Below are 72089 nucleotides of genomic sequence, written 5' to 3'. Positions count from 1 at the left end.
TGTTCTGTCTCTCCCCTCCCTTCTAATCTCTGTAAATACAGCAAAGATAGCACTGTGCTATCTAGAACAGTAGTTCTCAAACCTTTTCATGCCAAGGACCCCACTTTGAGAACCACCACAAGCTCATTCAATTTGCATCATGTGTTGTTCGCTCCTGTGGAAGAGAATGATACAGTATATAAATGGCCAAAAGAAAACGTGTTCAAATAAATTAATAAATGAGAGGTCCTCTCTGCCCTCTGTTGTCCTGTCCAGTGTCTGCTATGACCGAGCACCACATTACCGTACAGCGCTGACCTTTGTCCTGTCTGCACTGTGGCACGGTGTTTACCCAGGGTACTATTTCACCTTCATCACTGCCATTCCCATCACCACCGCGTCACGAGCTGTGAGTATTCCTCTTCCTCTCAAACTATAATTCATCACTCTTTACCTAAAAGTAGAACTATATTCAGTATATACTATATATACAATATAACTATACAATATAACTATATATAACTATGTATAAATATAACTATATATATAACTATATATATATATAACTATATATATATATATATATATATATATATATATATACCATAGTCCAGCAATTACGGTATACAAGTTCAAGTGTTTCGTTATTTAAACAACACTCTAATAGTTCACAGAAGAGATGTAAATCCAGAGAAGTAAAAAAAACACACAAGGACACGATCACACCAAACACTCGCTGCATGCATCCTCTCAGCTGCGTGCGTCCTCTCCTTTGATATCAACTTGCGTGAGTCATCAATCGGTCAGTGAAGTAATGCAGTGGTTCTCAACCTTTTCAGGCCGTGACTCCCCAAAATAATCATATTTTAACTGGGAAACAATGTTGCACATTAAGTTAATCATCTGGAGACCCCCCAAATTAACCCCCCAAAATAATTTGGGGACCCCCCTGGGGGTCCCGAGACCCACTGGTTGAGAACCACTGAAGTAATGCATGTCTTTTCTCTTTTCATGCCACCTGCCCGGCCCGTCCCGCCAGGTGAGAAAATCTTTCCGCCACCACTTCCAGCACGCCAGCGGTGTGAAGCTTCTCTATGACATCATAACATGGGCAGCCACTCAGCTGGCTATCTGCTACACCGTCATGCCCTTCCTACTGCTGGCAGTAGAACCTACTATGGTCTATTACAGGTATGATACTATGGTCTATTACAGGTATGACCGGACCGTCCTTATTCAGCTTCTGCCTACAGTTACAGTTGCATATTATTATAAAAGCAACCGCAATGTCCTGTTGTTTATATTAAAGGCCATATAGTTTAAGATTTATCACAGGTATGTAGAAAGATGTACGCTAGATACGGACCACCATTATTAGGTTTGAAATATGGAAGGACTCACCCTCCTTCTCTTTTTCCAAAATGGCAATAAAAGGTTACCAATGTCTTCTATAAAAGTATGAAATACAGGGATTGGATTATCTTGTTGATTCTCTATGGCAGAACATTAATTAGTATTGCTTGGTTTTTGTCCTCTGTCCAGTTGCATTTAAGGTTACAAAACATCTACAATGCTGTCCATCTTTTCAGGTCCATGTATTTCTACATTCACATCGTCAGCATTCTGGCCACGATTGCCCTGCATCGGACCCAACACCAACTCAGGGACCCTTCTGCCACTACCAAGACTCTCCCCTCCTCCTTCCCTCTGTGTCCCTCCCAGTGCCAGGCTGCTCACTCCAACAACAATGTGAAGGGAGACTGAAAATCTCTCTTCATTTGGATCCTGCATGTCAGGTTATTAAAAAAAGAAAGAAAACAACAACAGATTGATAACTCAAAAGGCATTCAGTAAACTCACACTGGAATATTGTACTGCAAGATTTGAGACCATGTTATGGGACGTACACAGAACGTGCTTTCTGGATAACATTTCTTTTATACGACAGACCTGATGGACTCCCGATAACTACTGCCTGCACTGCAACAGATGCCTAACGTCCCGAGAGAAACTGACATACGTTAACGTTTCTGCTAGTGATATGTCGCCGGCCTAGATCCCTCCTCTTCTTCCATCTTGTAGAGAACCCATCAATGTGCCGGCCCACCCTCTCCAAGAACTATGCAACCGAGAGGAGTGAGAATGCTAGCTCTCTATATTCCCTTCTGCTCTGATCTCCCTTCCACTGCTTTTCTCCAGTTTTCTCCTCTTTCTTTATTCCCACTGTTTCATTCTGCTTGGATCTGGGATCCAAGCCAGAACAGTGGGAACACTGGCACACAAACACAGGGAGACACACAGGGTACAAATACAAGGGCATAAGCATGCACGCGCGCACACACACACAGACACACACACACACACACACACACACACACACACACACACACACACACACACACACACACACACACACACACACACACACACACACACACACCAGAAGTACACACAAATGATCATGGAGCAGGCTTAAAGGTACACTAGCAATCAGTGCACAGACTTGTTTCTCCGCCCCCCCACCACACGCATGCATGCGCGCATGCACACACACACACACACACACACACACACACACACACACACACACACACACACACACACACACACACACACACACACACACACGAAGAGGTGGCACACAAAGGCAGCCTTGTATAACCACAACAAAAGGCCATGCCTAGAGGAGGGTCTGTGTGCCTGCTGCACACACACTGTGTCCACGTTCTGGTGGTTGTGTGAATGAGTGAGCCATGCTCTCCCTCCCGGAGCCATGATCTCGCACACAAACTCTGTCAGCGACCCAGTGGTGGAAAAAGTACTCACTCATTTTACTTAAGTAAAGGTATGAATACTTAAAATTAAATATCGAAATACTCTGTTACAAGTGAAAGTCCGGAATTCAAAATGTACTTGTGTAAAAGTACAAAAGTATTGGCATCAAAATATACTTAAAGGGGAAGACCACCTATTTTCAATATTGAACTATGTCATTAAAGGGGAAGACCACCCATTTTCAATATTGAACTATGTCATTAATATACCTTAGAGGAGTTGTGTGAAAATAAAAATAAAAAGTTCCCCCTCTTCTGTGTTGCCTAGAACTGGAGGATTGATTTTGGGGTTTGTATTGCAAATCACAACGTGATGACATCACACCCTTGTACTTTACAATACAAACCCCAAAATCAATCCTCCAGTTCTAGGCAACACAGAAGAGGGGGAATTCTTTTCCCCACACAACTCCTCTAAGGTACCGTATATTAATAATAGTTCAATATTGAAATTGGGTGGTCTTCCCCTTTAAAGTACCAAAAATAAAAGTACAAAATGTTTGAAAATAGCAGATCTACAAGCTCACACCGCATCGCGATGCGTAACGTTGTGTCAAACGTGGTCAGTGTATGTTTTATAATATTATAATGTTTATCTGCAAAGTAACTAGTAACTAATGTTTTCAAATAAATGTAGTGGAGTAAAAGTACAATATTTGGATCCGAGATGTAGTGGAGTAGAAGTAATTGTACTGGAAATTGTAAATGCTCAAGTAAAGTACAAATACCTCAAAACTGTACTTAAGTGTAGTTCTTAAGTAAATGTACTTAGTTACTTTACACCACTGCAGCGACCAAATCAACATTAAAAATGTACTGTGCCAGAGTTTTTACAAAGCCATTGTTGTATCCAGAGCACAGTACAGTTAGAAAAGTCCACCTCAGACCAGTTCACATGAAAATTCAAATTGACTGTCACTGTCATTTCTATAGGAGCTTTATAATGGTAATACACTTTAATATAATGGTAGTATAATAATGTAATAAGAGAAAAGGAGGAATAGTAAGTAAATAAATAGTCAGATGTTTAAATAATTAGTCTTCCAGGGACGAGTATGTGGAAGGATGCAGAATTGCCAACCAAGAGGTTGTTTTATATTGTTGAAAACAAAGACTTGTCTTCCTTTTTTTTTATGAAGCAGACACATCTTGAATAATATTTGTGTTCTGATATTGACACTAGAAAGACTGATAGAAACATTGTTCATTCAATTATTTACAAGTCATGAGAATGGTGCTGGATACCAGATGTCATGATATGAGCATTAGAAAGCAAGTTTGCAGAAGATACATACGTTTGAAATAATTGTGGTTCGTTCTTTTGGGGTGAGGTTCATGCACTAAATGTGTGTGGCCTTTGGCCCCCAAAACAGAATGTAGAAAATGTATTTATGAGAACAAATAGTGTTTGTTCTCACTATGAGGACATAGTGTGAATATAATGCACAGTTTTACTAACGCTAATGTATAGCTATTATATAATATTGTTGATGTATAATGTGTTTTCCTTGGGAGAGGCTGGACCCCAGGACGTTTTAAGCTAGCTACAGTAGCTAGGGGGCATCATCAGCCACAGAGCATAAGAGAGACCCCTGCTGGTTGTTTGTATGCTTTCTACTACTCAATGAAGCCATGAACCCAGGCCATGTGCAGAGATATAAAGCTACCCTATGTACTGTGTAATGTGAAATTGATCAAGCTAATTTTCCATAATTGTTTTTACGTCCTCCCCCCAAGGCTAATCAAAGCCATTCATTGTATATTGTAGTTACAGTGAGGAAAGAGCTGGCTTCATCCTCTAATGAGATGTCTAGATTCAGAAGATGTTTAATTTTCAGTTTGGAAAATCCAGCCTTTAATGATTCACACGACTATACTGGTAGTACGATTCAGCCTGGATGTCCAAATATACATCTAAACACGCAAGATGGAATGTGATGTGATTGTTAGAACTGCCATTCACAGGTGGAGGAGAATTGGAAACTTATTGAACTTTCTTAAACTACCTCCATTGGTGGTTTATAAAAATCACATTCTATCCCTCCTCATGTTTTTATGTGTTCTAGGTCTCTAGATGTAATGTAAACGTGTTTTTTTTCTTTTGCATTGTTTCTTTTCTTTTACCACTTAACCGTATATGTACTTCATTGACCAGAATCCCACAGGACTCTATACTAGGTACAATACCCTTTTCCCTCTACTCCAAAACTCTTTTCCATAAATAGATAATCTACAAGCTCACACTGTGTTGCAACGTTGTGCACTTTTACATGTGCTATTTCTTCCCTAAAATAGGGATGCTAGTGTTTGTTATTAATTTGCATTGGGATTTATATCCACAGTGTACAATTGTATTAGTGAACATGGCTGATTCCTGACAGGATTTACATTCAGCAATCTAGTTTGTAATTGTTGCTAGCAGAGCTCTGATGTTTTGCCTAATTTTTATACCAATGCATCTTCTATGCTGCAAAAATGAATAGCGAATCTACAATTTCACAACATGTAGCTACGTGTTATGAGCTTGTAGATCGACTATTTTTTGCTTGAACATAAAAATAAAGTATCTTTGGGAAGAAAAAAAAGAAAGAAAAATAACATATAGACTATAATGACATGCTCAAAATAGCTGTGGATGTGTACCAGCAACCGATTGAAAGAACATTGGCAGTAATTTATTTTAATGTTTTATTTTTAGGCTTGCACGTTGCTAACACTGATTATTATTATTTATTATATTCAGATATTTCGTTTTTAGGACAAAAACAAGTTCTTACTGTACTGTACCTGTCGGTCCACTTAAGATAATTTGAACTAAATGTATTCTAATTTGACCTGAACGTGATGTCTAACTGTTGTGGAGTATTAACTAGTTGTGCTACCCATAAGAAAATGTTTGGCTCCTGAACGCCTTGATAGTGTTATAAAATAATAATAATAATAATAAAATAATGACAATGCTCCATCAAAGTGCAAGATCACTTTTACCGTCAGATACTTTTGTGAAATGTAGCCAATATTAGTAGTCATACAAATAATGTTGGGATTAATGTTGTAATTAATTACGAGAACCTGTTCATGGTACTGTGTGTTTGTGTGCGGTGTGTGTTTTTACTGCAGGGAATAAGCAATGAGTGGCATACTGACTATTAACCTCATGAATTTCTCTTGGCAGACTGAGCAGCTATTTGAATGAATAACCATTACAAAGCTATCTTTTATATTGTGTGTATGTCTTTATTATACTATACTCATTTTGATCTAATATGTCATATGGGTGTGTGAACTTATTTTATTTTTGCCCCAATTGCTATCATTTTAGCATTGTGTGTGTTCCATACGGAAGCAAGAACACATTGTTGGAATGAAAAAGTTTGAATCCAGAAATAAATGCTTACAGAAATGTACTTATGCCATTGTGGCGCTTTAAATGAATCAACTTCATTTCAGTTCTATTCTACCTCCAATAACAGCATGGACCAGCTCGACACAACACTCATCCCCAGCCATCAAATCTCTCTGGATGATCTGAAATTGGCTACTCACCCATCCCTCGTGTCCCCTCTGTTACTCCGGTGATTGTCTGTTGTGTTTTGCTCAAGCAGGAGCTCACAGGCAACTGATGAAAACAAGACTCATTCAAATATTGTCACCTTAATAAGTGGCCCAAGTCATTTTTCGAGGAAAATGTTATTTTTTTCTATAAGTCAGCTCCTCATGATACCTGGCCACCTCTGGACAAATTGCCTATGTCCTAAGTCCTAATGAGGCATACTGTAGCAGTGGACTGTGGTTTACTGGTGCCACTAAAAATGAATCCATTATTTTTTCCTATATACTTTTACAAAAATATGTATACATAATTTATGATATTGTTTTTTTATTATAAAAAAAAACTCAATTGCCAAACCAAATGTAGATGTGAGGGGGTGGACGACAGCGTTATTTCTTTTTTTCGTTAAAATGTATTTTCTTTGGAAACTCTTGTATTTTATTATTCTTTCTTTATTCTAATGCTTGTTTTATATGTTTCTCCTAATACATTTTTATTTGTTATGTTGTAGTAATGCTATTTCTCCCTGAATGAAACTCCACTTCTAGTATGTGTGTGTGCGAGCGGGGCTGATAGGCCCGGACTAGACCAATGTGAAGGGACTGACGTCCGTCCTGGCCAATGAGAGACTGGCGCAGGAAAGGGGGCGGCCTTTATAAGTGGGACTCAGTCACTCTGTCGGAGAACGAGGAAGGAGACGGACGTGTGTGTGAAGGCAGGGGCAGGTGAACGGGAGGAGGAACCGGCGATATGAGAGACTGATGACTGACTGCTACCAGGGAAGCATGAGCAGTAAACCTTAACTAAGAAACCTTGATGACGGCAATGAGTGAGCTCCACAGTGCGACGCAGTGATCCAGCAACACGGTGGCCCAGCAGAACCAGCAGTGTTCCCGCGGACCATCTACCCGGATCCAGACGAGCCGAGACGAGCCGCTCTATCTGAGCTGACGAGAGGGGTCGGAGTGGTGACAGTGGTGTCGTGCGCATTACCCGCACTGGCAGCCACTTGGCTGCCTGGTTGTGAGTATCCCATCTGAGCACCATTGTCTATTCGAGCCACTGACCTGAAGTTGTGCCAATGAATTGAAGTATACGAGGATACTGGCCTATTTTCCTTGTTCGCCGGTGCGTGGGCCTATGAAGTAGACGTTACCGAAGAGTTGCTGTGTCCCTCCACACCTTGCACTCACTTTGATTTTTATTATCATTGTTATTACTATTATTATTACTAGAAGCTGGGCCGCCCTTCGGGCGGCCCAGCGTCTAGTCGGCGACCTGGCCAACTCGGGAACGATGTAAATAGGGAATGAATGCCCCGCCCTTTAATGCAAACCCCATTATACCTGTTGTCATAGGACCCGTTTTGACCATCTGTTTGCCTGTGTCCATTTATGCCCATATATGGAGATATCTGTATCTGTCTGTCTGTCGGCGTCCATTTTATGTCCATATATGGAGATCACTGCAGATATAGTTCTGGGTCCATTTTATGCCCATATGCCCATATATGGAGATATCTGTCTATTTGCGTCCATTTTATGCCCATATATGGAGATCTCTGTATCTGTCTGTCTGTGTCCCTTTATGCCCGTATATGGAGATATCTGTTTATCTGCGTCCATTTTATGCCCATATATGAGATCTCTGTCGCTTTTTGTTTGTTTCTTCTTTAAGCAGAATACACAGCCTGCTTAAATCTGCATCATTCAAGTCATCCTCCCAGTCCCACGCTTTGTCGCTTGTCTTATGTTTGTCTTTGTCTCTTTTATTTTCTTTTTTGGAGCGGACCCCATGAATGCCCCACCCTTTAATGCAAACCCCAATATACCTGTTGTCATAGGACCCGTTTTGACCATCTGTTAGCCTTTGTCCCCACCCTTTAATGCAAACCCCAATATACCTGTTGTCATAGGACCGTTTTGACCATCTGTTTGCCTTCTGTTAGCCTTTGTCCCCACCCTTTAATGCAAACCCCAATATACCTGTTGTCATAGGACCCGTTTTGACCATCTGTTTGCCATTGTCCCCTTATGCCCATATATGGAGATCTCTGCACACACAGTACCGGTTGCGGAAAACTCTGATGTCAGACATCAGCTCCGCATTCGGGGATTCATTTTATGCCCATATCTGGAGAACGCGCGTGCCGGTGGGAAGAACGGTTCTCGAGATTCACATACATACATACACATTCACAGAGATTTTTTGTTGACTCCTGGCGTATGTGATGTCAGAGCCTTTTATGAAGTGATGTCACAATGAGTCAGCGATTGTGCCGATTTCCTCAGGAACAGCCTGATGTCAACAATCAGCTCCGCGTAAGGAGATTCCGAACGTTTCGCGCCGGTTTCGGAAAACCGCGAGTCGGGTCGGGTCGAGGCCCGGCACTGCACTCCTCGCGGCGGCGGGGAACGCGCGTGCCGAATCTGAAGCCGGTGGGACGAACGGTTCTCGAGATACGCGGATTACAAACAAACAGACAGAGATTTGTCGCATTTATAGATAGATACCTGCCTTCACCTATTTCTGTGTATAACGTAGATATCTACCACACGTCCCTACTGAATCGCATTAAGTGCAATATTATTATTACTATATAACCAGCCTTAACTGCTAAACGGCAAATATTGCACCCGCACTTGAATTGTGCGGTGGATCTGATAAGGGGGGAAGTTTACCCGGGTTTGTTTGGTTTTATTGTTGGTAGTGTCTTTTTTTAGGTTTTAGTGTAGTGGCGCCGTAGGAGCATAGGGTTCTTTTATTTTATCTTGCATTGTATTTTATGGCGTGATAGAAGCCCCTGTAATTTAGAAATAAAGCTTTGTTATACTTTTCTAAATTGGTGTCCTGGTCACTCTCTCCTGAAATATTATATTGCTCTGGTATCCCGTATGACGAACCTGTGTGTCCTTAAAGGTTACGTATTTAACGAACCTTCTTTCCTCTTTAATAGAGGAATATGGGTACGCTAATGGTAATACTTAAACAATACACTTCAACCAAGGGGTGTAATCATAATTATTTATTAGCAAATCTCAGTAATAAGGTGTTGACAAAGGTACCAGTTTTAACACTGGCTGTTAATGTGAGTTGGGCCACTATTACATTTGACGTGAGTCGGCAGGATCGGGTACAGAGCAATATAACGGAGAGACTGAACAATTGTGTGTGACTTGAACTTATAATTGATGATGATGATGATGCCGGTGTACCCAGGCGCCCCGTGGCTGCCTACGTTCAGAGGTAGGCCTACAGAAGGCGAAACTGAATACAGAGAGTGGAAAGAACAGATTAAGGGGCTATTGAGCACACAAAATGTTAACGAGGCTAAGAAAGTTGCTATTTTGCGACAAACTCTAACGGACGAGGCTAGGCGACAGGTTAATGTGTTGGATGACGGAGAGCGAGACACTGTAGAAAAACTCTTTACATATTTAGACGGTGTGTATAAGGAAACAATTCCTGTCTCGAAGGTACGCTTGCAGTTTTATAGTTGTACACAGCGCCCGGGGGAAAGTGTTGATGCCTTTATTTTAAGACTTAGAGAACTGTTCTGTGGGTTGCGACGATACGATGCCACTACAGCCCCCTCCGAGGCCGTTCTCCGAGATCAGTTTCTCATGGGGTTAGCTGAGGGCCCACTTGGCCAAGCCCTGCGCATATATGCTCGACGTCACCCCGATGAAGACTTCGCCGCATTACGACAGGAGGCCTTGACCCTGGTCATGGAACATGGAGGTACGCCAGCTACTAAAATTGCTTGTCATGCTATTAACCCAGTAACTGTCCCTGTGCCACCACAGACCTCTGCTTGGAGAGACGAACTGAAGCGAGAAATAATGGAGGACGTCAAAACACAGATTAAAGCGTTTACGAAGGAATTGATGAACGAAATCCGACCGCTCATGCAAGCCGCCGCTCCAGCTGTACGTCCCACACCGCCGCCACCGCAGCCATCCTACGTGCCACCGGCACGCCGTTATGGGCCACCGCAGAGAAACGAATGGGATGGAGAGGGGAGGCCGATATGTCGACAATGTAAGCGGTCAGGCCATATAGCGAGGTTATGTAGAGACAAGCAGCAGTTCCTCAAGATGGTGACGGAGCAGAGCACGGAGATGGAGGAGCTACGTGACCAGCTCAGGCAGGCCAAGACGGAGCTGAGGACTGCCACAGCCAAAGTGGAGGAGATGACCGAGCGGCTACAGACTGTACAGGATCAGATGCAGGGATGGGAGGAAGACGCAGCGGAGGCTCAGGATCTGAAGGAGGCCTCGGACTGGAGACTACAACAGCTTCAGTCAGCCTTGAGTCAGTTAGAAGCCAGGTTAGTAGCAGCGGCTCAGAAGACAGAGGCAGTGTGGGTGGGAAATGTGTGTGAGCTCCAGGGGAGGTGCGCCGCCCTGGAGGAGGAGCGCTACGAGGCCCTGGCTAAGGTCCACGACAGCGCTCAGCTCACCGAAGAGGCTACGTTACAGAAGGAGCAGGCCCTTCTGAGGGAGAAGCAAAGGTGTGATGAGTTGGAGAAGGCCAAGGATACCATTAAGCAGCTGATCCAGGATGCTGCTGTCCACACCAGGAAAGAGGTGGAGAGTGTGCGTGAGCAGTGCAATGTCCAAATCCGCCACATGGCTGAGGAGCTGTCTGCCCTGCAGCGGGAGGGGGCAGGCAAGGAGTCTCAGATTGAGAGGTCCCGGAGAGAGAGGAGAGCCCAAGTGGAGGAGCCCCAGCGGGCTCTGCAGGAGCCAGGCCGCCAGACGGAGGATTCATCCCCATTGAAGAGAAGGCCAGAGGAGGGTTTGGAGGAGCTCCATGAGGCCCACTCTGACATGCAGAAGAAGAGGGAGGTTATTGACGACCTGGAACCCAAAGTGGACGGCAATATGGCAAAGAAGATTGATGAGCTCCAGGAGGTCTTGAGGAAGGAAGACGAGGACATGAAGCACATGGTGGAGTGTTGCATGCGCTACATGGAGAAGGCCAAGGTGATCAAGACTTTAGACCCCAGACAGCGCAAGCGTATGTACGAGCGGAGAGCAGGTAGGAAGTTGACTTCTTGGCGGGATCGATTAGTACACGGTAATGTTTAAAAGTATGTGTAGCGCCTCGTGAGGTGGTTGTGAGCGCCAAGCCGGCGTCTCCGGCCCCAGTGCCTGGACCGATGTGGAGGCAGTGTTATGGGTTCTTTCCCACGGCTCCGCGCCGTTCGGGGCGGGTTAATTTGGGGCAGCCACCACAGCGGTATAGCCCTGGTTGAACTAGTTGCAGGGACTGCTAACGATCAAGTAGGGGGGAGTGTGAGGGGGTGGACGACAGCGTTATTTCTTTTTTTCGTTAAAATGTATTTTCTTTGGAAACTCTTGTATTTTATTATTCTTTCTTTATTCTAATGCTTGTTTTATATGTTTCCCCTAATACATTTTTATTTGTTATGTTGTAGTAATGCTATTTCTCCCTGAATGAAACTCCACTTCTAGTATGTGTGTGTGCGAGCGGGGCTGATAGGCTAACTAGTGGCCCGGACTAGACCAATGTGAAGGGACTGACGTCCGTCCTGGCCAATGAGAGACTGGCGCAGGAAAGGGGGCGGCCTTTATAAGTGGGACTCAGTCACTCTGTCGGAGAACGAGGAAGGAGACGGACGTGTGTGTGAAGGCAGGGGCAGGTGAACGGGAGGAGGAACCGGCGATATGAGAGACTGATGACTGACTGCTACCAGGGAAGCATGAGCAGTAAACCTTAACTAAGAAACCTTGATGACGGCAATGAGTGAGCTCCACAGTGCGACGCAGTGATCCAGCAACACGGTGGCCCAGCAGAACCAGCAGTGTTCCCGCGGACCATCTACCCGGATCCAGACGAGCCGAGACGAGCCGCTCTATCTGAGCTGACGAGAGGGGTCGGAGTGGTGACAGTGGTGTCGTGCGCATTACCCGCACTGGCAGCCACTTGGCTGCCTGGTTGTGAGTATCCCATCTGAGCACCATTGTCTATTCGAGCCACTGACCTGAAGTTGTGCCAATGAATTGAAGTATACGAGGATACTGGCCTATTTTCCTTGTTCGCAGATGCGTGGGCCTATGAAGTAGACGTTACCGAAGAGTTGCTGTGTCCCTCCACACCTTGCACTCACTTTGATTTTTATTATCATTGTTATTACTATTATTATTATACCTGCCTTCACCTATTTCTGTGTATAACGTAGATATCTACCACACGTCCCTACTGAATCGCATTAAGTGCAATATTATTATTACTATATAACCAGCCTTAACTGCTAAACGGCAAATATTGCACCCGCACTTGAATTGTGCGGTGGATCTGATAAGGGGGGAAGTTTACCCGGGTTTGTTTGGTTTTATTGTTGGTAGTGTCTTTTTTTAGGTTTTAGTGTAGTGGCGCCGTAGGAGCATAGGGTTCTTTTATTTTATCTTGCATTGTATTTTATGGCGTGATAGAAGCCCCTGCAATTTAGAAATAAAGCTTTGTTATACTTTTCTAAATTGGTGTCCTGGTCACTCTCTCCTGAAATATTATATTGCTCTGGTATCCCGTATGACGAACCTGTGTGTCCTTAAAGGTTACGTATTTAACGAACCTTCTTTCCTCTTTAATAGAGGTGGCGTTGTCGGAAGTCTTATATATTATATGGGTACGCTAATGGTAATACTTAAACAATACACTTCAACCAAGGGGTGTAATCATAATTATTTATTAGCAAATCTCAGTAATAAGGTGTTGACAAAGGTACCAGTTTTAACACTGGCTGTTAATGTGAGTTGGGCCACTATTACATAGACATGACCTAAAAGCATAGATGTTCTCGATATCTTCATAGCGTAACAATTTGCAACAACTTGCAACAGAATCTCCCAAACCCGCAACAGGTCTGACTACTGCAATTGTTTTCAAGTTGCAGTCATATATGTACATACATGTAAAGGCAATATACCGGTATGCAACACTGCTACTGAACAGTCACTCCCAATCCAGCCGGTGATGTCAGTTACTTCTGTGTGTGTGCGTGTGTGCGCGCACACACACACACACACACACACACACACAAACACACACACACACACACACACACACACACACACACACACACACACACACACACACACACACACACACACACTACTTCACATTGACAGCCTGTGGTAAAATGGTTTCCAATGACATGGGTGTGGTTATGTATAACTTAAGAAAAGACAGAAAGCATTTTGTATTTGACTTTGATACTGATGACTGGTATGGTATGTCTCGAATGGTGCTGTCCCAGAGCTATAAGCAGGGGATACAGCTATTCATTAAATAATTGCCATCCAAATAAATAAACACCACACAGTGAAACACACTCTTATTGTTGTGGCTAATTTCATTTACAATATTTTATTTATTTTACAGTAAGCAATGTGTTAATATTTTCTGTTATCTTTTATACAACTTTTCATAAATGTACAGAGCGTGTTGGAACAAGCTGACACTGTAGATTGAATGGTAGGCTACAGGGATGACTACGAAGAAAGTGAGAAGGGGATAACATGTACTGGATCATTCAACATACAGAATTTTACACATGAAGTGAATATGTAACTCAGACGACTGGAAAGTCGAAAATGTAAGGCTGGGTTGAAAAATAATGGGACTCTTTGTGTTATCGATGTTTGGTTTCTGACGAGAGGGACATGCATTAACTGATTATTCTTGTATTACTGTTAGGACAGTGTTGATTTTCTTTTTCTCTCTCTCTTGTTTTCCTGTTGACTATTTCAACCATTGATGCCTTGAGCTTGTTGACAGGCTATTTTTGGCGTGTGACAGCGCTGTACAACATGATAATAAATCAGGCTATACAAGGACGGCAAGGAAAAACTCCACTCTACTGTAAGACCCCAGACTAATGCAGAAGTGACTTCTAAATGTGTGTTGTACTGTAGGTAGTTTGTCAGGAGAAAAGGTGTGCTATATATCAGAAGACACCCTGTCTGTGTCTGCTGCCAGAAAACATTCCACACATTGTGGAATATGTGTCACATAATGGCATGACGCACGCATGCACACATAGCCATAGAACAGTACTAATGTCTACATAATTGGATTACATCCTACCAATGCCTCTCATGATACCAAGTCTGATGCAGTGGAGCATTCAAACTATTTACCAAGCAAACCACCTACAGTACTAGCCAAAAAATACCATAGAAACACCAGGTTGAAAGTGGTTAAATAAACAACATCCAGGTCCAAAGGCAAAAAATAAATCATCTCAGACTTCATCATGTGCTTATCAAACCATGTTGACAAAATGGGCTTAGCTTAATTCAATGACATCAGCACACAAGGTTGAAAATGAACATGTGACAATGTAGTCATGATGAAAAAAATAAAGGTATATAGTGTACATGAACCCGTTTTTGGTTTAAAACGCACAAAAAGGGGGCGCCCGCTGTTCTAACGGTCCAGGCGCACGCCACAGAAAAAAAGAAAAAAGTTTCAATTTCTTTCTTCATATTAAAGCTTCTGTGTGTCATCATGTGATTGGCCTTTGCATGCACCATAAGTGGAAAATGGGCTGAGGTAAAGCATGTAGATTAGAATAATTGATCTTTGTCTTAATGGATCTGAATGAGTCATGTCTGAAAACGTAAAAACATTAAAAAAAAAAACTTGAAAAAAAATCCAACTTTTTACTTACTTTACTTACTTTACAAGTCTTTGTTGCTCACATATAATCACCTCCACCAATAAGATGCCTATTGCTGCACTAGTGCACACTCTCACAACAGACCAGAATTATTTGGTGGGGTCAATTCAAAATATCAGGGGTGATAGTGCATGCACAAATCCACTCTAGCCCAGGTGCTGGACAAACGGCAATACAAGAAAAAGATAGAGTCCGCAACACTGGTAATACTCAGCTCTGCTTTATTGCTTCAACGTTTCGATCCGTTTGGATCTTCTTCAGGAAGAAGATCCAAACGGATCGAAACGTTGAAGCAATAAAGCAGAGCTGAGTATTACCAGTGTTGCGGACTCTATCTTTTCCGTCAATTCAAAATATCACATGAAAAAAATCAAGTATACCAGATCAAGTATACCAGATCAAAGCCTAACTACACAAATATTTGTCCTAAACTTTTATAATTGATTAGCATCACTGAACCAAATGTAAAAGTAAACGCATATATTGTATAATCTCAAAGACAGCTTTGTAAATGTAAATATGAGGTTTCAGAGCATACTGCAGAGAGCAATGTGTTACAAAAGCTTTCCTGCTGATTAATCATTGAAAAGATGTAGCTATTTATGTGCTGCCAAATATCATCCTTTGAGATAAAATTGCAATTGCAAGAAAGCAAAATTTAAACCAACAAAATGTTTTCAAAAGAAGATTCTATAAAGTATGTGACAAAAGGTTTCTTGCTTTTTTTCCATTCCAGTTCAAAACAGGTTGCCACACATAACATATTTCCTTTGCTGTAGAAAACTGGTGTTAACTTGACAAAATACCTATTACGGGTATATTATTAGATGTGACCACGCACTAGTATAAGCCACTCTTGTCCTTCTATCAGCTCCAAATCTATCAGCTCCAAATCTAGTATTACTATTATACACAGTAAATTATAAACAGTTTGATGAGAGTGTGTTCATAGGCTGTTTAACACATCATAAATGATAAATGAAAAGTGCACCAACCACACAATTACAGGCAACAATGCATAACTGTAATATTAAAGTGTAACAAAGAGTACAATTATTGACAAAATGTAATCAATTAAAGACAGGAAAGTGTGTTATGTTGTGTGCTGTACTTTTACCAAAACCAAACCAGCAACTGCTTCTGATTCATAATACCTATAGTCAACCAGGGGAGGGCAGTATAGCAGCATAATACAAATGAAAAGGACCTACCCACTGGATTTAAAATGCTCAAAACAAATAGAGTTTTGACAGAAACTGTGCTGAGATCAAATAGTAATTAAGTCCAGGGCTACACAGCTTTGGCCCCCGGTGGGAATAGAACTAGAGGTCAGCTACTGTGCCATGATGGAAGGTACCATGTCAGATCTGTATCATGTTTCGCCTATGGTCACTGGAGGAGAGAGAGGAGTCTGTCTGGCTACATCTCTAACTATACACACTACACAGCCACTAGTTTGTATTAATTAACATATTTATTTATACTTTTCTTTCTGCCAAAGTTGCTGGCTAAAACTGCTATACGGACTCACTTTGTTGTTCCAACAAAGGTAGCTGACTGCGTACGTACTGTATGTATACATTGGCTTAGATTCTGCAGAACTGCACCTCATGTTTTACTGTATCTGCAAGCCAACCCTCCCGTAGCTGCCCGAATCAGAAATTAATTCATCTCCCGTGTGAAATCCTGATTTAAATTTACAAAGAAGAAGATGGAAAAATAAAATAAAAAATAAATAAATACAAAATAAAAATAAATTCATTGCTCCAAGCTAAGTTGAAAGGCTTCTCACTCTCACTAATGGTTACTTGGTTGTTGCATTGCTCATGATGAGGCAGGCTGGCAGGATTGTTTAAGACTTGGATATCTTCAAAAGGTAGACATGCTTGATATTGCATGGTTTTTAACAACTGATTAGGCAGGACATGCCGTGCCAAGCTGTGCTTTTTCAGACCATCTTCATATTTTAATGACATTAGCAATGATTTCAGTCCCAAGATGTCATGCAAAATGATTTAGTTTTCTCAATGCCTATGTTCTGTGTATCGGCTCTAATAGCGTTTAACATCAGGGCTTTAAATAATGAATGGTTTTCAAATAGCCTTAATTTTGAACATAGCTTGTTATGCAATCTCAGAAAGCCTACCCATCAACAAGATCACTCCCCTAGTAACTTTTTAATATATTTAACCACCAAAACCTTCTGTACATAGTAAACTAATACTTAGTTCACTGGGGTCGGCTCTACACTTGGTCCACTCTTTTCACCCCTCTACATCTAATCTATTTGCTGAGAACAACCAATCTACATGCTCACAGCACGTTGCATTGAGACGTGTTGTGAGTCTGTAGATGTGCCATTTTCAGCGAAGGTTCCCCAAGAACAGGGATCCTAAGATTAATCCAGAGAATCCTAGCAGTGTAGTGAGGTTTATATCCATCCAGTTCAATAGTCTCAGAGCAGATGCCAGATCAGGGTGTGAGGAGAGAAGTATGAACCGAGGTGAGAGAGATTCATCCCAACATGTGGGTCAGTCAGTGGAATGCAATGGTGGAACAGTTGGCTTGTGGAGTAAAGCGCAGCAGTTCAATGATTGATGAATCACCTTTCTCCTCAAGACAAGTCCAGAATACCTTTGTTGAGTTGAGTTGAATGTCACATGGTTGGCAGTTAGCACTGCAACTGCAGTACAATGCCACTAGACTCCACTCTTTCAAGCAATCCCAACCAGTCCCAGGTATAAAACTGTGATAGTATGATATTCACACAGTGTTGGTTCAGGGTGTGGCCATAGCATAGCACCTCAGATTTGGCTGCTTGTTGTCATAGCGGGTGTTTGCGTCTCCTCCTTCCCCTCTTTCGTCGCCTCCTTCTTCTTCTTCTCCTCGTCGTCTTTGAAGAAAAAAAGGGGAAACATGCCAAGAATACAGCCGATTCCCACACCAATGGCCTTACCCTATGCAGAGAAAAAAGGAATTTAAGAACATTTAAATTTCAACAAAGACCTCCTGCTAAATATCATATATTCAAATAAGCACCTAAAGGCACAATTACTAAACTTTAGTCAGTTCATACTTTAATTAACCAGGTAGTGTAATTTAGATGAAGAACCCCTTTTCAAAATGAGCCGCAACAGCAATCTGTTTTTCTTTGCATGAATAATACTTTTTTATCCATAGTCACCTCATTGCAAGTTTAGGAAGTCGTGGACATTTGTTTGGATATCAATATTTTCTCCAGGGGACTATTTTTGTCTAGAATTGCCAGATCAAATACAGCTTACGGTGGGCTGAATGAACACAATATGCCAGATCAGCAGTGTGGTCTTTCAAAACCTCTGTAAGGATCGTTGTTGTATGATAGACTACGACAACTGGACAAGGACGTGAATATTAATTTCAATAATCAATACAAATGTATTAATTATGAAAATTAACATTACACGCTGTTATGTAACAGGATCGTCGTGGTATGACTGACTACAACAACTAGACAAGGACGTGAATATTAATTTCAATAATCAATACAAATATTAATTATGAAAATTAACATTCACGTCCTGTCCAGTTGTCGTAGTCAATCATACCACAGCGATCCTTACACCTCTGAGCAGCAGACTAACTAAGGACCCACCTGAAGTAATCTGACAAACCTTTCTTTCTACAATCAAATAAGTTTCATCTGTCTACACTTAACCATTTAAACCCTACATACTTTAATCGACAACCTACCAACAAATGTCTGCAATTGTTTTTAAGTTTACTTTATATTGTCTGTTGTTTTGTAAATATTAATGTTGTGTTGTGATGTATCTCGATGGCACTGCAAATGAGGGCAACCTCAATGTCTTTTCGAGAATAAATAAAGGTTGAATGAATTAATACTTTGTTCCTTATATTGATGCCAATAAACAAAACAAATTCTACTCCTTGTAAAACAAATTAGAGAATTAGCCGATCTACAAGCTCACAACTCACCACAATGTAACACACTGTGAGGTTGCATATCTTGTTTGCAATGCAAGACAATTTTTTAAAGGCAAAATCTGATACATGATCTTTGTGAATAATGTCTGTGCAATCTCTCCGGATACTTATGTCAGGGTAACGTTGACCAATCCTATTTATTCAGGAAAATGTCCCTAAGGTTAGATATCTCAAAAATCATCTTAAAATAAACTAGAAATGCTGTTCCTACGAAACAGTGTGGAACACCATGTATGCCATGGGCATGAAGATCTACCCGACAGGCACTCCAACATAGACAGGTATGGGCATAAAAATCTGCCCAATGGGCACTCCAACATTACATCTGAGACTCAGGTCGCACTTGTTGGTGGTTAGGGTTAGGGTTAGGGGTACTGTCTGCGGCACAAATATGCGGCGGAAATATGCGTCGGAACTCACTCTATAAATAATGAGGATAACATAGTGTTCTCGCCTTTCAGGCGAACCCACAATAATACTGGCTTATATGCAGTTTATATGGACTAGCCGCACCTGAATATAAGCCCCAGGAGCTAAATTTAGAGCTAAAAACAAATGTTTACATATATAAGCTGCACCTGACTATAAGCCGCAGGTGTCCTTCCTGCTTCCCGCTAGAGCGCAATGGCAGCGGAAAAGTTACCCTAGTAATCAATAAAGTTACGTCATTGATGATGAAAGTTACGTCATTTTTGAGGAGTTACCCTGCCATTTCCAATGGCAGCGGAAAACAAGTTACAGGTTACGCTAGAAGTCTGTAAAGTTTCCCTAGAACTATAATGTGTTTCCCCGTCAGGTGACCACACTAATAATAATAAAATACTAATAATATTAAAATTATACATTGTCAGTGTTTCTGACTGTTGCAATTTGTTTGAGGTTAACCCCTTATAATCCATAGAATGCCTGGACTATGTGGGATTTAATGGAATACAATGCTTGCTTACTGAGTGGGAGCTGACTCTGGTCTGCCACATATCAGCCTGTTTCGGGCTGAGATCAGGAATCTTCATCCCACACCGACACGCCAGGGCCTCCACGTAACCAGCTAGCCTACAGAACAGGAGAAAGAGGAAGAGACAGAGAAATGTGGGCAGATAGGGAAATGGTGTCAATAGAGAATTAAATATAATAAAAACTTCACAGTACCACAGGTACTAGTCACAGAAGGACATGACTTGCAAATACATGTTATATTGTGAACATAGGTCGCAGTTTACTGTGAGAACCGGCACAGTTTGTCCGTATACAGACGGGTAACGCCTGACACTGTGGTTCTCCTGACACATCACTGTCTTGGCCATCTGGCCAGTGTGGCACAGAGTCATATTGAAGTCACAGTGATGTGGACATCAGGGTAGTCGATATATGGACATAAAAGGGGTTCCCCTGTCATCCCAGGGATCTGGGAGCGCATAGTCTCGTTAGGTGTTATTCGGCTCTGCAACTTTGGAAGCACTGTTTCGTAAAAACAGTCTTCAACCTGGAAGTAGTAATCTGCAAAGCTTATTTCAACCTAGAAATGCATTTGTTGAGTAAATTTACTATAATCACATTTTTGTCTTATTCATGATCTCCTGTTTAATACAAGAGATGAGTTGCTCAACACGCCTCCACTCATCATCTTCTGTTGGATCAGGTGGTGAAGAATCATCTTCGGAACTATCAGGGGAGCAGCATCGGCCTGCAAAGAGGATGCTCAAGGTGGGTTTGTGTCGTATGAAGATGAGGAAGGGGTGGTCAGCAATGAAAGTGGCAGGCATATCACCCGCAGCAATCATTTCGCAGCCAATGTAAGAAACGGCACCTGCCTCAGTGCCCTCTTCGTTCACTTCCACAAAGGCCTTGTGCACCACCGTGGAAAGCACCAGGTCGTTGGCTGGAGACATGCCAGAGAAGTCACTCCGTTGTTCGTCAAAGGCGTCCTCCATGCCCATCTTGATCAAGATGTCTTTCATGTCATATGACGCCTCCATCTTGAAACGAGGCAGGCCCAGGTCAAACTCTTTGTGCATCATCTTGTCTGGATTGGTCCAGTCCATAAACCTTCGATAGTTTAGCTTATTTTCTAGCTGCTCCAGGCCGGTTGTATTGTCCTCTATCATATCTGGCAGAAAGATGAGCATGCTGAGGTCTTTCACAGAGTAGGGCAGTTCCAGGATCTGACACCTGACTTCAGGAATGTAGGCATAAGGGAACTTGGTCTGCTGGAACATCATCTTCACCGGCTTGCATTCAGTCTTGTTGAGTCTGAACTTTACATCCCTGGTGCTGTGCCTAGGGAACGACTTGTCCCACTTGGCTTTGAAGTAGATGGCATTGACCAACACCAGTCTGGTAAGCAAGTCCTTGATTTTGTCTTGTGTCTGTTTCTCCACCCAGCTGTTAATGTTAAGCCTGGCCCCTTCTGCGTTGCCAATGAAGTCCACAGGCTCCAGCTGTGCATCATAGTGTTTTCTGGTGGCACTTAAGAACTCCTCAACAAACTTGTAGGACTGCTCTCCATATAGGCGGTTGGCCAGACTGAGGGCGTAGGAATTCCTTGACTTGTTCAGGTCACCCATAAGCTTTGAAAAGTCAATATGGACGTTGCCCTCAAAGTGCAGGACCTTTGACATCTGTGTGGCTGTGTTGCCACGGGCCCCCAGCAGCACCATGGCCAGAGCAGAGGAGATGCTGAGAGGAGAGTAGAACACATTGCCAGTGTTGTTTTTTGACAGCTGTTTGAACAGAGAAGGAAGGAAGGAAGAGGTTTTGCACACTGCTGATCTCCAACCCTGACCCTGATGTGACCAATGTCCTAATGTAACAACTTTTAAACCAATCAAGTGCCATTCTGTCCATGACGTCACGGTTAAAAAAACTGCACAGACCAATCATGGGCCGTTATGTCCATGACGTCACGGATCTCCTTGTATGCCAGACCAGACCAACAGATTGTGGTCAGTGTCCCAGGCGGCACCCAGCTGACACCAGCCCAAACCCCAGGCAAAGTTTTAGCCAAAGAATTCATGGAGCTCCTGCTCTCCGTCTTCATCAAGCTCTGTCACAACCCTCGGTCGTGATTTGCTATTATCTTTAGTATTATTATTAATCTGGTATTCTTCCATGCATGGTTCTGACATTAGGTATTTTTCTCTCGTGCAGTGTCCTTGGTCATTGCCATGGAGACGGAGGGCGGGAACTTCTATCCGGAAGGAGATTGGTAAATCTCTGTCCCCATTGGCCGTGCCCAGTGCCCACTGACACCGTGGGGAATTGTTTGTCAGAGCATAAAAGCCTCTGTCTTGGCTCTGAGAGAGAGCACACCACTTAGCCGTGGGAGGGCTGCTCTCTGCCTGCCGACTCTTTTTGTGTCCGTTTGGTTTAGTTAAATCTCCTTAGGAAAGGGATTTCGTTTTGCTTTAGGTAAAGTTACCCTTTTGTGTTCTGTTCCCATTAATAGCCTATTTTTGTTCGTTTGTTTCTTTTCCTTTTGAGTTATTGCTGGAACTGTCAAATCACCAATACTTAAGGTTTTGTTGATAACACATGTGGACAGTCATGTCCTCCTTGTAAATACATCAATGGTTGCATTTTGATATCATGTATCATCTCTGGGTGACTGATTGTCTCCCCTTGGGATAATAAAGGTATCTATCTATCTATCTATCTATCTATCTATCTATCTATCTATCTATCTATCTATCTATCATATAAATATCTCCTTGAGAACCTTTGCACCTTTGTACTGACAAGTGTTTGTAAATGGCAGGACCATCCTGATTTAAAAAAAGGCTATATGTCAATAAACATGGCAGTCTTTTTGTAAACTGGCTGTGCCCTAGACCAAGATGGTTCCTAACAAGCTCTTCCCGAAGATACTGCCCTCCACCTTCGTAGGAGCGGAAGCAGGCCACGAAGCAGTTCCACCAGGAGACCATCGGAGAGATGGCCGGCAGGAACGGCCATGCAGGGTAAATGCTCCATTGCCCCATTGAATCAAAGAGGACAGCCCAAGTCCTATCTCAAAACATTATTATTCACATGCAAACAAGAATGAAGAATAGCAAATAAAAGTAAATAAAAGTAAAAAAATTAAAATAAACAGATCACCAGGGGACCACAGGTTGAAAATGTATCTCCTCCCCTTCATCTCTCTCATAGCCTGTCGTTGCATCTAGTTGTACAGAGGAGGAGCAGTGGGTATTAACCATGAATGTATTGATCTACTGTAACTTGACGCTCAGCTGTAAGGGCCTGATACTTGTGGCTATTTCTTGCATTTTTTTTTATTTTTTTTTAAGTGGAGGTTGATTTTAGGATACTGTATAATCCCATAGAGGAAATTCAATTTCAGCTTCACAGTTCACACAACTGATAGCTACTCAGATGATTATGATAAGTTGTCGAGGGGCAGCAGTTTGGTGTTAAGTGTTTTGCAACACAAAGCCTGGGGCTGGGAGGTGAACCGGTGACATTCTGTTTACCAGAAGGCCTCTCTACCTACTATTAGCTATTAGTGGTATCTGCCCGCAAGGACTGTGTAATTGTTTATTATATTTTGACACTCGCTTTGGCAATGAAAACGTATGTTTTCTCATGCCAATAAAGCTCATTTGAATTGAAAATGAATTGAATTATAATTCTTACCCAAGTCCTGCCAGATCAGATACCAGGTTGCCTAGAGCAGCGGCTGGAAAGAGAGAGGTAGAGAAACCATAGATGGAAAAACAGAAAGAGTGAAAATCAGTTATGCCGTTATGACATTACAGTTTGTATGACTACAGTATGACCATCACAAGTCTAATATTTTATGACTGTATGGCTGTTCTTCCATGGACAAACATATTAAGGTGACTTATTGCAGGAAGCTCGAGGAATGTGCTTCACAAGTATCCACTTAAAATGAACACTGTCAATCTTTAGGTGATGTTTCCATCCATGTATTTATTTATTGAGTTACTTTTCTTTTTCTTTCTCTTCTGCACTGTCATTTTGTGCATCCTAATGTCATTGTATAACTGCGTTTCCTTTGCTTGATGTTCCATGTAATCATTGAATTGACTTGTTGAAATGTGCTGTACAAATGAAAATGCTTGTAACACGGTACATATTTACAAAAACAACTTTACAACACATGAAGATTTTGTTTGATGTGGGCTTTTTGAGACGAAAAGGAAAGTGTACCTAAGCATCATCTACTCTATTGGCTCATACTGATTACCTATTGTTGTGCTGACTAATCACCACATGAACTAACCTATACTACAACCTTGTGGTCAGAATGAGCGATACAGTATAATGTACAAACACATCTAATACTCATGGCCCCTACGCGACCTGGCGTTTCCCAAGGAACCTAAGCACAACGGTGGGGGCCAGTGGTGGGCTAGGAGGTAGGAAGCGCTTCGCTGTGTTCACTTGGACCGCGCGGAGGTGCCGAAGGTCGGGGGGATGAAAATGTACTATTCTGTCCATAACGGCACATAACTCATTACATTACAGACCCTAATTTATCAACAATGGTTTGTGTTACCACTAGAGAAGGCAGTGAATCTGCTTTATGGAAACAAGGTTTTTCATATCATAGCAGATGGCCACGGTCAGCTGTTCAGTGTCAAATGTCAAACCCAAATGTACTGCTCTGACTGCAACATTCACCTACATAGAGCATGTCTGATCCAAATGGAACAGAGCAACACACACACATGCACACACACACACACACACACACACACACACACACACACACACACACACACACACACGCGCGCGTACACACGTGCGCGTACACACGTGCGCGTACACACGCACACACCCTGAATCTTTTCTTGTAACCGTAGCTCCAAATCTTTGTTAATCAAGAAAACACCATTTTTCTTGAGGTGTCTGCCTGGCATTGTGAACCTCAAACTATAATAATTAATGCGCACGCACGCACATATGTAATGGGTCCATACTAGCACTTTATTGCGGTTCTGCAGTACTCTTTCACAGACAGCATACTATCACAAGTCATTATGCAGCACAGAACTGCACCAATCCACACACGCATGGGCACACACACGGGCACACGCACAGGGCCACCTGAAAACATTAAGCTATAGTTTACTACTGTAAAAATTGTGCACATTTAATACAACTCCTAGGTTGGTTTCATGAGCTAAACTGTATAGATAGCAAGGGGGGAAAATGGACACCATATACGATGCTTAATTTAGTGAATTTACCGTAGATGGTAAAAACAGACCCAATTGCATTCATAACGCTGAGGTTTGTACTGTGTAGTATCAGCAGACAGAGGCTGTGATATCAGGTGTAAACAGAAGAGGGCCACAGAGCTGCATAAACCAACTTTTCATGCGCTTTAGTTTTCTTCCTCACATTCTATCTGTGGTAATTCAGTTTCACTATACCAGTGGTTCTCAAACTTTTGAATGCCATAGTAGGCCCTCAAATTACTAAAGTATTTGGCCACAGACCCCTGATGCCAGGTGCCAGGGAGGGACCCCCCAGACGAGATTTGTGTTGTTAAAATGTTACAAAAAATGCAAACATTTTCATTTCACGATTTCTCAAAAATAGCATATCTACAAGCTCACAACACATCACGATGCAACCCACCGTGAGCTTGTGGATAGACCATTTTCCAAATAGCCGGTATAGGTTTTTAACCAGGGGTGTTCAATGTTTTTCAAAGACCCCATAGCTGACAGAATGATGACGCAGATTTGATAGTAGGGGTGTAACGATATAGTAACTGCATCGAAATATCGTTTTTAACTTTAAAAATCGAAGTATATCGAAATGAAAACAGCTCAAATAAAATCGTATTGTTTAATCATTGTATCGATACTACCTACTTGTGCATTGTATTTAGTATTTTTAAGAAGAAAAATGAAAACGAGGGGTTGTTGGTAGGTACAATATGTGTGTACTGGAGGACACAATAGTAGCCTAACTACAAAACAAAACAGTTTTGATGTGAACAGTTTATCATTGAAATGAGGGAATAAAGGAAAGATAAGGTAAAGCTAATCTGACAGAGAAAAATATGTACTTACAGAATACAGACATATGTATGAGGATTACAGTTACAATGCTCAAAATATTATTGAAATCATATCATCCTGTTTAGTTTAGTTGAGATTTTTCATTTGGTATATTTGAGGAAATGTCTGCAGCGCAACCCCATAGGTAAGACCACATGGGCACCACAGCACAGTTAACATTGATGCAATACTCTGTCAAATTTGAGCACTTTGAAGGGATTTTACATTCATGCCTTATCAACATCTCAGCAAAAAGATTAGGATTAAGAGGATTAAAGACAAAGAATGAACATCTACAACTAAAGAATACAAAGGTGGAAAAGGTTTTGGTTTGATTGTCTGTTAATCAATACATTAACCTTTTAAAACTTTTCGAGCTTCCCCCAGACATTTACCATCACCTCCGTCATCAGTTTATTAATCTTTCTCTATAGCCATGTTTCCATAAGCTTATTCGAAAATAGGAAGCAAATTATCAGAAATTCGCATTAAGACAAAGCAAATTTAGCCTGTTTCCTTTTGCCGAATTAGCAACGGTCGCATGAGTTGATCCGGCTGATTTTTTCAGACCGAACCGAGACGTGAGCACTGCACGTCTGACTGCTGTGACTTGAGTCACAGCAGATCGATCGATCGCTACACAGTGCATACTCATCCTGCAAGTTTCAGCGTCCTCTGGAAGGTGGCCGATCTGCAAGCTCACAACGCGGCGCGGAGGAGTGGATGCGAGCTGCTGTGAGCTTGTAGATCGGCCACTTTTGGCACACGGTGTGATGAGGAAGTGTTAGCCACGGATGGCTTGACTCCGGGAGGTGAAAACGGGAGGAATTTACACACGGTCCGTGTCACTCCGTGTGTGACAACCGTTTTTTTTGTGGGCTAACGTTATACAATGGAGGTTAAGCGGCAGGGGAAAGTGTTAAGTTGGAGGACGATATGGACCCAGAACATCATAATATGTATTCGCATTTATTGTCTGACCCGTTTCCTTTCACAAATGCGCATTTAGTTTATTCGATAAAGCCTCAAAATCCACCTCCTCCAAGCGGATAAAAGTTTTTGCAGATAATGAAAGTTTATTCAAATTTTGAAGTGTTTCCATAAAAAGATTTAAGCGAATAAGCCTTAATGCGCATTAAGAGGCGTTATGGAAACGCCACTTATGATACTTTAGTTTAAATGACAGAGGAGAAAACGGATGCTGAAACTGACTTATGTTTTGCTTATGACTAAGAGAGACCAACTTAACAACAGAAAAATACCAAAATGGTCACCCCAAAACACAGTCGCCCCGGTGCGAATCTGTCTGTATTCACCTGGTATTTCTAAACGTAACCTCAGCCAACTATGCCTAAACCTAATCTTATTCCTAAACGTAACTTCAGTAAAGCCGTGCCAAAACCTAACCTTACTCCTAAACTTAAAGGACAACTTTGGTAATTTTGGTATAACAAGGGTTCTTTCTACCGTTTTAACGATTTTAACGATTTTGATTTGCATGCATGTTGGGGGCATGAATGCAAGTGGCTAAATATGTCTTTTCAGACACAATAAGCCCATTCCCAAGATGCACTATAATCTTTCATGGGCAGATATGACGGGGGCTGGTGTAAATAGTAACAAATAATTTGTCGGCTTATTGTGTCTAAAAATGCATATTTAGGCACTTGTATATGCATGCCCCCACCCACTGAAATCAAAATACTAAAATCGCTAAAACAATAGAAAGCAGTAGGCCTAAATGAAAACATTTTAACTCATCTTTTCTTTTCTCTAATTACAATCTAATAAAGAACCCTTGTTGTAAAAAAATTAAGTTGACCTTTAACTTCAGTAAAACTATTCCTAACCCTAAACCTATTTCTAACCTTATCCTCAGTAAAACCAATACAAGAATACAAGAACCACTGGTAACTATCTCAGGGCTTCAGTGTGAGATCCCCTTAATTAAGCTGCAGTGCAGATTAAGTGTTGAGTCCACTGTTATCCTAATTAGCTAGCAGAAAGAGGGAAACACATTAGGGCATTACTCAGGTCTGAAAACGTAAGTCTACTGAAAGTCTTTGGGATGTCTTACCTGCCATAGTTGAGATTCCCAGGATCACGCCAATGGATAGCTCAATCTGTGTGCCCTGGGGAATATCAATAAGTAAGTAAATACACACATGGAGATTGAAGATATTGAGAAAAACATACTGAGTATGTTATTAATCTCATTTAAATGTATATTTCACATTTTCATTTTAAAAGTCCCACTAACATCAGTAGTCTTTTTGGCAAGTTGGCAAGTTATGAATGGTATGCCTTCATTCCCCAACACAGAGGCCAACGTATTCATTTATTTTGTTGATTTAAAATGACAAATAGTGATCAAACTAACACGTCACAATGTGGCACGGTGTGGCACGTTGTGGCATGTTGTGTGCTTGTAGATGGACAATCTTTGCTATACAGGTGTGCGTTGAAATCTTGACGCGCAACCGTAAGTGCCCGTATCGATGTGCTAGGCTAGGGCACAAAAGAAATCACTGCACAATAGTGTAGAGAGATACTTACTGCAACAATCATGATGGCATTGTCCAGGAATCCAAATCCAACAAAAGGGATTGCGTTGTGGAGTAGAACTGCAACCGAACAAATGCAAAAACATTCATTCAACAAACAGTCTGGAGTCAGTGGAGTGTTTGCAGATTCTGTTTGTACATATGTAATAAGCCTAAAAACAAGGTGAACAGTGGTTCTCAAATGTCAAGGATCTGCAAATTGTCCCAGACCGCTGGCCTTACAGACTGGGCACCTAGGCCTGACAAACACACTACATATTGATGGTACCAAATAGCAAATGCAGCTAATACAAGATTAATAACATTGTGTTAGTGGAAACTTATTTAATAAATAAATAGAAAATCTTATTACAAAATGCATGTTTCGTGATTGAATGTGTAGCCATTGGCCATGTTTCCCAAAGCAATATTAGCCCTTCGTAACTCACGCATGGTCGTAAAGACCGAGCCCCGACAGTCATGTTCGGGTTTCCATGGGTTCGGGTAGAGCGACTTATTTAGCCCCCTACAACTACAGCAACATTCAGATTTCACAAAAAAAGTGCTTAATAAAGTCTCATACCTGTCTAAATACGGAACGGCATTCTATAATTACTCGTATCCTCCATGTTCTTTAATAAAAAGCCTTTTATCCCATCGTTTTCTGCTTTCCCTTGTATTTCCTTGTGTTGCCCATGCATGCACACCAAACCCAATGAGATAAACAGAAAGTGATCAGATGAAAGGCTTCTTATAAAAGAACACGGAGGATACGGGTAATTATAGAATGCTGTACCGTATTTAGACAGGTGTGAGACTTTACTAAGCACTTTGTTTGTGAAATCTGAATGTTGGTGTAGTTGTAGGGGGCTAAATAAGTCGCGGCCCCAACCCATGTAAACCCGGGAACATGACGGTCGGGGCTCGTCATGTCAGCTTATAGAGGAAGCAATAAATAGCTTCACTTTAGTTTACTGTGAAGAATATCCTGCAAGGTCTCTGATTAACATTCCCTTGTGGCCTTCATTGCACCACTGGCATGCAGAGGCCAGAGGACGTGTTGCCCTTGTGGCTACCCCCTTAGTGGCAGGGGGCATCACTGTCTGCTATGGAAAGAGACACTCTCGGGACCTGCGAGTCCTTCGGGAAGTTGGTGCGTTCCACTGTACCATAGGGAGGGGCTCTTGTGCTATTATTGGATGTACGGTATATGACAACAGACGCCTAAGGAGGGCTAAAAGAATCATGGAAGACAAGCAACTCCCCGAAAACAGTCTGTTTGAGATGATGCGGACTGGCAAGCACTTGAGGTGTCTTAAGGCCCAGAGCTCTAGGCTCTGAGAAAGCTTCAACCCAGCAGCATGGAGAAGAGACAAAAAAGCTAAGAAAAAACAAACCACACACAAAAAGGTTGACAAAAACTATAACTAAAAGCAGTGCTCTTCCGAGCACAGGTCTCCGCCAGGTGAGGAATGTTGGTTGTGGGCATGTATTGTTTTCTTATTTCGGGACAGCTCTGTCCTCATCACATAACTATAGACACAGGGCCATATATATTTTTCGTCCATGCTAAACCCAAAACCCCTAAACTTCTTTGCCTATTCTTACTGTTACTTACTGTTTTGAAAAACATTTTGAAAAACTTCAAACAGCCGATCTACATCTAAACAGTTGTGAGCTTGTACATGAGCTATATGAACTATTTAAAATGTTTTTCAAAATACTAGTAAAAAAAAGGCGAAGAAGTTTTTTTGCCATGTCCAAACTTCTGAACTTGAATGCAGCATGTTGAATTGCTCTCTCTGTGTAGACATCCATTTCGTTACGCCATATCTCCAGTTTTGACTTGATTATTTCAGTGTGGTATCAAGCACTGAAAATAGCCGACCTCCAAGCTCACGATGCGTTGTGAGCTTGGAGGTCGGCTATTTACGGTATTTTCACCAAAAGGCCCCTTTAGACATTTTCAGCCCCTGCCTTTCTAACATTCTCTGCACGTCCCTGACTAGCACTGTTATCGTATAAGAATATACTTAGGTATGACAGTCTTTTCCCTGCACATCATCACATGGGTATACATGAACTGCTGGGCAGAGCACACATCTAGAACCAGGGGGACACCATCACACTGAGTTTATTCTTTTCTCCATTCCCCTACGGAGAGGGTTCAACACTACTAACAAAAGTCTTTCTGTCTGTGTGACGTAGACCTCTGCGTAGGAGAGTGTCCTTGTTCTTGACCCCAGAGCTACAAATACAGTACATGGACAATATTTGCATCTGTGAAAATTCAATCCAATCCACTATATTTAACCAAAGAATGACTATTTTGTAATACAGTCAGTGTAACTGTTAAACCAATTTCCCAATAAGCACAGTTCCCAATGGGTATTGGCCTAGTATTAACACTAGTACACAAAAGCCTTTTTCTACATAGGCCTACTCAAAGACGCTTCACAAAAACAAAACAAAACAAAAGCTAAATACTGAATAAAAGCAGTCTTACCATATCTTAACTGTGCTTGGGTTGGTGGTGCAATTTCCACATCCCCTGGAAGGGAGAAAGAGAGAGAGAGAATTAGGCTGATTATATAACACATTATATCTGCTCTCTATGGGGGGAGTGTACAGTAAATGTCAGCCAGCTGTGAAATGGCAAAACAAATCATTCAAGACAGAAACAAAGGTTACAGAGACATGGAGAGAAAACAGACTTGAGTAGCAGAGAGGAAGGAGCAGACAACCTTTCCTCTCCTCCCTGCTCCTGTGAGTAAGACAGAAAATATGTTATGTCACAAACTGTCAATCAGATCCTACAGGAGCACTGTTGAAGCTACGAAATATGCATGTGTGAGTGTATGTGAAAGAGAGAGAGAGAGAGAGAGAGAGAGAGCGAGAGAGAGAGAGAGAGAGAGAGAGAGAGAGAGAGAGAGAGAGAACGACTGTGTAAGACAGAGTGATACAGACAGAGAGTGTACCATCCCCACCAGCAGATTTAGCATTCAGTTATCTTCAAGTATGTATTTTAATTTACTGGTGAATGTCATGTCAAAAGAAAAACTGCTGCGAAGAAAACCTGTGAACACCAAATTGTAGCACTTGCAATGTGTAATGGAGTGTGAATGAGAGAATTTGAAGTACATTATAAAAAGCATTTGATTTGTCAGAGGACTACAGAAAGCACTATATTAAAAAAAACGCCATTTGGCAGTTACCACATAATGTCATCAAGTCATGATTTCCAAGGTTCCCCAGCATATTATGTGGAAAAAGCAATAGTTTCACTCTAGGGCAGAGCTAAATTGCTTCCACTTACTGATTGGGGAAGGTCATTGAAATGGCAATGGTCCATCTATCGTTAACGCCTCCAACACAAATATGGCCTATGTTGCCATGCACGCAGGGTTGCAGACACGCGCGCATGCATGCAAGAGCGTGCACGCACACACACACACACACACACACACACACACACACACACACACACACACACACACACACACACACACACACACACACACACACACACACACACACACACACACACACACACACCTTCAACTCTTCACCTCCCCTAATTACCTCTATGGTCTCTTTCCTCCAGCTCCCTCCCTCTCTCCCCCCTCCTCTATCAGAAACTACTGTACTGGGTCACATTACCAGCCCAGCCCAGGGCTGTGACCGTCATAATGCTGACACAGTGGAAGAAAATTCACCTCAATAAGGGTCCTTTTCTTTAATGAAATACTACATACCAATACCACTTAAATTGAAATCAAGTCCTTTAAATTCAAGTCAAGACCTGGATAATGGGTGGCCACTGGCCTCCCCAAAAGTTTGCAAACCACTGCTTTTACTTCCTCTACAAGTTAATGGACATAGGAACTGCTGTGTCCAATGCATACATAATTTATCAGTGGCCCAGGCTTCTGACTTGCTGCATTACAGAATGTGATGCTCTACAGTACTATCCCTGGCTGTCATATTACATATTCCACCACTTCAAGCAATAACAATCAGATAACAGGTGAGCCCCTATGGAAAAAATGTCTCTCATTCTGGAATGAACTACAGTATCTAGTATTGGACAATAAGTCGGCTATACTGTACATCTGCCTCAGTGTGTTTTAATGAATCTTTGGAATATTTTTGAATGCAATAAGTAATAGCTCTGAAGGCTCTCTGTCATAGATTACAATTTGTATTGACAATTGATAATAATTGATAATAATGGGCCTCATTCGCCAACAGTTCTTCTTAGACCCACTTTAATTAAGACGTTTTTACGGTAATTTTGGCATACAACAATGGGCCTCATTCACCAATGGCTCTTACGAATATAGATTAGAGACACTCAATGAACACATTGCATGGCAAAGGACTAGCTCACGTGTAATTACTTAGCTGTAATCAATAATAAGCAGTAATAGGAAGTTTATTTCAATTTAAAGATATATTCTCCAGAACACCTGGAGAAAAAAATAAATAATGAGCATGCCTAATTGAAGTAATGTAAAAACGTTTTAGTTTTTTTCACCATGGCAACCATGTGAGGGAATCTAAACTCAGTGCTGTACAGTAAGTAGATTGATAGCTCCAACTCAGCCGAGAGCAGAGAAGCATACACTTTGCCTGACAGGTCCTCGAGAATAAGCCTGGCTGGTGATGAAGCAAGTCCTTTTCAGTGCTGCTGTGGCACTGGTCCCAGACTCATAAAACTGGAGTACACCCGATTGGCTGCCCCTGGATCAGTTATCAGACCGATTAATTACAGTTCTGTAAGGGGGAAACCAGTGTCACCAGCCCAGCCCACCAACCAACAAGCACCATTGGTCGTGTTCGCTGGCGGGAAGCCAGCACGGGGAGGGCAGTTTCTGTCATTGTACCAACAACTCCTACAGGTTGGTTGGTTGGGCATCTGTTCATCAGGGAGTGGAACTGGGATGGGAAAGAGGGTGTGGCGCATTCCCCATGAAAAAGTGCAATGTCAAGTGTATGGAGACACATGATTGTCTACGCCACTGTTTTCCAAACAGTGGGTCTATATACAGTACATACGTACCTTTAGGGTCTCCCACTGGTCTATACCCTCCCCAAGACATCAGTTGAGCTATTGTAATTTGCGGTTAGGGTTAGGGTTAGAGATAAGGTTTGTATTGGGGAGAGTCGGACCAACGCAAACATCAGAGTAATTCATGTTGGAACAATAACACACAGTAGTGTATATTAGTGCTTGCTTCACATGCCACCACAGATCCCGACAGTTTTTGAGCAGAACCACGCTCATGCACATGTGTGCACTTGCGTGCCCGTGAGACTGCGTTCTCAATGCTACTGTCACATTGCTACATGTATGATAGCCTGTACCGTAGTAGTAGCGTACATGCTATACTGTAGTAGTAGCGTATCATGCAGATTAGTTCTGATTAAGTCTGACTACAGTGATGTCACCTGTTGCTTATCGAACATCCGCCATGATGTTGCCAGGTAAACTCTGTGCATAGAAACATAGGAAAAAGACAGACCAATGCTCCTTTCTTGGACATTTTGTGGTTGTGAGAATTTTATTTTTTTATATGTGGACTTCAGCCAAGTGAGCTAGCACATAATAAGCTAAAATTTACACTTGTTGGCCTAGCGGTCCAGGCACATACCACATAGACTCTGATGTCTGACAGCACGTCGCAGGATCGAGTCCCAATCCCGATGGCCTTTGCTGCATGTCACGACCCATCTCTTTCTTCCTGTTTCCTCTCTACCTATTGTACTATTTATTAATAAAGGCAAACATATCTTTAAAAAAATATATATCTTGGGCATATAATTACACTGCGGTAGTTTAGAATATGTAGCGGCCCCGTTTTGAAAATCCCCCCCTCCCCAGTTAGAAAATCCCCACCATATCAGTGATTGACCCCCAAAGACGAAGAATGAGGCCAAAATGAAAGAATGCAGCTGAATCTAGAAAGCCAACGGAAGATCTATATTTTCATCATTTCTCCCCCTCCTTTGGGACTCATAGAAGCATTTATGAGGTTTCCCCCAGCATTGATCTGCTGTTATTGCATGGGCCCCGCATGGTGTCTTCTGAGTTCAGATGTTTAACACTCCCCCCCATTGACAACATACATTTTCCCCTTCTTCTACAGTTCTCCTTTTGGAGGCATGAATTTATAGCACGGACATCTACACGTATCATTCAGATTTTTTCAGATTCCATTACATTTGGCTATGATTGCCTTTCAACGTGTTTGGGAGGAGCCTATTTTACAAAAAACTGTAAAGACTCATTAAACACAGTGTCTGATTTATCCAAAATTTGAATGACACATTAGGGTGCCACAAATATAAAAAAAATTGAACTGTATGTTTATATAAGTATTTATGTACGTAATACGTATATATAAATGCTTTTCTTTTCGCAGCCTCTTCGTGTCTTACTGGCTGCAACCCACAATTTAAGATTTTTTTTATAATCTGTACAGAGTCAATAACATGTCAAGGTTAGAATGCTGGGCTTGTCTCAGAAAGGTTTTTTTTACAAATAATTCCTGTTTCAGATTTTGCCATAAAGAATAGATATACATCTGACAATGGCACGCCTAGCTGTACGTAAACTGTGTAGTCTTGTTGCTTCCACACACACACACACACACACACACACACACACACACACACACGCACCCACGCACGCACGCACGCACGCACACGCACGCACGCACGCACGCACGCACGCACGCACGCACACACACACACACATACAATGACATTTACAAATACCTACTACGCAAATGTCACTTGGAGGCAACCCATAATGTTAACATACTGTAAAACTTAAAATCAAAATAAATGTGTAAAATAATTCAAATCCCTAAAATCACTTAAAAGAAAAACCTGTGGATTACTTCCTAGTCTCAAATCACTCAAGGATCAACAGATATTCATGAGACAATAAACTAAATATGCTGAGCTATCTTTGTAATCCTCTCAAGTTTCATGAAAGGCCTCCTCAAAAAACACAACAAAGTGTAATATGCAAGTTGCATAATGCAAATATAGTGGGGTCCTTGTTTCATCAGCTGATGGGCCGTTTGCCTGCAACATGTTGAAGACCTCTGTTGTAGAATGTACAGTATGTGTAGTGTATATATATTGTGCATCTAAGATCACCCCGGTCCAGTGGAAAGGCTCCAGCCATTACCTAGCCAAGGACATTTCAGCAATATTCTCTTATGATTCATGGCATTGGAACAACAGGAAACATCACCCACACCCACACATTGAATACAAGGCCTGGCTAGCGAGGGCACTCATTACATGATGAGCAGTGATTACTGAAGATTCTGTTCATCAGTGTCAAGGTTGAACTGCACTATGCCTCCAATTGGAAATTAGTCAACAAAGAAAGCATAGTAAAATAAACTTTGAATCATGTGGACTGTGGAGCTCAGGATCTATATGATTCATCCACATGTAAACGACATGGCTCCAAAGTGGATCTCAAACTTCATGTAGCCAGTCTGTGACTTCTATAATCTATGATCGAAATGGACAAGATTAGAGACCCACACACGCACGCTCGCACGCACGCTCGCACGCACGCACGCACGCACGCACGCACGCACGCACGCACGCACACACACACACACACACACACACACACACACACACACACACACACACACCTTATAGACAGCTTGTCTCCTACACACCGTAATGAGGTCAAGTTTATATTAAACCCTTTATAAATCTCCCTAGATACACCACGCTGGTGACAGCAATGATGTTCCTTAATGCAGAGATTAAATTAACTGAGACAACCCAAAACAATGCTTGATCAAGCAGCTGAGATTCTATTTATGGCAATGAAAAACATCCTTGTTCATAATAATTGAAATGTCTCCAGAGGACATAAGGCAATATAATATATTTGCATAAAAATGTATCTGGACCTGCTGCTCAGAACAGCAGAGGACATTCAAAAAGCAAAGGCTCAAGTCACAATATTCAGATAGCCAACTCTGTAGTTAGTTAGACAAGTCAGCCAACGAATCAGAATGCCAAATCACCAGCTTGGCAAACTGCAAGTTAATCCTTTTCTCCTTTGGACAAAATAACCCCTCTTAACTCCCAGTTTTTTGTCTATAGTGGGAAAATCAGCATTGATTTATGTGACAAAAGTGTCAAATGACTTTGCAATAGTCATGGGTATTTATATTAGATCTGGAAAGAAACACAATACCCGGGTACAGACGTGCACGAAATGTTCAGGCAAAGAGCAGTAAAGCCTGCAGACAAAGCCCCTGGCACAGAAAGGTATAGGCTACTAGCCTACTGGCAATGGGAAAGAAGTCAATCACCCATTTTTGCTGGGCCAAGTAATGAACTGCTCAAATGCACCGCTCACATCAAAATGGGTTTGATTTTATACTACACAGCATACAGAACCCTGGCCACGATGAAAGATGGACATTTTCTGGGGATTTAAGTGCTGCTTCATCGTCATGACACTGCAGGCTGCAAAGTGTTTCGAGTCCTGTATCACCCTGACTTTCAGCTCTTATGCATTAATGTGCAGCAAGGTTACAGCCAACTCTGGGGGCATGAGGCTGAGGCACATACCAAGGAGGAGACAACCAGCAAGGATTGTGTACAATGTGTAGATTGTTCACGTGACCTGAGGCTGTCATGCAGTTTTGTAATATACATGAGGCAGCTATTGAAAAATTACACTGTTGTATTGCCCATACCGTAACTATTTTCCAAAGGAGACACAAACACATCCCTATACTGAGGATTACTGTTTACAATGGTAGGACGGATGCACAGGGCAACAGTTCACCACAGCTCCCTGACACAGGTAACCTCTTAAAACCCAAGTGGTTAATGACCGGGGTCCCACAGGGCTCTGTACTTGGTCTGCTCCTTTCTTCTCTCTACAACAAATATCTAATAGCTGAACTCACGTCACATTAGGGTGAGTTTCGGCTATTTTCGCTGAATGTTTCCCTGAGAATAGCGATGCCAGTGTTCATGTGGTTGACTGCAGTCAAACAGTTCTCCAGTCAGAGTGGAGAGCCAGGCAATCAATGTGAGCCAGCAAGGGTGAGCTCTCCAAAGACGCGTCCTCACATGGGAGGTTAGCATTTCGCCAGGTTAGCATTCACCAGCGTTGGCAGGTTAGCATTTCACCAGCGTTAGTTCTGACGCGCCGTCCTCGCGGTGAGGACGCTCGGACAGTTCGCCCTCCCTCATGTGAGCTAGACAAACCAACCAGCCTGCAATAGAGTAAAATATGATTCAAGTAGGGACAACCTTGAATGAAGATGAAGGTGAAAGCAAATCAGGCAACCAATCAACCAGTCAGTGAACAAGTCAGCAAGCTAGCTAGCCTATAGTGTGTAACTTAAACCTGGGATGACAATCTTGTATAAAGTTGGTTGCGTCCACATACCAGTCAATCAATCAATAAGAATACAGTACACAGTAAACAGTACACCAGCCCACCTGTTAACATCTGTAATAGGACTTAGCAAACTAACAAAATAACCTCTCAGCCAGCCTGCATTGTGTATACACTTAGTCTGGGATCACTTCACTTTTCGGGGTTGTAACCGGTCTGGAGCGGAAACCACAACACGTCATGTTGTAGTACTGAAAGGACTACAATTTGCCGGAAAGATCAAACCGGATTCAGTTTTAACCCAAAATATTCCCCTGCGCTCAAGGACATACTTTTAGGGACTACCTAATAAACTTCTTTATGCGGAGTAGTTTTGCTTTTGAAAAATTCGTTTGGTACATGCATCTTTTAGTCCAACTGTTAGCGACAAACCCCAGATAGGCAGAATGGACAGACGGTCCATCATTTACTTTATTCTGCTTCTTTCTGGTGATATTGAGGTTCATCCAGGTCCCGTAGTCACTCGGCAAGCCGCCCGTCTCACGAGGGAATTACAGCTGCTTTCCGAGACAAAGAAGAACCCCAGCGGAGGAAACATCGACACGGGTTCTACTGGTGACGAGTGCTATGGCTGCCCACGCGGCTCTCTACAGCAAAGCTCCAACATTGAGGCTACTCGTGACCAGCTCGCGGCCGTGGTTTTCGAGCCGCCGCCCGATAACAACAGCGCCGACGTGGACCTGGATGTCCCCCTGCCGCCCCCCCTCGTCACCGAGGATGCTGGTGCCCAGCTCGCAGCCGCTGGATCGCCGGAGATGTCCGTCGAGCCGGATGCCCCCCCGCTGGTCCCGCCACCCCCCAGGGATCGTGATCAGTCGTGGCTGGCGCAATATCTTGGCTTTGAAGCTGTCGGCGCCGCCACACCGATCCCCCGTGCGGTCGAAAAGGCATGGATCTCCTCCTGTTTGAGCTCACAGTCAACACAGGAACCTGAGCTCACCCCCACCCCCACCGCTCCCACACTTCAGTCTCAACTACAACCGGACTATGATGACCACCTCCCCCCCACGACAAACTTTCCTGTCTCGGTCGAAGACAAAGAGCCCCCCTGCTCCGACGTTGGTTCGATCACTACAGAGAACATGCACTCTGTTGTTTTTGCTAAACCAGGTCTTCATCATGTCCATTTAAACATCAATAGCTTGAATCCCAAAAAGCTGGAGTTAATTAAGGGAATGTTTCATGACGGTAAGGTAAAGATTTTATCCTTCTCTGAAACTAAACTTGATGACTCGTTTACGGATGCTAGCATTGAAATTGCCAACTATACTGTAATCAGAAACGATAGAAACAGGTATGGAGGCGGAGTTTGCATGTATGTACATAATGATGTCAATTTTATGCCCCGTCCAGACTTACACCACAGTTCTCTTGAAACTGTATGGATTGAGGTAATCTTTGAACATGCAAAAAACATACTAGTATGCGCTGTCTATAGACCACCTGATCAGAATGACTTCTTTGAGCTGTTTGATGAGAGCTTAGCAAAGGTGGACGGTACTGAGTGTCACATTTTGGGCGACTGGAATGTGGACATTTTGCGTAAAGACGCACCCATGTTCAAGTCCTTTGATGGGTTATGCAATCAATACAGCCTCACTCAGCTTGTCACAGTACCCACCAGGGTGACAGAGCACTCTCAAACCCTCATAGATCTCGTCGTAACCACTGACAAGTCCAAAGTCACCGCTAGCGGGGCTATTGTATGCCGTACTTGGCCCTCTGCTTTTCTCCCTGTACACCAAATCCCTTGGTGCTGTAATCTCTGCTCACAATCTATCCTATCACTGCTACGCTGATGACACTCAACTGTTTTTGTCCTTCCCCCCTTCTGCCACCCAGGTGGAAGAACGCATTGCTGCATGTCTGGCCGACATCTCACAGTGGATGTCAGCCCACCACCTTAAGCTGAACCCGGACAAGACGGAGCTACTCTTCTTCCCAGCTAAGTCTTGCCCCATGCAAGATCTCACTATTTCCATAGATAATGCATTGGTGACTTCAGTTCCTACTGCTAGAAACCTTGGTGTGGTCCTGGACAGCCAGCTATCATTCAAGGCACACATTGCATCAGTCACCCGGTCCTGTAGGTTCACACTCTATAACATCCGTAAAGTCAGACCCTTCCTCACCCAGGAGGCAGCCCAGCTCCTCATTCAGACATCTGTCATATCGAAGCTTGACTATTGTAACTCTCTCCTCACTGGTCTCCCGGCATGTGCGCTTAAACCTCTCCAACTGATCCAAAATGCCGCGGCACGACTGGTCTTCAACCAGCCTAAGTTCTCACATGTCTCTCCCCTTCTCCGCAGCCTCCACTGGCTCCCGGTTGCGGCCCGCACTGAATACAAAACACTGATGCTGACCTTCAAAGCAGCCAAGGGTATGGCTCCTCCATACCTCCAAAACCTGATCAACCCCTACACCCCCACCCGTTCACTTAGATCAGCCACCACAGGGATGCTGACAGAACCCTCGCTAAAAACTCCAGGGCAAAAATCCACTCGTCCGAGACAGTTTGCCCTCCTGGCCCCCAAGATGTGGAATAAACTCCCTGCCGCACTTAGAACAACGGACTCACTCGCTAGCTTTCGCCGTGGACTGAAGACTCACCTTTTCAGACTCCACCTAAACCCTTAGCACTACAGAAAAATCAGTGACCATACATGAAGCTAGTTAGCATTAGTTTTTTGTCTTTAGGTTTTTAGAACTTTGATTTTACTGTGTTTTTTCTAGATAGATAACCATTTGCATTTGTTATATTGTTGATGATGTTCTGACATATTATCTTGTTCATTATTGTGATGTTATTTGCTTATTGTAAGTCGCTTTGGATCAAAAGCGTCTGCTAAATGCCTAAACTGTAAACTGTAAACTGTCTTAGTGATCATTATATGATCTACTCTACCCGAAAAATACACAAACCCAAAGCTAGTGGCCACAGAACTGTCGTTGCTAGAAGCCTGAAGAACTACTCCAGTGAGGCTTTTAATCTCAAACTAGCGGGTGTAGACTTTTCCCCAGAGCTGCAGTGTACAGATGTCGAGGAAGCATGGTGCGGTTTTAAAACCAAATTGACCGATGCTCTAGACGACGTGGCCCCCTTGAATACCACCAGGGTTAAAGCCCGCCAAGAGCCATGGTATAACTCAGATATTGCAGAATCAGCTAAACTCAGAGACAAAAAATACGATGAAAAACGAAAGTGCTGCAAAAAGCTCAAGAAAAAATTCAACCATGACCTCAAAAAACACATTGAGCATCTTACTGCTCAATGCAAGAGACTTAGAAACCAGACAACCGCCCTAGTTAGATCCGCCAAAAAAAACTACATCGACGACAAAATCGATGAATACAAAAACAACCCACGAGACCTATGGAAGTTGCTTAACAACCAATTAGGCTTAAAATCAAAAACCATATGCCACAACATAAACATCAAAACGGACGCCGCTCTCATTTCTGACAAAGGTGAAGTGGCTACCCATTTTAACAAAACCTTTACCACCACAGCCCGTTCACTGGTCAAAAGACTGGTCGCCCCATCTGGGGGGTATGGTGAAGAATTTGTTAATACATTCTACAAAAAACTGGGCGTCAGTAAAGACAGCTTTAAACTTTCCACAGTGACAACTGATGAAGTGTTTAAAAAATTGAGCGCCCTACCTCAACACAAGGCCACTGGCCTTGATAAAATCCCAGCTAGATTCAGCAAGAGCCGTTGGCCGCCGCGTCCACGTCCATGGACGCGGCCGTGGACGCGTCCATGGACGCGGACGCGAAAAAAACGTCCATGGACGCGGCCGTGGACGCGTCCATGGACGCGGACGCGAAAAAAACGTCCGTGGACGCGAGGCCGCGTCCACGGACGCAAACGGCCGGCCGTCCCGGCCGTGGACGCGGCCGTGGACGAGGCCGTGGACGCAGACGGCCGGGGACGCGGCCGTGGACGAGGCCGCGGACGTGGACGCAAACGGCCGGCCGTGGACGAGTCCATGGACGAGGCCGCGAAAAAAAGGCAGCGAAAAAAAAAAAAAAAAGTGTCTATTGTATGTATTTTTTGATGGAGAATTCAAATATGACCTTCTTTTTTGCATAGGACAACTCTAACCTGCATCAATTGGTATTTTATAATTGCCAATTGTACCCTATCCATCTGAAAAACAAATTGGATGTCTATTGTATGTATTTTTTGATGGAGAATTCAAATATTACCTTCTTTTTGGGATAGGACAACTCTAACCTGCATCAATTGGTATTTTATAATTGCCAATTGTACCCTATCCATCTCAAAAACAAATTGGATGTCTATTGTATGTATTTTTTGATGGGGAATTCAAATGTTACCTTCTTTTTTAGATAGGACAACTCTAACCTGCATCAATTGGTGCATCAACCTACTATCTATCTATCTATCTATCTATCTATCTATCTATCTATCTATCTATCTATCTATCCATCTATCCATCTATCCATCTATCTATCCATCTATTTATTTATACTTCACCTTTAGTCCAGAAGAGAGTTCAGCATCAGGAACTTGCACACATGTAACTGTGTCATGACTGTGTCATGGAGCTAAAACAGGGCTATGTTAAATACTCAAAATGACTCTGATGGACCAATCAGGGTGGTGGTGGGGGGAGGGATCAACAATAGACAGAAACTGGATAATGCTTTGTTAACTGTCCCACCTAAGTCCCTGCTAGTCTGAACAAACATCACCTTCCCTCTCATAACACTACTACTACTACATTTATATAAAGCTGCTCTTGCATTTGAATTCTAGTCTGACACAAGTTAAGGTTAACTTAGGTAGTATTTCATTTTGCTGGCTTTTAGGGTCTGTGTGTGAGTGTGTAGGCTCACAAATTATTATAATTGTCATTAAGTGACTCTATCCATCTATCTATCTATCTATCTATATATCTATCTATCTATCTATCTATCTATCTATCTATCTATCCATCTATCTATCTATCCATCTATCCATCTATTTATTTATACTTACTGTTTACATTTTCTATAAATATTTATTTCTATATAAAACTCAGTTGTGTGGAGTTATTGTGTGCCTTTTCTTGTAGCTAAAGAGTCCATTTGTTCACTAGACATTAAGTCAAGGTTACTATTTTGAGTTGAAGCTAAGTGTTTTATTGCTTTGTGGTTTAACATGATTTAAAAGGCAAATTCATTGTTATGGTTACTTTAGAAGACTGCTTTTGCATTCATGAGTTAAAAAGAGAGCCAAGCTAATTCAAAGAGTTAAGTTAAAGGAACACAAAACATGACCTAACTCGCTGCCATTGGACAGACAGTTACAACATAGGCCTACTCTTATCTTTCACAGAACAGACAATTATCATTTGTTTTATCTATTTGAGACTATGTAGCTGCTCTATGGGAAATAGAGCATTATATCAGCCTATTCAATTGATAATGACCAATGGGTGCCAGTTTCTAAGTAGTTAACCATATTAACATAACAATATATGTGGCCTAGACATGGATATTGCCCAATCAACTCGTAATCTACAGAAATGTCCACCACATCACACAGTATAAAACTTAGTAGGCTCAGTGGATTCACCTATGTTAAATCATGTCAGGTTAGTTTGGTTCAAGGTTCAAGTATAATAATTTATGAGACAAAAATGTAAACAGCACAAATGTACAATCACATCTCGGCTAGAATGATAACATAAAGTCCTGACTACTCCTTGTTATTGTGGTCCTAAATACTACAATGATTAGTTTGGATGCATTGCTTCTATCATGTCCAATTAAAAATAAATACATTACATACATACAGAAATCTGCCTTCTCCTGTATTGTATTAGTGACATTCATTATAAATAGTAAAATAACAGGACAGAGCAAAAAAGGCCTCTGTTGTGTCTTTATCTGATCACATGCAATCAGACACTCACACTGCACAGCAATATATAAACTTTATTACAGGCTCAAGGCCCACAGGGTAAGAAGACAATACATTACAAAGATAATAATTAAAAAAAACAACAACAGAGAGTACATTCACAAAGCCCCACCGGAGCTAAAGAGGCACTCATGCCAGTGTCCTCTAACGGTAGACGTGTACCTGACAGAGCTTTCCCCACATTGGTTACAGATATAAGGTTTCTCTCCGGTGTGAATTTGTTGGTGTATTTTGATATGTTCCAGTCTAGGAAAGCTCTTTCCACACTGGTCACAGCAATAAGGTTTCTTTCCAGTGTGATTTTTCTGGTGTGCTTTGAGATGATGCATATCACTGAACCTTTTCTCACACTGGACACAGCAGTATATGGCTTCTCACCAGTGTGGATTTTCAGGTGTCTTTTCAGAGCCGTCTTCAGAGTGAACCTTTTCCCACATTGGTGACAGCAGTAAGGTCTCTCTCAAGTGTGAATCTTCTTGTGTTGTACGAGGCTAGATTTTACAGTGAAACGTTTGCCACAGTGTTCACAGCAGTAAGGCTTTTCTTCGGTGTGAAATCTCTGGTGTACTTTCAGAGCAGCCATTAAACTGAACTTTTCCCCACATTGGACACAGCTGTATGGTTTCTCTCCTGTGTGAATTCGTTCATGTATTTTGAGATAAGACAATCGAGTAAAGCTTTTCCCACACTGGTCACAGCAATAGGGCTTCTCTCTAGTGTGAATTCTCTGGTGTTCTTTTAAAATCCCCTTTTGAACAAATCTTTTCCCACACTGGTCACAACAATAAGGTTTCTCTCCAGTATGTGAACGCTTATGATCTTTTAATTGTCCAGACCGAGCAAAATACTTCCCACATTGTTCACAGCTGAATGGCTTCACTCCGGTATGAATTCTCTGGTCTACTTTGAGATAATAAATTGAGCTGAAGGCTTTTTCCACATTGGTCACAACAGCACTGTCTTGGTTTAACTGAGGACAGCACAGGACAGGGAGAGAAAACACACACCTGATAAGAGCCAGATTCACACATTGATCAGCATTTAAGTAACATCATCATTATTATTGTTGAGTCTGAAAAGAACAATACAATGTGATAGATCTTTACACATCTGACCCATAACATTATTAGCAATTCACATGGTTACTATAATAGGTGAGTCTTCTAGCTTTTTAAAAATGTAATATTTCATTAATTCTTTCTCTTACTAAGTGTAACATCCCACTTCTTAATTGTATATTATTTGGAAAGGGTTAGCAAAATGTTTGCCATAAATTCAATGCTGAGTTGCATTTGTTTTCCTACATTTTCCCCTTCAATGTATTATTACAATGTATTTACTATTTCTTACTTAGGTCTACTTAACTTTGTATTTTTACATTATTATATTGATCAACATTAACACATAGTGTGTGTTAGGTTAGGTTAGTTGCAGAGTGTCCACAACTGTCCAGAATACACTGTACATAATAGACTCCAGACTTCAAGTGAAGATGAAATCTCTAGACGGCACCAGCGGCAATTCTGATGAACGGGTGGAACCCAAAGACCATCAAGATCTCTGTAAGTCACAGACTGAGTAAGTCTCCAGATAAACTCACACACATCAAAGTGTTTAAACATTACTTTTATCATTCATGACATAATATCATGTTACTGTTACCTACATGCCTTTATATGGGGAGAACCAAGCAACTTTGACCCAGTTATGATTTTGCTTTTAATAGAAAGGAATCCCTTACATTGTTGTATGTTAAATTACTTTCTGATCTGTTTGTGTTCATTATAACAGCCACAGGAAAGATACATTGTTTCAGATTGTTCCAGAGACTGATGACAGACCCTGGTTGTAGCTCTGTCAGGTACACGTCTACCATTAGTGGACACTGGCATGAGTGGCATGAGTGCCTCTTTAGCTCCGGTGGGGCTTTGTGAATGTACTCTCTGTTGTTGTTTTTTTAAATTATTATCTTTGTAATGTATTGTCTTCTTACCCTGTGGGCCTTGAGCCTGTAATAAAGTGTATATATTGCTGTGCAGTGTGAGTGTCTGATTGCATGTGATCAGATAAAGACACAACAGAGGCCTTTTTTGCTCTGTCCTGTTATTTTACTATTTATAATGAATGTCACTAATACAATACAGGAGAAGGCAGATTTCTGTATGTATGTAATGTATTTATTTTTAATTGGACATGATAGAAGCAATGCATCCAAACTAATCATTGTAGTATTTAGGACCACAATAACAAGGAGTAGTCAGGACTTTATGTTATCATTCTAGCCGAGATGTGATTGTACATTTGTGCTGTTTACATTTTTGTCTCATAAATTATTATACTTGAACCTTGAACCAAACTAACCTGACATGATTTAACATAGGTGAATCCACTGAGCCTACTAAGTTTTATACTGTGTGATGTGGTGGACATTTCTGTAGATTACGAGTTGATTGGGCAATATCCATGTCTAGGCCACATATATTGTTATGTTAATATGGTTAACTACTTAGAAACTGGCACCCATTGGTCATTATCAATTGAATAGGCTGATATAATGCTCTATTTCCCATAGAGCAGCTACATAGTCTCAAATAGATAAAACAAATGATAATTGTCTGTTCTGTGAAAGATAGGAGTAGGCCTATGTTGTAACTGTCTGTCCAATGGCAGCGAGTTAGGTCATGTTTTGTGTTCCTTTAACTTAACTCTTTGAATTAGCTTGGCTCTCTTTTTAACTCATGAATGCAAAAGCAGTCTTCTAAAGTAACCATAACAATGAATTTGCCTTTTAAATCATGTTAAACCACAAAGCAATAAAACACTTAGCTTCAACTCAAAATAGTAACCTTGACTTAATGTCTAGTGAACAAATGGACTCTTTAGCTACAAGAAAAGGCACACAATAACTCCACACAACTGAGTTTTATATAGAAATAAATATTTATAGAAAATGTAAACAGTAAGTATAAATAAATAGATGGATAGATGGATAGATAGATAGATAGATAGATGGATAGATAGATAGATAGATAGATAGATAGATAGATAGATAGATAGATAGATAGATAGAGTCACTTAATGACAATTATAATAATTTGTGAGCCTACACACTCACACACAGACCCTAAAAGCCAGCAAAATGAAATACTACCTAAGTTAACCTTAACTTGTGTCAGACTTGAATTCAAATGCAAGAGCAGCTTTATATAAATGTAGTAGTAGTAGTGTTATGAGAGGGAAGGTGATGTTTGTTCAGACTAGCAGGGACTTAGGTGGGACAGTTAACAAAGCATTATCCAGTTTCTGTCTATTGTTGATCCCTCCCCCCACCACCACCCTGATTGGTCCATCAGAGTCATTTTGAGTATTTAACATAGCCCTGTTTTAGCTCCATGACACAGTCATGACACAGTTCCATGTGTGCAAGTTCCTGATGCTGAACTCTCTTCTGGACTAAAGGTGAAGTATAAATAAATAGATGGATAGATAGATGGATAGATGGATAGATAGATAGATAGATAGATAGATAGATAGATGGATAGATAGATAGATAGATAGATAGATAGATAGATAGATAGATAGATAGATAGTAGGTTGATGCACCAATTGATGCAGGTTAGAGTTGTCCTATCTAGAAAAGAAGGTAACGTTTGAATTCCCCATCAAAAAATACATACAATAGACATCCAATTTGTTTTTGAGATGGATAGGGTACAATTGGCAATTATAAAATACCAATTGATGCAGGTTAGAGTTGTCCTATTCCAAAAAGAAGGTAATATTTGAATTCTCCATCAAAAAATACATACAATAGACATCCAATTTGTTTTTGAGATGGATAGGGTACAATTGGCAATTATAAAATACCAATTGATGCAGGTTAGAGTTGTCCTATTCCAAAAAGAAGGTAATATTTGAATTCTCCATCAAAAAATACATACAATAGACATCCAATTTGTTTTTCAGATGGATAGGGTACAATTGGCAATTATAAAATACCAATTGATGCAGGTTAGAGTTGTCCTATGCAAAAAAGAAGGTCATATTTGAATTCTCCATCAAAAAATACATACAATAGACACCTTTTTTTTCTTTTTTCGCTGCCTTTTTTTCGCGGCCTCGTCCATGGACTCGTCCACGGCCGGCCGTTTGCGTCCACGTCCGCGGCCTCGTCCACGGCCGCGTCCCCGGCCGTCTGCGTCCACGGCCGCGTCCACGGCCGGGACGGCCGGCCGTTTGCGTCCGTGGACGCGGCCTCGCGTCCACGGACGTTTTTTTCGCGTCCGCGTCCATGGACGTGGACGCGGCGGCCAGCGGCTGTCTCTCGCTAGATTTCTCAGAGATTCAGCCGCCACCATTGCTCCAATCATTACCCACATAATTAACCTTTCCATCGAACAGGGTCATGTCCCCCAGGACTTCAAACTAGCAAAAGTAACCCCCCTGCATAAAAAAGGTAGCAAACTAGACCCTGGAAACTACCGCCCCGTTTCCATTCTTAGCTCCATATCCAAAGTCATGGAGAAAATAGTCTACGAACAGATTGCAAGATATCTCGATGAGAATAATCTGATTTACGAGTTCCAATCTGGATTCAGAAAATCCCATTCCACTGACACATGCCTTCTCTATTTGACTGACCAAATCAAACGCGAAGCGGATCAGGGCAAGTATAGTGGCATGGTCATGATGGACCTCCAGAAGGCATTTGACACCGTGGATCATGCTATTCTGATTGAGAAACTAAAAGCCATCGGTCTTGACAGCGCAGCAGTGAGCTGGATGCAATCTTACCTGGTGGGGAGGGAACAGGTGGTGGAGATTAACGATACCCTGTCCCCCCCCCTCCCAGTAAGCTGTGGAGTTCCCCAAGGTAGCATACTGGGACCTCTGTTGTTCCTAATATACGTGAACGACATGGCATCTGCTTGCGACTGCAACCTGTTCCTGTTCGCGGATGACTCGGCTCTCCTAGTCTCGGGCAAGGACCACTTGCAGGTTGAAAAGACACTTAACTCTGAACTGAGTAAGATCTGCACATGGCTTAACGACAACAAATTATCAATTCACCTGGGCAAAACCGAGTCCATCCTCTTTGGATCAAATCATAACCTCAAAAAGGTAGAGAACTTCACAATCAAAGTGGGTGACAAGGTCATAACACGAAAAAACGAAATCTCCTACTTAGGATGTATCCTTGAAGCTAATCTTTCCAGCGAAAAGATGACTTCAAAAGTAATACAAAAAATCAACCAACGAACTCGTTTCCTACAGAGGATCGCCCCAATGGTAAACTTCAACACACTGAAGACCATAGCTGGTGCAATAATCCAGCCCCTCTTTGACTATGGAGTCCACGTATGGTATCGTGACGCCCCACAAGCCCTAAAAACTAAACTCCAAACAGCCCAAAATAAACTAATTAGGGTCCTGCTTAACCTTCCCAATCAGACTCACCTCACCGCTACTCACCAGTTAAGAGTGGGGTGGCTCAGAGTAGATGACAGAGTACAGCAACTTGCAATGGGCCTGGTGTACAAGATACACTACACCACTATGATACCCAAGTACCTGTCAAAATACTTTATAAACGTTAAGGATGTCCATAATTACAACACCAGAGGCAGTGCCACAGATCACGTTCAACCCAGAGTCAACTCAAAGAAAGGGTCGAACTCGTTCTTCTGCTACACCACAAAAATGTGGAATGCCTTACCGAAGGCCATAAAGGAGTGTGGATCACTAGCATCCTTTAAAATTGCCCTAAAAAACCACTTACAGGCAGCAGCCGTTCACAACTGGTAAAAACCTAGCCCAACCCTACCCTCCCTGCCCCTTCCTTGTATATACTGTACATACTGATTGTTTAGACTTACTGTTACCTGCCCCTTCCTTGTATATATTGTATATACTGTACTTAATGATTGTATAGACCTACTGTTTTCTTTTTTTCTTTACATATCTACTGCATAGTACTGTGTTCTATTTGTCTGTTATTCAATGTTATATGAGATACTTTAATGGTTTCCTGTTGAAATAAGCTTAGTCTTTTCATGGATCTCCTTTTAGTAGACCTTGTACCAGTGAACTGTACCGTCATGAATCTGTACATTTTCCTATGCAAACTTCTAATAAAGCCTTCAATCAATCAATAAAGACTGGCAAGACTACGTAACACTAGGCTACTCGAGCATTTTAATAGGGATTGGGGAAACAAACGGGGGGAACCAAATCAAAGCGACGCCGCTTCTTCTAGTGGTTTAGGCGGAAACCAAACGGCCTGTTGTGAACGAACACCAGGCTTTCCCCCAGAAAGCCTGGTAGGCGAGGTTAGTATACACTAAATCCTCAGAGGTGAACTGGGATAAAGATGTGACTTTATGCCCCCTGTGGGAAGCCTGAAGAAGGGTCTTCATATGACTATCAATAGGTCACGGAGCTAGTCAGTCAGCGAGTCAGCCAACAGGACAGCCAGTGGACCATATCCTAACAGTAAATCAGCACAGTCGGTACAGTAACAGGATCTCTGAAGGAGAATGTGTCAGCAAGGTAAGCCCCAGTCATGAAGACAGGCCCCTTGCAAAAGGCCATTAATGGCTGTCCTATGCACACAGTAGACAGTAGTCATGTCAGTGCATTCAATTTTTAATCCTTTATTAGGTTGTAAATGCTGTTCATAATTATATAATTTCTCATCTGCTTTTTGTAAAGCACTGACATGTGTATGTACATCATCAATACTTTGGGTGAACTCCTCCTGACTCTTTGCAATATAAAGCAGTCAAGTAATTATGTTCAAAAGATTTTATAATGCTGTTCGTAAGCTCTTCATGCTCTTGTTGATGTTGTATAAAGACTAATCTTTTTAATAAAAGATGGCTGTTAGATTAGATGTCCTTTATTATCTATCCACTAGGGTAATTCATTTTGCACAAGTCAGTACAGACAAGACAACAAATAAATACACCACAGTTAAAAACAGCAAAAACAGGAGGTAGAAAAAGGGTTCAAGAGAAAAGCAATGTCCTCTGCACACTCGGAGATTGTGCATGTGTGTACTGGCACAAAAGCAGAGGTGATGAGGCCGGCAGTGCACTTTTCTTCTTGAATAAAGGGGAAGCATACCTGTATCTCCTAACTAAGGGCAGGACCAGAACACTGGTGCTGACTGCTGAGGTTGCGAGCAATCTTCTCGTGAATACAGTGAACATACTTCTCTGGCCCTTGATGGCAAGACGCTACCTACTCTGATGTACCATCAAGCTTTGGTTAATATAGCAAAGTGATTTAAACTGCAACAACTTCATTCTCAATCACAATAATCTCATGTGGGATGTGGGGCTGTTTACACAACCATGACAGCACAATATATTTAATAGTAGTTTAATAATAATGTTATTGTGGGATTGTTGTTGTATATAATGTCAGTGTTAAAAGGGCTCATTGTGACAGGTCACCTTTTATCAAGAGATTTATCTGACAATTCCAAAATGTGTGGGTATTGGGTAATACCAGGAGAGGAGAGGAGAGCAAGAAAATGGGAAGAGAGGAGAAATGAAGGGATGAGAGAAGAGAACGTGAGGGTATAGGAGAGGTTCATCTAGGTCAATCAAGAGTACTTTCTGTGATTGTTTGTACAGACCACAAACTGATTCCTGAGGAGAAAAATCAGTTACTGGATAGCAGGTAATGTGATCACGCAGGAATGTGATCAACATTAATATTTATCTGGGCTTGTCAACAGCCACATTCTTTGGTAGTAGGAAGAAACAAACCTACTAAAGCACCTCAAAAGTAAAAACAAACCTACTAAAACCTAAAGCACCAAGATTATGGCAAACTGTCATAATCTTCATCATCTTCCCCTCTTTCATTACCATGTCCAATGTCCATTGCCATTGTTGTCATTAATGTATAACTGCCACCATATTCACCATCATATTTCTCATTGCCATTCAGTGGAATCTAGTTTCATTGTACGCAGGCAGAGTGCAGCTTGGAGAATGGTACAGAATGTTTGCTGTGGTCCAATCAATAAAAGCATCATTAGTACCATCTCAAGCATGGGGTATAAGTAGCCTTCCCTAATTACATTTTGGGTAATCAGTATATTAGCAGACTTATAATGACTGTCCCCAGTTGCACACATCAACATTTACCACAATCATAATCTGATTGCGGGGACATTGTCTAGCACACCAACATTGACTGTATAATATTCAGAAATATCATGAAGGAAAACAATTCAGAAACTACATGAAGCACATGTAAGCTGTTTACAAAGGCACCTGACCATTAAAGGACATATTAACACCTTCTAAGCCTGGCCGTACTCCCTCGGACTTCCTACTTGGTCCAATCAGCCACACGTCTATTCCCGGACTTTTGATATAAATGATAATAATAAAAAAAAAAAACATCGGCCATTCTTCTCTGTGTCTTGTTGGAGCCATCTGAAACGGTTAATATCCTCTCTCAATCATTTTCTGGGACTGGGTGTGATACTCGTAGTATCCAGCAGGCCGCGCCGTTGACTCACATTCTGGATGGATGGGTGGCTAGGAGTGGCCTCCTACTCTCCACGTTGTTGAAACTCGACAAGAAGGACACACAACATGGCTGGTCTTTGTCTCTGTTCGTGGATCGCGGTCTCAATCACGTTCGGGCGCCGCTTCTCTATCGCTCCTTTCCCTGCTTCGCCGCACGTAAACGAATGGAATTGATCTCCCCTCCGCCTCGCCAAAGTAAGATCGCCGACCTCTGCAGGATGAATATGCACGCTGTATCGAGCACTCCATTACGTGTTGTTATCATGTGGGCTTTGTTTTTTTAAAACATGTTTGTAAATAAATGGCTTATTTCTTCGGCGCTACCTCTGTTCAGAGGGTTCTGCCGCGGCTTGCAAGTTATTAAAAGATGAGTGTTTAAATATTTTTCATTTACTGCTTTCTATCGTTTTGTCTATTTTAACCTTTTTAAAACTAAAATGACAATTTTACAAATATTTAATAAGAATCTGTCATTTCTTATAATAGATTTAATCAATTCGATTAACTGTTTCATTCCTATCATACAGTAGATAACAGCAGTGGAGTGGAGCCATAAGCATTCTTACTTTTAACAAAAGCTGTCAATTGCCAACCAGTTGCTCACCCAGATCTCTGTCTATCTGCATCTCAATTGTCCCTCAAGAAATGTTGTTGCACTTTCTTGGCTGCTCACAGTTCTTTCCAATACATCTACCGCATCCTCTTATATTAGCTAAACTTTCAGCAGTATCACCTGTAGTAGCTTCTGTATTAGCACTCCTAAATAATGCAGAAATGCTCCATTGTGTTAAGCTAAGCACAGGCATGAGCGCACATATCAGCTAACTAGTGCCTGAGCACCTGCACGATTACTTTAATAGTGTAGGAGAACGTGCCCTTACTTATGCCTACATAATTTCTCACATTTACATCTCTCTTGCTAAACCACAGTTGCTCTCTGACATAGTCTCTCAAAATGGTATGTGCTATAATGGTATTCCAACCACTCAAATGTGCTTCACAATGTACTTCATATTCACACCATACACACACCACAGCAGTGGAACTCTTATTAGGTGCTCCAGTGCAATACACATCCACACGCTGGCGGCAGTGGTCCTCAACCTGTGGGTCCAAATTATTTTGCGGGGGTATTACTGTAGATTTGCCTAGGACTGCTTTTTGAGCTGTGCAAACCGCTCCTATAAGTGGCTGTGCGGGTGTCTGTAGCCTTTTTCCTCAGCGTTTTGCCATAGTAAAATGTGTGTACGTAGCATAGCCTGTACATCCTAGACTTAAATCCTAGTCTGAAGATGTTATGCAAGCACGACCACCGCTCACTTCACCTTGGGTGTGATTTTTAAAATACTACCAATTATTAGTGTGGTTGCCCTAACAGGGCTTAATTTAACAGGGTTACATTAAAAATGACTGACATCATAGATGTCTGATGTGTTAAAGTATGTCTATATATGGGCATTCCAAGATATGGGCTTAATATTGATTGACATCAGGGATCGACACATATTATGAGCATAAAAGGGACAAAAAAAAATACTAAGACCGAGATCTACATATGGTCCTTAATGCATTAGTGAATACATTTTCCCCATTGACTTGAAAGGGGAAAAGACAAAATGTGTGACTTGCGTCACGGCAACCACACTTGCAATTTCCCAGAGTTGCATCTTTCTAGTATTTTCACAGCCTGCTCTGCGCCCATAAAGTTCATTAACTATGCAGGCCAGAGGATTCTCTGTCCAGTTATAGGCTGCTTTGTCACACTGCAATACAGATAGTGTCATTAGCCAAGGGTATATGTCACAGGATGACTTTATGCGCCATGATTATGCTGGAGAGGCTTGTCATTGATATCAGGCCTTTAACTGCACATTATATTCAGGTTAGACCAGACCACAAGGCTCCTCCAGGTAGACTGCAAATGCTTAAAACTGTAGATTATAGTCATTCAGATATTTGGTCCCAAAGTCAAAACCTGTATAGGCCTATTACTTGGAATCAAGAGAAATATATTACATTTGCCCCCACCAGTGAAAATAAAAGATGTAGGATACAACAACACAGTCTGTTTAGCTGGCTCCTTTTACATCTGATTTTTTTTATTTGTTTTTAAATAAAAATGGCTATAAAATATCGCAGCAATCTCTCTTGACCTTTTTACACAATTTATTTCAAAAGACAACCAACAAAAAAGTAATAAAAAGTCATTTACAAAGTAATATGGTATAATATTACTGTTTTGGCACTACTCGTTACTGGGTAAAGGAATACTATTACTAGTAGTAACTAGTTAACCTATACTGCCCAACACTATCACTATTGGACAATATTGTCTTTAAAAATGCATGCTATTTGCAAAATTAGTAGGTTAGGCCCATACCAGCAAAATATAGGCAAGTCAATCTTAGCTAAATAAGGGCCTGACCCAAAAGAAATTGCAATAGTAATCATTCAGGGTTTTTTATGATCCTTATAGGGTCATCCAAAACATGTTAAAAGTTTCCCATTATATTCTTAGTGGATCAAGGTACATTTTTGGGTGTTCAAGTTTGGGTCTCATCACTTACTATATAGGGGGGGAAATACCCCCCAAAAATCTTCTTTAAATAGTAGGCTATGTGAGGGGTCTAACTAGGGTTTTTTCATGATTCTGAATCCATTGCAAACATTTGTTTTGTACAAAAATATTCCTCGGCAGTCGGGCTAAAAACTGATCCACAAAACTATAGTTTAGTGACGAGTTTTGTGGGGTCGGTTTTTAACCTGAGGAATGTTTTTCAAACCATTACTATTGTAATTTGTTTTGGGTCAAACCTCAGATTGACTATGGCCTAATATCCCAATATATTATGTTTGAATGTGAAGCTGAGAAGATTTCAAACAAATAGACCTAGGCCTATAAGGAAACAATTAAGTTGGAATTGGAATGTTTGTAATAACGTTTTAATAACAATCCTACTGTTTATACATTTGCGCCCAGAATCAGTTATAATCGGGTGTAATATGTCATGTAATCATGCGAATAAGCTAATGATCCTGCAATTATTCGGTTATTATTGGATTATAAGGTATAGAGTCGACCTATAAGGTAAAATGTAATATAGTGCATTGCTGTAACAGCAGCTTAGCCTAAACCCCGTTGTGGAAGGGGTTGCTTACCTTGAGCTATGGCTATGGACTCGAACTTGTGTAGTTCACGCAGTAGGCAGGTGCGTTCCGCTGGGTGAAGGCTATAAATGAAGTCCTTGGCTCCCTGCGGCGAGTTGAGTGGCTCCATGGGTTCCTTCATCGTATGTATGGAACCCAGGTTACACCTCTGCACAAACATCGCCGGCAGATGGGGGGCTGCAAAGTCTACGGCGTACCGTCCCGGTGAAGGCATAGAAGCCGGGTTATGGCCGGCTCTGGCCAGCCCAGTAGCAGCTCTGAGCGAGAGAGAGGGTCGCACAGCTCTCCACAGGCTGGGCAGCATCTCTGACAAGGGGTAGGAAGCACCAAGGATCTATCAGGGGATATTCGGAGGACAAGGCTGTAAGCTACGAACGCACGATTACACGATTGTGACACGATATGACATTCAAGTGTATGACATTACAAAAATAACACGTCGCGTTGGTTAGCCACTACATCTGGAACGAAACTGAGAATGGGCAATTTAAGGACAAAATGCAGGCCCGTGCGAGCAACTAATTAAAGTGTAAATATAGCTACAGTACAATAAGGCCTGACACATTCGCGTATCTGTCAGTAATGTTTATGGTTCGATAAAGCAACTTGCAGGACGTTTCCCGTTTCCTATAGCCTACCTCAGTTGATGCTGCTGCGCTGTCCCGTCCAACAACCACCCCGTAAAAGCCGTTGAAAGACAGATGATGGCCTGGCGCCTACAACCTTATCCAGCTGCTGCTCTATGTTTTGTCATCGATTGAAGCTTCTCGCATCTATAATATGTATTTAGCTGCAAAATCGCTGTGTCTACATGTACACATTTACATTTTCGTGAGTATAACCCCGGCTGAGGTAAACCTCTCTAGGTCGGATAGGACGGGTCTAATGGGAGGATGGGAGGGCTGCCTTTCCTGATGCGAGCAGTCATCAGGCACATCCCCTCAAATAGTTTCCAATGGAAGAGCTCCTTTCCGTTGTGCGTAACGACGACGGCGTGCGTCACGTAATAACAGAAATGCCTCTACTGTAGGTTATTGGAAGTGGAAGACAAGTAGAGTGTGCTTCAGAATTAGGCTACTATACACGCTACACACACCATGATGCCTAGAAATATGACACAGTTATTAATCTATTGACAAATTGATCTAATGTGCATGCTGGCATTCCCACATGCTTGCTGCAGTGAGAGTGATCAGATATGTGTGTGTGTGTGTGTGTGTGTGTGTGTGTGTGTGTGTGTGTGTGTGTGTGTGTGTGTGTGTGCGTGCGCGCGTGCGCGCGTGTGCGTGAGTGTGTACTACTGTAGGCCTACACAGTCACATGGAGATGTAGCATGATGTAGGTAGGTAGGTATGTATGTCTGACTCTGCTGGCCTGGCTGTGTGTAATAGTATGTCCCTTTATGTCATAGTAGCTGTTTAAGTTTAAGTAGCCTAACACAAAGGCACTGCCCAGTGCCCTAGCTAGCATGACATCATGCTAGGGCATGATTTTCTATAGTAGAGGAGTAGCTAGCAGCAGAGATCATGTACATAACAGCAGTTAGGAGCAATTATGTCTGTGGAGCAGTTTCCACAGACATAATTCCTGCATCTCAATTCAGAGGGTGCACTGAGGTAACACAGCATATGGGGCGGCAAATAACGCCAGCTACCCTCCGAACAGCGCGTAGGAAGGGCACAAGTTTTGCCTGTTATTCGAATAGCTTTAAGGAAATGCTGAGTATGAACGTTAATTCACATTTTATGGTTTCCTTAATTGTTTCCTACAGCCCATGTTTTACAACTGTATTACATTTTTGGCTGTTGTAAATAAACAGTTATATCTTCTAAGTTATGTCTGCATTTTCTAGTGGTGAACAAAACAAGACAGTATATTTTTATATTTTCAAAGTGTGTTGTGAGCCGTTTTCACTAATTCTAATTTCTCTTTTGTACCATGCCAACCCATTAAAAAACACCCAGCACAGAAGATAAATAAAATGAGAAGCCTTTCAAAGTACAAGTGTCAAGTTTATTTTGAGCACAGCACAAAAGTGTCAAGTGCAGGCTTTAGTTATATGCGTGTGTGTTGTTAAGCTATAGGGGTATAGGGGCGTCTCCACTGGCCGAACTGCGCCGTTATTTTGAATCACGCCTGTGAAATGGGACAGTGCATCCTCCTGACCCACTCACAATAAATACCCTACATGCCACCATCTGCTGGATGAAAGTGGTATTTCACCTCATCATCAGTCATCGGATGAAGGAACAAAAATCGAGTTTTATGGCAGGGTTGTCAACATTGGACTGTCAGAATCCAGGAGATACATTTTTTGGGGGTAGCGCGGAACTCCCCAATTGGGATCTGGGGGTCCGCAAAACGTCTTAATAATAGATATATTTTCCTTTGTTCTGGTGAATTTTGTGCATGTTTGATACTTTTATCAGGCTTGATTTAATAGTATGGGTACAATTTCAGCCTTAAAATACCAAATGTAGGTGTACAGATTGATTGGTGACAGAAGCAAAGGACATCTTTAATAATGACTTCTCATCTTTAAGTCATTACTTAAGTGAATAACTGTGCGATCTTTCTTGCATGCATTGCCTCCACCCCTAAAGTGGGGGGTCTGGGGGTCCTCCCCCAGAAACATTAACATAGTAGATGTAATTTCCTGTGTTCTGGTGAATTTTGGGAGTTTGATACCAAATCCAGGAGAAATCCAGGAGATTTGCCAATCCAGGAGATTCCCAGGAGATGGGGTCAAAATCCAGGAGACGCCTGGGAAATCCAGGAGCATTGACAGGCCTGTTTTATGGTCTAGTCAGGCGGAAATTCTGAAAATAATGCCTTCTATAAGCAGGACAGCAGTGGGGAACCAGGCCATTTTACATAATTCAAGGGTGCAGAATCTGAAAAACCTGGTTCCCAATCAAGATTTTGAGTTTTTGACCTTCTAATTTGCATAACAATGTGGCTGCTGAATTGTACATCTTGAACTATATTCAAGCAATATTTCTCTTTCAAAATATTTCTCTTTTTGTTATGCAAATTAGAAGGTCAAAAACTCAAAATGTTGCTTGGGAACCATTTTTTTCAGATTCAGCACCCTTGAATAGTGTAAAATAGACTGGTTCCCAACTTTTACCCCAAAATGCCTCTAAAAATCAAAATTTTCAGAAATTCCTCTAGACTAGTCTATGTATGATAGTTTTGATAGGCCTACCTTTGTTATTCCAAGGGGAAAATCAGTTGCCCAGAGGCAGCAAAGCAGTTTAAGGTTACAAACTGTGTTTTTATAATTGCGATGATATTTGAATCTTGTTTTTGTTGCCATTTGTTATGTCCATGAATTGAATACCAAGAACTTCTGACATAAACAAGAATAGGCCTACATTTAACTTAGATGTGTTGTCAGCCAAACCATTTGGTTCCAGTCATGTCCATATTAGGTGTTTGCACTGTATGCAATCATATTGATCAGAACTGGTACTACACATGAAATTGTACTAATATTACAAAATGATAGGGTGCGGCTTGTAGATCTGCTATTTTAACTGTTTTTGAAGCGGTGAAAGCCGCTTCAAATGAGTGGCTTTGTGTGTCCCAGAATGAACAGGTTTTTTTCAAAAACAAAATGTGTGTTTCATGTCCATATATGGTCATCCCAGTCCAGAATGAACAGGTTTTATCAAAAACAAAATGTCTGTCACCTCATGTCCATATATGGTCATTCCAGTCCAGAATGAACAGGTTTTATCTGTCCCGTACGTCCAGAATATCAGTCCAGAATGAATAGGGTTTTTTAAAAACAAAATGTGTGTCCCATGTCCATATATGGTCATATCAGTCCAGAATGAACAGGTTTTATCTGTCCTATACGTACGTAATCATCAGACCGTCCCGGTCTGATGATTGGATACTTTGAGGATTGGTCAAGCTTCACATGACAATTCGGCCCTCCAGATAAAATCATTAATTCATTCAGAATATAAAGAATGTATAGATCACAGAGTTCATAACTCTAGAACACATAAAATAAAAGTTCACCGCTTCACTTCGAATTCGTTTGATTTTTTTTAACCTGTATAATAATCAAATTATAATATAAAGCACTAACGCTACCATAATGTTAAAATTGAAAATTATCATCCAGTTACTGTTTTATTCAACCAGTCAGATTATTGTCAATTCCCTATTATTATTTACTAGAAGCTGGGCCGGTCGGCGACCTGGCCAACTCGGAACAATGTAAATAGGGAATGAATGCCCCGCCCTTTAATGCAAACCCCATTATACCTGTTTTCATAGGACCCGTTTTGACCATCTGTCTGCCTGTGTCCATTTATGCCCATATATGGAGATATCTGTATCTGTCTGTCTGTCTGTCGGCGTCCATTTTATGTCCATATATGGAGATCACTGCAGTTATAGTTCTGGGTCCATTTTATGCCCATATATGGAGATATCTGTCTATCTGCGTCCATTTTATGCCCATATATGGAGTATCTGTCTGTGCCTCCAACTGTGTTGCAGACACAGTGCCGGTTCCCCCTTTAATGCAAACCTCATTATACCTGTTGTCATAGGACCCGTTTTGAACACTCGGAACAATGTAAATAGGGAATGAATGCCCCGCCCTTTAATGCAAACCCCATTATACCTGTTTTCATAGGACCCGTTTTGACCATCTGTCTGCCTGTGTCCATTTATGCCCATATATGGAGATATCTGTATCTGTCTGTCTGTCTGTCGGCGTCCATTTTATGTCCATATATGGAGATCACTGCAGTTATAGTTCTGGTCCATTTTATGCCCATATATGGAGATATCTGTCTATCTGCGTCCATTTTATGCCCATATATGGAGTATCTGTCTGTGCCTCCAACTGTGTTGCAGACACAGTGCCGGTTCCCCCTTTAATGCAAACCTCATTATACCTGTTGTCATAGGACCCGTTTTGAACATCTGTTTGCCTGTGTCCATTTATGCCCATATATGGAGATATCTGTATCTGTCTGTCTGTGTCCATTTTATGCCCATATATGGAGATCTTTGACCATCTGTTTGCCTCTGTCCATTTATGTCCATATATGGAGATATCTGTATCTGTCTGTCTGCAATCCATTTTATGCCCATATATGGGGGCATTCATTTTATGCCCATATATGGAGAACGCGCGTGCCCGTGGGACGAACGGTTCTCGAGATACGCGGATTACATACATACATACACACTCACAGAGATTTTTTGTTGACTCATGTGGCGTACGTTTTGAACATCTGTTTGCCTGTGTCCATTTATGCCCATATATGGAGATATCTGTATCTGTCTGTCTGCGTCCATTTTATGCCCATATATGGAGATCTTTGACCATCTGTTTGCCTCTGTCCATTTATGTCCATATATGGAGATATCTGTATCTGTCTGTCTGCAATCCATTTTATGCCCATATATGGGGGCATTCATTTTATGCCCATATATGGAGAACGCGCGTGCCCGTGGGACGAACGGTTCTCGAGATACGCGGATTACATACATATACACACTCACAGAGATTTTTTGTTGACTCATGTGGCGTACGTGATGTCAGAGCCTTTTATGAAGTGATGTCACAATGAGTCAGAGCTTTCGCCGATTTCCTCCGGAACAGCCTGATGTCAACAATCAACCCCGCATAAGGAGATTCCGAACGTTTCGCGCCGGTTCGGGAAAACCGCGCGTCGGGTCGAGTCGAGACCCGGCACTGCACTCCGTGCCGCGGCGGGAAACGCGCGTGCCGAATCTGAAGCCGGTGGGACGAACGGTTCTCGAGATACGCAGATTACAGACAGACAGACACACAGACAGACAGACACGCAGAGACTTCTCGCATTTATAGATAGACCAGTAAGACTCCCTAATCGGGAGATAAGCGACCGTTGGTCGCTTATCTCCACAAATAGGCCAAAAGTTTGTTTTACCAATTATTACACTCTATGTGAACATTTACATCAACAAATCCCAAGTACTATGCAGAACGACCCATTTCAAGTTTTTAATGTACAACAATATTTAGAAAATAGGTCTACAAGCTGACAGTCCTCGTCCCTTATATTCCCATAGGTTATATGGAGATCTCAGTGTTTGTCAGTCCTTGTTCATTTATGCCCATATATGGACATCTCTATATCTACTGTAACAGTCCTTGTCCCTTTATGCCCATATATGGAGATCTCTTAACTGTAAGTCCTTGTCCCTTTTATGCCCATATATGGATATTCCTGATGTCATCAGTATATGAACATATATGGGCTTTCTGATATGCCCATATATGGAGATCTCTTAACTGTAAGCCCTTGTCCCTTTTATGCCCATATATGGATATCCCTGATGTCATCCGTATATGCCCATATATGGGCTTTCTAATATGCCCATATATGGAGATCTCTGTATCTCCATATATGGGTATAAAAGGATACTTCAGGTCTGACATCAGGTTTGTTTATATTGGGTTGCTAGGTTTGACATCACAAACTCTATGGGCCATCTGACCTAGAAATCTATATTTGGGCATAGATGACTCATCGTGACCTCATCACACGTCGACCGCACGTGTGACCGACGGACGGCCGGTGGAGGTTTTCATACTAAACTGCGACCTTACGGTCGCAATTACCAGGCTACTGACAATCTCCATGGTACCTAGGTAAAAGAGGGGTCTTTTTCTATGATTTTTTTATCTGATATTAACCCCCCGATGGCCTCCGCTTAAATTATGTTTCGACCCATCCCATAACAAACATGTTACAATTATACCAACATGTCCATGACAGATTGAAACTAGAAGCAGTGCTCTTCCGAGCACAGGTCTCCACCGGGTCAGGAAGGTTGTTCTGTCCTCCTGGTGGTGTGAAAATGGTGCCAGGTCTTTTTCACGGCCATTTCACGGACGCTGCATGCATGATTTTGTTTAAAAAAATGTTTTTCAAAGGTCGACCTGATGGTGGCGCTATAACAGGCCAATGTGAAAGGGTGGCATTTGTTCCTCTAACTAGTGGTAATGTGCATGCAAAGTTTCACGATAAGCACAAGCTGCGTTAATGATTTGAGGCATTTTGTTCAAAACGGAACAATCCTGCAAAGTTTGGAGGCCAATCTTAGCCAATCAGGATGGAATATGAAATATCGGACAGATCCGTCTTGATCACATGACTGTAGAGATTGTGTGTACTGATTTGTGTTATTTTTGGATAAAATCTGAAGGAGTAATATCCAAAAATGTGTTTTACATAAGTCGGGCTCCAGGTGGCGCTATAAAAGAATGATGTGAAAAATGCAGGACAAAGGTTTTTCTTTGGCCTCTAGGGAGTGCGCGTAAAAAGTTTGACACTGATCGGTGGAGTTATAGGTAAAAACTAACTTTTTTTTTATTTCAAAAAATTAGTGCCATTTCTTCCAGACCAGTCGCCCTGACATCACAGGTCATGAAGGTCTTTGAACGGCTGGTTCTGAACCTACTGAGACCGGCGGTCAGTGATCACCTGGACCCCCTTCAGTTTGCCTACCAGGCTGATATTGGGGTTGATGACGCCATCACCTACATGCTCCATAAGGCTTTCACCCACCTGGAAGATCTGGGCAGCACGGTCAGAATTATGTTTTTTGACTTCTCCAGTGCTTTCAACACTATCCAACCGTCTCTGCTTGCGGAGAAGCTTACGCTGATGGGGGTGGACAAGGGCTTTGTGGCATGGATCACAGACTACCTTTCAGAAAGACCACAGTTTGTGAGACTGCAGAGCTGTCGGTCTGATGTGCTGGTGAGCAACACGGGGGCCCCTCAAGGAACTGTGCTCTCACCCTTCCTGTTCACTCTATACATCGGACTTCCGCTTCAATTCCAAGACCTGTCATCTGCAGAAGTTCTCAGATGATACCGTGGTGGTCAGCAAGATCTCAGGTGACAACACGGCTGAGCACGATGGTGTGGTTAGGGACTTTGTGCAGTGGAGCGAGGCTAACCATCTCAGGCTCAACGCAAGCAAGACCAAGGAGATGGTGGTGGACTTCCGTACTTCCAAGAGAGTCCCCCCGGTGCCAAGCACCATTAACGGAGAGGTGGTTGAGCTTGTGGATAACTACATATTCCTCGGAGTACACCTGAATAATTCACTGGACTGGTCGGACAACGCGCAGGCGATTCACAGCAAGGGGAAAAGCAGGCTGTTCCTCCTGAGAAGACTGAGATCGTTTGGTGTGTGCAATAGGATGCTACAGATGTTCTAACAGTCTGTCATGGCAAGTGTCCTCTTTTTTGGTATAACATGCTGGGGTGGCAACAACAGAGCAGGTGACACGTTTAACCTGGTGAGGAAAGCAGGCTCTGTCGTTGGGTCCTCTCTGCAGGGGGTGGAGGAAGTAACCAGGGTGCGAACAGCGAGAAAGCTAGATTCTATCTTGGAGAACTCCTCCCACCCCCTCCATCTGGAGATCACCAGTTACTGGAGTAAGAGAGGAAACGACCGCTTTGCCTACCCAGGACGGAGATGTGAGAGATTAGGAAAATCTTTTGTACCGGCTGCCCTTAAGCTGTACAATGAGACACATAACGGACGATTGAAAAGGACTTCCTTCCTAACTTAGACTGACGGAACTATTGCTGTATTGACTTTGACCTCTAATGACCTTCCAGGGAGAGTGCTCATGTGCGTCTTGCGGTGACACGCTTCCTAGTTTCTTCTTCTCTGAGCTGTTTTTTTGTTGTTTTTTTCGCACAGATTTTTTGACATTGCACTATTAGGTTGTGTTGGTAGTTTCTGAGTATTTTGCTTTGTTTAACAATGACAGTGAGATACTTGTTGCTCTAACTAGCATTACTGCTATGGTCTCTTTTTGTAAGACACATTATGTATATATACTTATATATTATTCGCCCCCTCTATTGATGCACCTTCTCTTTATTGGTACTGTACTGCTCTTGTTTTTTCCTCTATCTATTTTTTTTCTTACTTCTCTGTAACTTTGTAAATAACTGTATACTGCTGTGCTACAACTGGATAACTGAATTTCCCCCTTGGGATAATAAAGGTATCTATCTATCTATCTATGAACCTATCATGGCAAAAATGACTGATCTACAAAGCTTAGCAATGATGCAACAGACCTGTTACAGTGGGGTCTGTGAGAAAACTACTTTACTCTTTTTGTGAACAAATCTCAAACAGCCTAGATATGGGGTCTCACTGTGTATAAACCCATGGTTAGTCAATTTACATTATATTCACTAAAACAACCCATTACATGAGCAGTTTAGCATTTTTAAAGTGTTGTAACATTAGTCCAATACACTGAAAACATTTATTCATAGTAGTATATTATCTATAGAGGGGTTAAAATGCTAGGTAGTCCTTAAAATATTATACTAAATATTGTGTATAATCTAAAGATTTAACTTTACATACAGCATCATAACCCATAGCACGTTACCTTAGCACATACTGTACGTTATCATAGGCACCCTGGTAAACTTTTATGATGGGGTGTAATGTAATTACTGTGGATAAAATGTATGTATAATTCTATCCATATTCTGCAAATATTTAATTATATCTCTTCATGGTACAACACTGAAAAAATGAGAGGTGTGTACGGTACTCACTTTTGTGAGATACTGTATATACCCCTACTGTTGCATATGGGTAACCTGCATATCCTTGTCCTAGTATGAGTGAACTATTTGCAATTTGCAATCCAAAGATTAACAATTGTCAAGTTCCCACAGTTTTAGCTCCAAATGACAGAGAACAACTCAATTTTTCAACTCATTCAACTTCTTTATTTTCCAACTTTTCAGTTCATTGTTGGCTTTGTTGAGAGTTGATCATCGTCAGGTTGTAAACCTTCGAACACAGAGAAACAAAGAAAGGTTAACAACATTGGAAATCAACAAATAAAGCATTTTTAACTCACTATTTTTAAACCAAGATTCAAAGTTCAAATCCAAAGTAAGCGTCTTCAAGTAAGTAAGCTTTTAAACGGTAAGTATTCAAAAGGTAAGTATTTAACATAATTGCACTTTAACAGTAAGTATTTAAACTTTTAAACAGCAAGTATTTTAAGGTAAGTATTTAAGGTAAGTAAAGTATTTAAATGTTTTTACTTTTTGGACATTAAATCAATTCAATGTTTTCAGGCAAATGTTTTTAGACATTAAAGTTACATTCTAATACATATTTTAACAAACTGTTTACTAAATCACTTAAATGTCTTCATGATTATGATTTAAAGTCAGCATTTTAAATAAATATTCTAAATTAAATCAGCCATTTAAGCCCTCTAAATTTACCATAGGAAAAGCCCTTTAAATGGAGTAGAAACATAATAGAGAAAAGGATAGCTGATCTGAGCTTGGAGATCAGACCTTTTCAATGACATTACTTTTAAACTTAACCTTTTACATTTTAAATCTTTTTAAATGTTAAACAGTTTAACTTTTAACCCTTTAAATTGGAAATATAGCAACCCATGAAATGTTACATTATGTAGTTCTTTAAATAATTCAACATTTTTCTTTTAACTTTGCCAAACTTAAATTGGACTTTTAACTTCACATTATAACTTAAGGAATTAATCAAAGGCTTTTACAAATAAAGCTGTCAAACAAATAACTTCAATTCTAGACCTTAGTAAACAGGCGTTTCATTCGAAACACTTGTTGGCTGCAGTGATTACTGAACCCAAACTTTTTAACAATAACATAAACAACGCATTAAGCAGCTTTTTAAACACATCAAGTAAATAAACATTTACAGACCATTGGTGCCTTGGGCCGGACTCACACATGTGCGTCACGCATCGTCATCTTATCGTCTGAGAATGACCACTGGGGGCGCCGTACTAATGCATTGTCAATGGAAGGTTGTTTGGTTTTTTGTCGTTGCCGTGTCTCAAGCTCAACCGCAGCCTGTACGCTCTTGAAGGCGCCGTACAGACATCTGCGTCACGCATCATCATCTTATCGTCTGAGAATGGCCACTGGGGGCGCCGTACTAATGCATTCTCAATGCAAGGTTGTTTGGTGTTTTGTCGTTGCCGTGTCTCTTCAAGAGAGTACAGGCTGCGGTTGAGCTAGAGACACGGCAACGACAAAAACCAAACAACCTTCTATTGACAATGCATTAGTACGGCGCCCCCAGTGGCCATTCTCAGACGATAAGATGACGATGCGTGACGCACATGTGTGAGTCCGGCCTAAGAGACACGGCAACGACAAAACACCAAACAACCTTCCATTGAGAATGCATTAGTACGGCGCCCCCAGTGGCCATTATCATAAGATAAGGACAAGATGTTTCACGCATATGTCTGTGGCGCGCCTTAGGAACTAATTCAGTTGGTGTGGAACTTGGTATCAGCAGTTTGTTGTTCTGGAACTTCTCCTCTCGGAGTTGTTTGTTCACTGACTGAGTGAGCAGCACCATTCCTTTTCAGGTGAATTCAACTCCAAATCAGCCAACGCCCAAACGAGCAGCCATCTTTGCAGGCTGCTGCATTTTGGGAAATGCAGTTCTTTCCTCAAGAGTTGACCAGCTGAGCTGACCATACTGTGTGCAGAGCTGAGATTTGAGGTTTGACCCAACAACAATACCCTTAGCATTATGAGTAACATAAATTACCGACTCTGTAATAGTGATAGTTGCGGACCCTGATCTAGATGTCACCGTGATATTTTTTGTCTGCTTTGTGCTAGTTTAAATTTCTTAGAGCTGATGTGCTGTAATATTTAGTTTTTTTTGTTTGTTTAGTGCTTAGTGCTGTTATTTTTGTCTGATTTGTGCTAGTTTAAAATTTCATAAGAGATGTTTGTGCAGTAATATTTAGTTTTTTGTTTGTTTTGTGCTAGTTGAAATTCTGTGTTGTTATCTGATTTGTGCTTTTAAATTTCATAAGAGATGTTTGTGCAGTAATATTTAGTTTTTGTTTGTTTTGGGCTAGTTGAAATTCTTTGTGCTGTTATTTTTTGTATGATTTGTGCCAGTTCAATCTTTTTTGTGTGATGTATTTTTTTTTGTAATATTTGCTGTTTTTGTTTGTTTTGTGCTAGTTGTAATTCTTGGTTCTGTTATTTTTGTCTGATTTGTGCTAATTTACATTTTCTTAGAGATGTTTGTGCAGTAATATTTAATTTTTGTTTGTTTTATGTGCTAGTTGAAGTTCTTAGTGATGTTATTTTTGTCTGATTTGTGCTAGTTAACATTTTCTTAGAGATGTCTGTACAGTAATGTTTAGTTTTTGTTTGTTTTGTGTTAGTTGAAATTCATTGTGCTGTTATTTTTGTATGATTTGTGCCAGTTCAATATTTTTTGTGTGATGTAATTTTTGTAATATTTGCTGTTTTTGTTTGTTTTGTGCTAGTTGTAATTCTTGGTTCTGTTATTTTTGTCTGATTTGTGCTAATTTACATTTTCTTAGAGATGTTTGTGCAGTAATATCTCGTTTTTGTTTGTTTTGTGCTAGTTGAAATTCTTAGTGGTGTTATTTTTGTCTGATTTGTGCTAGTTAACATTTTCTTAGAGATGTCTGTGCAGTAATGTTTAGTTTTTGTTTGTTTTGTGCTAGTTGAAATTCTTATGGAGATACAGATTAATGGAGCACAATCTTGTTTTGCGATCTTTGCTGCGTTTATGCAAGATTTCTCAACTTTTGAGTGGTCAATTATCTTGCTGACTTCTCTCTGAACACGTCGGTAGTTAAATCTTGAAAATATACGCATCGATATCAAAGATACAAGCTAAAATGTCGGTCTTGTTTAAGAAAAACTATACAATTGCGCGGTAAAAAAATAGCGGCATCACAGAGGTTGAAGGTTCACTCAGTTAGCTAACTGAGGTCTCTTAGATCACGTGGGTAGTTGATTTTTTCAAAAAAGACGCAGCGATACCAAAGGTACAAGCTAAAACGTCGGTAACCAACCTTAACACTGTTGTGCCGGGGCAACCCGAAAAGTTCAAAAACGCAGAGTCCCAGCGAACAAACATTCACTGCGTTGACTAAGTTAAGTTGGGCAGGTCTCTCTGATCACGTCGGAGGTTGAAATTTGAAAGAAATCAACGCTTGCAGAGATAAATGCGAATATGTAGCGCTTTGTATCGATCCAATCTTTCTTTGTACAAACAAATGCATTTTCGTGATGTACCGCATTTTTTTTACGTGAATCCGATAGATCACGCATAGAGACCTTCACTTTGTGATCATTTTGAGAAAAAAAAATAGTCAAACTTGTACAAGGTTACGGAGATACAGATTAATGGAACACAATCTTGTTTGGTGATTTTTGCTGCGTTTACTTAAGATTTCGCACTTTTGAGTGGTCGATTTTCTTTCTGACTTCTCTCTGAACACGTCGGTAGTTACATTTTGAAAATATACACAGCGATATCAAAGATACAAGCTAAAATGTCGGTCTTGTTTAAGAAAAACGATACAATTGCGTGGGGAAAAAAATAGCAGCATCACAGCGTTTGAAGGTTCACTCAGTTAGCTAACTGAGGTCTCTTAGATCACGTGGGTAGTTGATTTTTTCAAAAAAGACGCAGCGATACCAAAGATACAAGCTAAAACGTCGGTAACCAACCAACCAACTGTTGTGCCGGGCTAACCCAGGAGTCCCAGCGAACAAACGTTCACTACGTTGACTAAGTTAAGTTGGGCAGGTCTCTCTGATCACGTCGGAGGTTGAAATTTGAGAAAAAAAAGCAATGCTCGCAGAGATATGTGTGAATATGTATTTTTTTGTATCGTTCCAATCTTTCATTTCACAAACAAATGCATTTTCGCGATGTTTCGCGATGTTTTACCGCAAATCCAATAGATCACGCAAAGAGACCTTTACTTTGTGATCATCTGGAAAAAAATCACACCCGTGTGTACTGAGCGGTGGTCGTGGAGGCTGCGCAACAGCAAAACAAATATATATGGGTAATAATAATAATAATAATAATACAAAATATTTAAAAAATCTTTAAAAATATATTTAGGGTAATAATAATAAAAATAATAATAATATGGGGGGGGGGGTGCTTGCTTGCGTGCGAGAGAGAGAGAGAGAGAGAGAGAGAGAGAGAGAGAGAGCGCCATCCATCCATGCATCCATCCATCCATCCATCCATGCATTCATCCATGCATCCATCCATCCATCCATGCATCCATCCATCCATCCCTATCCATCCATCCATGCATCCATCCATCCATGCATCCATCCATCCATGCATCCATCCATGCATCCATGCATCCATCCATCCATCCATCCATGCATCCATCCATCCATCCATCCATCCATCCATCCATCCATGCATCCATCCATCCATCCATCCATGCATCCATCCATGCATCCATCCATCCATCCCCATCCATCCATCCATCAATCCCCATCCATCCATCCATCCCCATCCATCCATGCATTCATCCATCCATCCATGCATCCATCCATCCATCCATGCATCCATGCATCCATCCATCCCCATCCATCTATCCATGCATCCATCCATCCATCCATCCATGCATCCATCCATCCCTATCCATCCATCCATGCATCCCCATCCATCCATCCATCCATCCATCCATCCCTATCCATGCATCCATCCATGCATCCATCCATCCATCCATGCATCCATCCATCTATCCATCCCCATCCATCCATCCATCCATCCATCCATCCATGCATCCATCCATCCCCATCCATCCATGCATCCATCCATCCCCATCCATCCATCCATCCATCCATGCATCCATCCATCCCCATCCATCCATCCATCCATGCATCCATCCATCCCTATCCATCCATCCATCCATGCATCCCCATCCATCCATCCATGCATCCATCCCCATCCATCCATGCATCCATCCCATCCATCCATCCATCCATCCATGCATCCATCCATCCATGCATCCATCCATACATCCATCCATCTATCCCCATCCATCCATCCATGCATCCATCCATCCAGCCATGCATCCATCCATCCATGCATCCATCCATCCATCCATCCATCCATCCATCCATGCATCCATGCATCCATTCATCCATCCATCCAACCATGCATCCATCCATCCATCCATCCATCCATGCATCCATCCATCCATCCATCCATCCATCCATCCATCCATCCATCCCCATCCATCCATCCATCCATCCTTCCCCATCCATCCATCCATCCATGCATCCATCCATCCATCCCCATCCATCCATCCATCCATCCATCCATCCATCCATCCACCCATGCATCCATCCATCCATCCATGCATCCATCCATCCATCCATGCATCCATCCATCCATCCATGCATCCATCCATCTATCCATCCCCATCCATCCATCCATCCATCCATCCATGCATCCATCCATCCCCATCCATCCATCCATCCATCCCCATCCATCCATGCATCCATGCATCCATCCCCATCCATCCATCCATCCATCCATCCATCCATCCCCATCCATCCATCCATCCATCCATCCATCCCTATCCATCCATCCATGCATCCCCATCCATCCATCCATCCATCCATGCATCCATCCATCCCCATCTATCCATGCATCCATCCATCCATGCATCCATCCATCCATCCATCCATCCATTCATCCATCCATCCATCCATCCATCCATCCCCATCCCCATCCATCCATCCATCCATGCATCCATCCATGCATCCATCCATCCATCCATCCATGCATCCATCCATCCATCCATCCATGCATCCATCCATCCATCCATCCATTCATTCATCCAAGCTTGTCTGTAAACACTATCCTAGCTCAGTGGTTCTCAACCTGTGGGTCGGTCCCCAAATTATTTTGGGGGGTCCCCAGATGTTTAACTTAATGTGCAACACTGTTTTCTCACTCAACAGTAAACAAACCAACATAAAGTTTAAGTGTATAGAGGGTGTCTGCACATTTCTAAAGTGACAAATTAGACATTTGCAAAATTCAGAAATTGTGAAAATAGCAGATCTACATGCTCACAACGCCTCGCAAGTCGCAATGCGAGGCGTTGTGAGCATGTAGATCTGCTATTTTAACTATCGAACCGTGTTATGCAAAATGTAATGCCTCAACTCTTAGTGCTCGTCAGGGTGGGGGGTCCACAGTTAAAATATGATTATTTTGGGGGTCGCGGCTTGAAAAGGTTGAGAACCCCTGTCCTAGCTAACGAAAAACGAAAAAACGCATTTTTTCGATGTTTCGCGATCTTTAGCGCGAATCCAATAGATCAGTCAAAGAGGCAATGTCTTTGTGATTGTCTGGAAACAAGTATCAACCCAAACGGACACACGGTTACGGAAATACAGATGAATTTAACAATGTAAG

General features: G+C 41.7%; 3 protein-coding genes across 3 annotated transcripts in view; 1 reads left to right on the top strand and 2 right to left on the bottom strand.

Moving 5' to 3' along the window:
• mboat1 (membrane bound O-acyltransferase domain containing 1) overlaps nt 1–1845 on the top strand; it is a gene marked incomplete at its 5' end in the record, with an annotated part of 23404 nt that extends 21559 nt beyond the window's left edge. Inside the window, 3 exons of the mRNA XM_080749804.1 lie at nt 256–388; nt 1019–1170; nt 1569–1845. Coding sequence (XP_080605930.1) covers nt 256–388; nt 1019–1170; nt 1569–1743 — 460 coding nt within the window. The 3' untranslated portion in view covers nt 1744–1845. The remainder of the gene's footprint in view (nt 1–255; nt 389–1018; nt 1171–1568) is intronic.
• Nucleotides 1846–17880: 16035 nt separating this feature from the next.
• Nucleotides 17881–56062, bottom strand: LOC308298614 (transmembrane protein 65-like; the record flags this gene model as incomplete). Its single annotated transcript, XM_080742257.1, has 7 exons — nt 17881–18033; nt 20011–20116; nt 23696–23738; nt 28175–28229; nt 28654–28721; nt 31147–31191; nt 55750–56062. The coding sequence occupies 7 exons, from the start codon at nt 56060–56062 to the stop codon at nt 17881–17883; spliced, it is 783 nt and encodes a 260-aa protein (XP_080598383.1).
• On the bottom strand, nt 20614–22986 carry LOC308308107 (leukocyte elastase inhibitor-like; the record flags this gene model as incomplete). Its single annotated transcript, XM_080753475.1, has 2 exons — nt 20614–21846; nt 22909–22986. 2 exons carry the CDS (start codon nt 22984–22986, stop codon nt 20614–20616), a joined length of 1311 nt encoding a protein of 436 aa, XP_080609601.1.
• Nucleotides 56063–72089: the final 16027 nt, after the last annotated feature.

The sequence above is a fragment of the Nannobrachium achirus genome (assembly GCF_963921795.1).
Source record: "Nannobrachium achirus genome assembly, chromosome: 2".
NCBI classification, from domain to species: Eukaryota; Metazoa; Chordata; class Actinopteri; order Myctophiformes; family Myctophidae; genus Nannobrachium; species Nannobrachium achirus.
Note: the sequence above shows the minus strand (reverse complement) of the source record. Positions and strands in the feature narration are given on the sequence as shown.